This window comes from Callithrix jacchus, chromosome 12, assembly GCF_049354715.1.
Source record: "Callithrix jacchus isolate 240 chromosome 12, calJac240_pri, whole genome shotgun sequence".
In the NCBI taxonomy this organism is placed as follows: Eukaryota; Metazoa; Chordata; class Mammalia; order Primates; family Cebidae; genus Callithrix; species Callithrix jacchus.
In genome coordinates this window covers 32,123,906-32,195,994 of record NC_133513.1, presented here as the reverse complement: position 1 = coordinate 32,195,994, position 72,089 = coordinate 32,123,906, and the positions used below count along the sequence as shown (strand labels likewise).

Below are 72,089 nucleotides of genomic sequence, written 5' to 3'. Positions count from 1 at the left end.
ATTCATCATGATCAAGTAGGATTCATCCCGGGGATGCAAGGCTGGTTCAACATACGCAAGTCTATCAACGTAATTCACCACATAAACAGAACCAAAAACAAAAACTACATGATTATCTCAATTGACGCAGAGAAGGCATTTGACAAAATTCAACAGCCCTTTATGCTAAAAACCCTCAATAAACTCGGTATCGATGGAACGTATCTCAAAGTAATAAAAGCTATTTATGACAAACCGACAGCCAATATCATACTGAATGAGCAAAAACTGGAAGCATTCCCTTTGAAATCTGGCACTAGACAAGGATGCCCTCTTTCACCACTCCTATTCAATATAGTATTGGAAGTTCTAGCAAGAGCAATCAGGCAAGAAAAAGAAATAAAGGGTATTCAAATAGGAAAGGTGGAAGCCAAATTGTCTCTATTTGCAGACGACATGATAGTATACCTAGAAGACCCCATTGCCTCAGCCCAAAAACTCCTGAAACTGATAAGCAACTTCAGCAAAGTCTCAGGATATAAAATCAATGTGCAAAAATCACAAGCATTCGTCTACACCAATAACAGACTTAAAGAAAGCCAAATCAAGAACGAACTGCCATTCACAATTGCTACAAAAAGAATAAAATACCTTGGAATATAACTCACAAGGAACGTAAGGGACCTTTTCAAGGAGAACTACAAACCACTGCTCAACGAAATCAGAGAGGACACAAACAGATGGAGAAACATTCCATGTTCATGGTTAGGAAGAATTAATATCGTGAACATGGCTATACTGCCCAAAGTAATTTACAGAATCAACGCTATCCCCATCAAGCTACCATTGACTTTCTTCACAGAACTGGAAAAAACCACCATGAACTTCATATGGAACCAAAAGAGAGCCCGCATAGCCAAGTCAATTCTAAGCAAAAAGAACACAGCGGGGGGCATCACACTACCGGATTTCAAACTATACTACAAGGCTACAGTAATCAAAACAGCATGGTACTGGTACCAAAACTGAGATATAGACCAATGGAACAAAACAGAGGCACCGGAGGCAACACAACATACATACAACTATACAATCTTTGATAAACCTGACAAAAACAAGCAAGGGGGAAAGGATTCCATGTTTAACAAATGGTGTTGGGAAAACTGGCTAGCCATGTGCAGAAAGCAGAAACTGGACCCCTTCCTGACACCTTACACTAAAATTAACTCCAGATGGATGAAAGACTTAAACATAAGACCTGGCACCATAAAAACCCTAGAAGGAAATCTAGGCAAAACTATCCAGGACATAGGAGTAGGCAAGGACTTCATGAACAAAACACCAAAAGCATTGGCAACAAAAGCCAAAATAGACAAATGGGACCTAATGAAACTTCACAGTTTCTGCACGGCAAAAGAAACAGTCACTAGAGTGGATCAGCAACCAATAGAATGGGAAAAAATTTTTGCAGTCTACCCATCTGACAAAGGGCTGATATCCAGAATTTACAAAGAACTCAAACGGATTTACAGGAAAAAACAAGCCCATTCAAAAGTGGGCAAAGGATATGAACAGACACTTTACGAAAGAAGACATATATGAGGCCAACAATCATATGAAAAAATGCTCATCGTCACTGGTCATCAGAGAGATGCAAATCAAAACCACATTGAGATACCATCTCACGCCAGTTAGAATGGCGATCATTAAAAAATCTGGAGACAACAGAGGCTGGAGAGGATGTGGAGAAAAAGGAACACTTTTACACTGTTGGTGGGAGTGTAAATTAGTTCAACCATTGTGGAAGACAGTGTGGCGATTCCTCAAGGCCTTAGAAATAGAAATTCCATTTGACCCAGCAATTCCATTACTGGGTATATATTCAAAAGACTATAAATCGTTCTACTATAAGGACACATGTATACGAATGTTCATTGCAGCACTGTTTACAATAGCAAAGACCTGGAATCAACCCAAATGCCCATTGATAATAGACTGGATTGGAAAAATGTGGCACATATACACCATGGAATATTATGCAGCAATCAGAATTGATGAGTTTGTGTCGTTTTTAGGGACATGGATGAATCTGGAGAACGTCATCCTCAGCAAACTGACAAAAGAACAGAAAATGAAACACCGCATATTCTCACTCATAGGTGGGTGATGAAAAATGAGAACACATGGACACAGAAAGGGGAGTACTAAACACTGGGGTCTATTGGGGGAAAAGGGGAGGGCCAGTGGGAGGGGGAGGTGGGGAGGGATAGCCTGGGGAGAAATGCCAAATGTGGGTGAAGGGGAGAAGGAAAGAAAAGCACACTGCCATGTGTGTTCCTACGCAACTGTCTTACATGTTCTGCTCATGTACCCCAAAACCTAAAATCCAATAAAAAATTAAAAAAAAAAATCTTTATTTCTGGCTTCATTTCATTGTTTATCCAGTCAACATTCAAGAGCCAGTTCAGTTACCATGCAGCTGTAGAGTTCTGAGTTAGTTTCTGACTTCTGATTTCTAACTTGGTTGCACTGTGGTCTGAGAGACTGTTATGATTTCTGATCTTTTGCATTTGGTAAGGAGTGATTTACTTCCAATTATGTCATAAATTTTAGATTAGGTGTGATTTGGTGCTGAGAAGAATGTATATTCTGGGGTGGAGAGTTCTGTAAATGTATATTAGGTTTGCTTGGTCCAAGTCTGAGTTCAAGTCCTGGATATCCTTGTTAATTTTCTGTCTCATTGATCTGTTTAATATTGACAATGGGGTGTTAACGTCTCTCACTATTATTGTGTGGGAGTCTAAGTCGTTTTGTAAGTCATTAAAAACTTGCTTTGTGTATCTGGGTGCTTCTGTATAGGGTGTGTTTATATTTAGGATCATTAGTTCTTCTTATTGCATTGATCCATTTACCATTATGTAGTGTCCTTCTTTGTCTCTTTTGATCTTTGTTGCCTTAAAGTCTGTCTTATCAGAGATGAGAATTGCAACTCCTGCTTTTTTTGCTCTCCATTTGCTTGGTAAATCTTCCTTTATCCCTTTATTTGGAGCCTTTGTGTATTCTTGCATGTGAGATGGGTTTCCTGAATACAGCACACCAATGGGTTTTGACTTTTTATCCAATTTGCCAGTCTGTGTCTTTTGATTGGGGCATTTCGCCCATTTACATTTAGGGTTAATATTGTTATGTGTGAATTTGATCCTGCCATTTTGATGCTAGCTTGCTGTTTTGCACATTAGTTGATGCAGTTTCTTCATTGTATCAATGTTCTTTACCATTTGGTATGTTTTTGGAGTGGCTGGTACTGGTTGTTCCTTTCTATGTTTAGTGCTTTTTTCAGGAGCTCCTGTAAAGCAGGTCTTGTGATGATGAAATATATGAGTAATTTCTTGTTCATAAAGTATTTTATTTCTCCTTCACTTATGAAGCTTAGTTTGGCTGGACATGAAATTCTAGGTTGAAAATTCTTTTCTTTAAGGATGTTTAATATTGGCCCCTACTCTCTTCAGGCTTGTAGATTTTCTGCTGAGAGATATGTTGTGAGTCTGATGCACTTCTCTTTGTGGATAACCCGATCTTTCTCTCTGGATGCCCTTAGTATTTTCTCCTTCATTTCAACCCTGGTGAATCTGATGACTATGTGCCTTGCGGTTGCTCTTCTTGAGAAATATCTTTATGGTGTTGTCTGTATTTCCTGGACTTGAACATTGGCCTGCCTTGCTAGGTTGGGGAAGTTTTCCTGGATAATATTTTGAAGAGGATTTTTCAGCTTGGATTCATTCTCTTTGTCACATTCTGGTTCACCTATCAAACGTAGATTATGTCTTTTCACATAGTCCCATATTTTTTGGAGACATTGTTTATTCCTTTTTACCCTTATCTTGCCTTCTCATTTTATTTCATTGAGTTGATCTTTTACCTCTGATATCCTTTCTTCTGCCTGGTCAATTCAGCTGTTAAAACTTGGGTATGCTTTGCAAAGTTCTCATGTTATGTTTTTCAACTCCATCAGTTCACTTATATTCCTTTCTAAGCTGTTTATTCTTGTTAGCATTTTGTCAAATCTTTTTTCAACGTTCTTAGTTTTTTTGCATTGGGTTAGAACATGTTCTTTTAGCTTCAAGAAGTTTCTTATTACCCACCTTCTGAAGCCTGTTTCTGTCAATTCATCACACTCATTCTCCATCCAGCCTTGTTCCCTTGCTGGTGAGGAATTGTGATCCCTTGTAGGAGGAGAGGCGTTCTGGTTTCAGGTCATTTCATCCTTTTTGTGCTGGTTTCTTTCGATCTTTGTGGATTTATCTATCTGTCATCTTTGTAGTTGTTGACTTTCAGATTGGGTCTCTGAGTGGATGTCAAGTTTGTTGATGATGAAGTTATTTCTTTCTGTTTTTTAGTTTTCCTTCTAACAGTCAGGCTCCTCTGCTGTAGGACTGCTGAGGTCCACTCCAGGCCCTGCTTGCCTGGGGATCACCTGCAGTGGCTGCAGAACAGTAAGGGTTGCTGCCAGCTTCTTCTGCTGCTATCTTTGTCCCAGAATGATACTCACCAGATGTCAGTCTGAGCCTCCTTTATTAGGTGATTCCTTAGATATACAGGGGGTCAGGGAGCTGCTTGAGGAGACAGTCTGTCCTTTATAAAAGTTCAAGTGCTGAGCTGTGAGCTCCATTGTTCATTCAGAGTTGCTGGGAAGGTACGTTCAAGTCTGCTGCAGCAGAACTCATAAACGCCTTTTTCTTTTTTTCTTCAGGTGCTCTGTCCCAGGGAGTTAGGGATTTGTTTACAAATATCTGTCAGGCTGCTACCTTTTCTCAGGGCTTCCTTGCCCAGTAAGGAGTCACAGTCTGCCTGCAGAGGATTTGCTCAGGTGCTGTAGGTTCTGCCCAGCTGCCATGTGAACTTCCCTGCAGTCCTGTTTATACTGGGTATAGCTAGAACTGCCTCAGCAACAGCGGGCCATCTCTGTAATGAAGGACTCTCTCTGTAATGGCAGGCTGCCTCAGCAATGGCGGACTACCTCTGTAGTGGTGTACTGCCTCAGTAATGGCAGATGCTCCTCCTTCACAGAGATGGACTGTCTCAGGTTCAGGTGTGCTTGCTGTAAAACTCTCAATCCAGAGCTTTTCAGATTGCTCTTTTTTTGTGGGGACCAGCCAAGCCTGATCACCTGGCTCCCTGACTCAGACTTCCTTCTTTTTCTTTTCAGTTGTCTCCCAGGCATTCCAGTCACCTGTTGAAAAGGCACTAGGATCTGTGTGATTTCCCATGTGGTGACCCACTGCACTGGCTGAAACAGCTGCATGAAGATTCGTGGTGCTTTTTTGCCCAGGAATTTCCTGGCCTGGCTCCCTATTTCAGTCCCCCTTTTTATCAGTTGAATGGGTGACTCTGTCTCCCAGGAGCTCTAATTGCCAGCTAAAATAGCACTCAGACCCATGTATTTTGTGCAAAGACCTGCCATGCCAGCCAAAACAGCCATGCTGGCAACACGTGGGGCTCCTCTGCCTGGGAATCTCCTGGTCTGTGGGCAATAAAATTCCATCTGGAAATACAGCATCCACTCACCCTCTGTGCTATCACTGGGAGTTGCAATCCTGAGCTACTCCTAATCTGCCATCTTGGATCCCCCTCATGAGCAAGTATTTCCCTTTTTTTTTTCTTATTAAACCTTCTTATAATTTGAAAATGCAGTTGATACTTGTATGGCCTATGAAGTGTACAATAGTCTTAACATTACATGAAGTGTTCAAAGTACAGTATATATTATTTTATATATATATTTTATTGCATTTTAGGTACATGTGAAGAACATGCAAGATTTCTGCATAGGTACACACGTGGCAGTGTGATTTGCTGCCTTCCTCCCCTTCACCTATATATGGCATTTCTTTTCATGCTATTTCTCTCCAACTCCCCACCCCCTGCTGTCCCTCCCCTATTTCCCTTCAACAGACCCCAGTGTGTAGTGCTCCCCTTCCTGTGTCCATGTGTTCTCATTGTTCAACACCCACCTATGAGTGAGAACATGCAATGTTTGATTTTCTGCTCTTGTGTCAGTTTGCTGAGAATGATGGTTTCCAGGTTCATCCATGTTTCTACAAAGGACACAAACTAATCATTTTTGATGGCTGCAAAATATTCCATGGTGTATATGTGCCACATATTCCCCGTCCAGTCTATCATCAATGGGAATTTGGGTTGATTCCAGGTCTTTGCTATTTTAAACAGTGGTGTAATGAACATTCGTGTGCATGTGTCCTTATAGTAGAACAATTTATAATCCTTTGGATATATACCAGTATTGGGATTGCTGGGTCAAATGAAATTTCTATTTTTAGGTCCTTGAGAAATCGCCACACTGTCTTCCACAATGGTTGAACTAATTTACACTCCCACCAGCAGAATAGAAGTGTTTCTATTTCTCCACATTTTCTCCAGCATCTATTGTCTCCAGAATTTTTTAATGATCGCCATTCTAACTGGCATGAGATGGTATCTCAATGTAGTTTTGATTTGCATTTCTCTAATGACCACTGATGATGAGCATTTTTTCATGTTTGTTGGCCTCATGTATGTCTTCTTTTGTAAAGTGTCTGTTCATATCCTTTGCCCACTTTTGAATGGGCTTGTTTCTTTTTTTCTTGTAAATCTGTTTGAGTTCTTTGTAAATTCTGGATATCAACCCTTTGTCAGATGGGTAGACTGCAAAATTTTTTTCCCATTCTGTTGGTTGCTGATTCACTCTAATGACTGTTTCTTTTGCCATGCAGAAGCTGCGGAGTTTGATTAGGTTCCATTTGTCTATTTTGGCTTTTGTTGCCAATGTTTTTGGTGTTTTGTTCATGAAGTCCTTGCCTACTCCTATGTCCTGAATGGTTTTGCCTAGATTTTCTTCTAGGGTTTTTGTGGTGTAAGGTCTTATGTTTAAGTCTTTAATCCATCTGGAGTTAATTTTAGTGTAAGGTGTCAGGAAGGGGTCTAGTTTCTGCTTTCTGACATGGCTAGCCAGTTTTCCCAATCATTATTTATTAAACAGGTAATCCTTTTCCCATTGCTTGTTTTTGTCAGGTTTGTCAAAGATCGAATGGTTGTAGATATGTTGTGTTGCATCCATGGCCTCTGTTCTGTTCCATTGGTCTATATCTCTATTTTGGTACCAATACCACGCTGTTTTGATTACTGTAGCCTTGTAGTATAGTTTGAAGTTCGGTAGTGTGATGCCTCCCGCTTTGTTCGTTTTGCTTAGAATTGACTTGGTTATGTGGGCTCTCTTTTAGTTCCATGTGAAGTTTAATATGATTTTTTTTAGTTCTGTGAAGAAGGTTATTGGTAGCTCGATGGGGATAGCATTGAGTCTGTAAATTACTTTAGGCAATATGGCCATTTTCACGATATTCATTCTTCCTCACCATGAACATGGAATGTTTCTCCATCTGTTTGTGTCCTCTCTTGTTTTGTTGAGCAGTGGTTTTTAGTTCTCCTTGAAGAGGTCTTTACAGTCCTTATTAGTTGTATTCCTAGGTATTTTATTCTCTTTGTAGCAATTGTGAATGGCAGTTCGTTCTTGATTTAGCTCTTTTTAAGTCTGTTATTGGTGTATAGGAATGCTTGTAATTTTTGCATATTGATTTTGTATCATGAGACTTTGCTGAAGTTGCTTATCAGTTTCAGGACATTTTGGGCTGAAACGATGGGGTCTTCTAGATATACAATCATGGAAATAGAAACAATTTGACTTTCTCCTTTCCTATTTCAATACACTTTATTTCTGTTACTTACCTGATTGCTCTGGCTAGAAATTCCAGTACTATATTGAATAGGAGTGGTGAGAGAGGGCATCCTTGTCTAGTGCCAGATTTTAAAGGGAATTCTTCCAGCTTTTGCTCATTCAGTATGATACTGGCTGCTGGTTTGTCATAAATAGCTTTTATTATTTTGAGATACGTTCCATCAATACCTAGTTTACTGACGGTTTTTGGCATAAAGGGCTGTTGAATTTTGTCAAAGGCCTTCTCTGCATCAATTGAGATAATCATGTGGTTTTAGTCTTTGGTTCTGTCTATGTAGTGAATTACGTTTATCGACTTATGAGAAAGTATTTTCTACAGAATATTGGTTGATATTATTTATGTTAACAAGACAAAAGCAAAATTAAAATGAATGTCAGAACTTATTTGTCAGTACTGCTTTGATGGATTATAGTTTCTGAATACTGAGGTTTTTTCTATTTTTTCATGCTATTCACAATGTATCTGCTACAAACATAAGAAAATTTGTAAGTTTAATCTGCATCATTACATTGTCTCCATTATTTCTTTAAGTTTAGATAATTGATGAAATAATAAACCAATCTCTTATTTATAGCATTTGCCAGTCTTCATGGTGGAAATACTCCTGCAAGCTACCCCTGAACACAGATTAGGGAAGAGATGCACAGTATGCTACAAATTCTATAGTGCTTCCACCACGTGAATACCAGAGAGATAAATGATCTCAAGAGCTTAAGTGATAGGAAAATGTAGAAAAGTAATTAGAATGTGATGAGCCTTAAGTATTTATTATAATATCTGAATGTTTCATATTGGCAGAATTTAACAACCAGCTTGTAAAATTTTAGAAAATTTAACAATCCTCTTGGAGTGGTAATCTCACCACTTTGGGAGGCCGAGGGGACTGAATCAGTTGAAACTAGAAGTTCAAGACCAATCTGGCCAACATGGTGAAACCCTGCCTCTACCAGAAATGCAAAAATTTGCTGGACATGGTGGCAGGTACCTGTAATACCAGTTACTTTGTAGGCTAAAGCTGAAAAACTGCTTGAACCTGGAATGTGGATGTTGCAGTGAGCTGAGATAATGACACCACACTCCAGCCTGGGAGACAGAGCAAGACTTCATCTCAAAATAAATAAATAAATAAACAATCAGCAGTTGAGAGGCAAATGGGTGAGAGCCCTGGGGCACTGTGGCGACGCACTCACTTGAGCTTTAGGGGATCTGGGCAGATGAGACGCAGGGGACAGGACTTAGCCAGGCTAAATTGAACCAGATGGCAAAGCAAACAGCATATAATGATGTAGAGAATATGTTATCTCAGCAACTGAGATATTTACAGAGAGTAGGTTCTTTTGTGTGTGTGTGTGTGTGTGTGTGTGTGTGTGTGTGTGTAGGTTCTTTTTAAAGAAAGGGCTTTAGCTGGACAAGGTGGCTCATGCCTGTAATCCCAGCACTTTGGGAGGCTGAGGTGGGTGAACCACGATGTCAGGAGTTTGAGACCAGCCTGACCAACATGGTGAAACTCCATCTCTACTAAAACTACAAAAACGTAAAATAGCTGGGAGTGGTGGTAGGCACCTGTAAACCAAGCTACTCAGGAGGCTGAGGCAGGAGAATTGCTTGAATTCTGGAGGCAGAGGTTGCCGTTCACTGAGATCAAATCACCACACTCCAGCCTGGGTGACAGAGTGAGACTCTGTCAAAACAAAAAGAAAGAAGAGAAAGAAAAAGAAGGAAAAGAGAAAGAGAGAGAGAAAAAAAGAAAGAAAGAAAGAAAGAAAGAAAGAAAGAAAGAAAGAAAGAAAAGAAAAGAAAGAGAGGAAGGAAGGAAAGAAAGAAAGAAAGAATTGGTCTTAAATGTTAGCAAAAATGTCAGCAAAAACTGAACCTCTACGTCCAGGGTAATGGGTGGCTCTGAGGCTTTACAGGTAGGGGGAAGTTACTGTGTATGGTAGAATACGGTCTATTACTCAAAGGAGTGAGGAGACTGAGAGCTCTCCAGGGAACTGGGATGGAAGAGAGAAGCAGGGAAAGGAAGAAGAACTGAGTGCTCAGCACTGCACAGAGGAATCCCACCCCAGATCAGCTCCTCCTTCAAACTTCAGGAAAAGCTGCACCACAAATAGAAAAGTCACATGAAGAGTTAAATTTTTTGCAATAAAATGCAGTGAATAGGCTGACAGTTGTGTTAAGGCTGATACACACACAGCCCAGAAGTGAGAGCGCTTGGGGTACCCTGAGAACTAAAAATGATTTATTCCCTGAGCCCTGGGAGTGAGGTGGGAGTGGCAGAAAGGCTGACTTTCTGAGGCCTAGTGGACAATGATGGACCCTGCCCTGTGCAGATCAAAGCCCCATGTGCTTCTGTCCCAAGCACGGTTCTGGGCCTCTTTGCCCCTTTTCTGTGGGCAGCCAGCAGGTGACCCCCACATCAGAGTCAGACGTTCCTCCTGGACAGATCTTGATCCCCTGTTCTTTACCCCAGAAGTCTTCCTAAGGGCAGCAAAGCTGTGGAAAGACAGTGCTCAGGAAAGGCTGCCTCTGAGGGGGCCACAGACACCTGTCCCTTTGCCAAGAATGGCCCAAAATCAGGGCCTCCTGATGGAGGACAGTAAAGACTTTTCCCTAGCTGCAGAAAGTCTCTTTTTGGACTCTTGAAGTTCACCCCATGGTGACACAGCTGGATCCAGGCAGTGACTAACTAGGGTTTGAGGGAAGTCTTTCCATGACAGGGCAATGAGGCCTTGGAATAATCCCACTCATTCTGCAAGGAAAGTTTTCTTTTTCCATCTACAGTTGGCTCATTTTAAAGCCACGGAATCTTTGCCTTTTTCATCCCCATTTTCTAAAGCCCCAAGACATCCTGCCAGGGTGGGAAAAAGAGAACAGCTCCTGCAATGTCCAGAATCCAGCTCTTAGGGACCCTGCATTCTGCTCCTGGGCTCCTGTACATCAGCCTTCCAGAGACTAGGGATACAAGGCCTGACACTACGTATTCCCATCCCCATAAATCCACAGTCTAGTGAGCTGTAGGGGACAGACAAAAAAAAAAAAAGATAAAAATTGCAATGGAACATAACACAACTGTAATAGAAGTAAGTCCAGAATCCTCTGAAGAAATGAAGGGCACCTTAGTTACACTGGATGGGTTGGGAAATGGCAAATCAGAACCTCTGCACATGGGGCCCAGAAGTAATCTGCATTTTTAAAAAGCACTCCAGGTAGTTTATTTTTTTATTTTATTTTATTTTATTTATTTATTTTTTTGAGATGAATCTTGCTCTTGTTGCCCAGGCTGAAGTGCAATGGCCCGATCTCGGCTCACTGCAACCTTCGCCTCCTGGGTTCAAGCAATACTTCTGCTTCAGCCTCCTGTGTAGCTGGGATTACAGGAACACACCATCACACCTGGCTAATTTTGTACTTTTAAGTAGACATGGGGTTTCTCCATGTTGGTCAGGCTGCTGTCAAACTCCTGACCACATGTGATCTGCCCACCTTGGCCTCTCAAAGTGCTGAGATTGAGGTGCCTGACAACATGCCCAGCTAATTTTTGTATTTTTAGAAGAGATGGGATTTTATACCAACTTGGTCAGGCTGATCTTGAAGCCCTGACCTGTGATCCACCCACCTCGGCCTCCCAAAGTGCTGGGATTACAGGCATAAGCCACCATGCCTGGCCTCTCCAGATCAGTCTTTTTGCCTGCTGAAGTTAAAGAAACACTTTCCTCAAAATTTTGATGGACAACTAAACCTTCGCACTGAGGAAGAATCATTGACTGGAGGCTGCTTTGTCCGAGGCCAAGAATCCTGCAGCTGACCAGGTGGTCATAGCACTTCTGATAAAAGCCTGAGAGTTCACTCAATGCCAGCTGAGTATGTACAATTCTGGCAGTATTCAGGCCTCTGCAGATTCCCTAGGTCAGCTGCAAAACTTTTTACAAGGTGTTCTTCTCTGAGGAAAATCCTCCAGCAACCCATCCCTTCCCACTCTTCCAACTGGTCCTGACTTGGTGAGGCTTCCATCCTGAGAACATGGAACCTGTTCCTGTTTTTTTCAGAATAAGTCTGATGGCTGAATAAGCAAGACCCTGGAAAGCAGCCTTCTTACCAGAGTTGCACAAAGTCCTCAGAGGAGTCAGAGGCTCTCTCGTTGCCAGCAGCTTCTCCCAGCACCTGCCGCTGTCATCTGACTTCCTATGCACTGCTCCAAATCCCACACATGCCCAAAAACACATTGTAAATCCCTATGGCTTCTGACCCATGGAATCGCATCTGCACTTCCTACTCTGGCTTTTAGATGCTTCCAAGCTATATCGTACCTTGACTTTCCAGTCCTTCATGCCACCCTTTTCCAACCATATTCTTGCTTCTTTCCCTTGCTGCAGTAACTTACCTGGAGGAGAGTTTAGGCCATTACCCAGTAATGGATGCTGTTGGTGTCCTGACAAGACCCCTTTACCATCTACTAGAACAGCATACAAAGTCTGACCCTCTGGCTTAAGAAGCCCAATCCCTGGTGCCTTTCAAAACCTAGGGCTCCCAGGTGGGATCAGGCTGAGGTTAAACTGCAGCTGAGCCTCATTCTTGCTTTGCTTCTACCCCTATCTTATCTCACTTTACCCACTTCCTCACAGAGCTTTTCTCCAGACAGAACTTCCTCATCTACCACTTGCACAGTAATCCCTGTCTCTGGCTTTGCTCCCAGGGAGTCTGATCTGAGACTCCCCTGTACCTTGGGGAATTACCCAGAGAGAAGAGTAATAGCCTCCAACTCTAATTTTAGGCAGGCTACTCCGGAGGCCACAGAACAGAAGGCTTCAAGACCAAATGATGGTGCTTATTCATACCATTTTAAACACATGGGAAGAAGCAAGGGCAAAGAGATGGAACAGGTGAACATGGCTAAGAACAGGTAAACAAGAATGTGGAAGGATCACCTACTTGAACATTTGGTTATGTAACACTCACCTCTCTTGTCCTCCCTCTGCTGCACCAGCCTTTCCTCCTGATGGTGTGTGGCTATGGGGGACAGCAGGCAGGGTTTTTCTATCATGGGTGAGCCACAGATTTGAGGCCACTGGTGACATTGTTCAGGGACAAGGAGAGTTGCTTTGCAATGAGATAATGCTGTTTTGAAATTAAACTTCTTCAGTCAGGTGATCAGTTTCTTGGAATGGTTTCCAAAATATGGCCATTTTTTCCCCAAAAGGTCAGCAGATCACGGATGGAATCTAAGTTCAGTTCTGTAGCTGTTTTCTGTAAATAATGTACCAGGAGCAGAGATGCTCTACAAAGGGATTTGTGATGTCTTCGACATGTTTTTTGTTTTTATGATGAAAGGAAGGCAAACAGAAGACAGTGAAATAAGTGGTTCAGAAATAATTTGAAAAAATGTTATTGAACTGAACTGGGGTCAGCTCTTTTGGTGCAGCGAGGTCAAACATCCACAATGAAGTTTTCAGGAGGAGAAACAGCATTTATCTGCAGGGCACCAAGCAAGGAGAATCACACAGCTCATTCCTAAAACTCAAACTCCCCAATAGCTTGCAAGTAATAATTTTTATGAAGATAGAGGTATAGGCAAGGTCATACATCAGTAAATTGAGGCTATACATTGGTTTGACCTAAAAGGTGACACACCTTGAAGCAGAAGCTTAAAGATCATGGGTAGATTCTAAGATTTTCCGATTTGCAATTAGTTAAAAAGGTAAATATTTTTCTTAAAATTTGGGTCAGCAGAAAATAATATTAGCTCTGGCTCATGGGTGCGACTTTCTCCAGACCCTCAGGAAAAACAAAAGATGATGGTAAGAGTTTAGTTTTCGAAAAAGATCCAAGATGGCTGATCACTAACATCCCGGGATTGCAGCTCTCAGGGAAGGCGCGGAGAACTAGAGGACGCCACACTTTCAGACAAATTCTGATCGCTCACGGAGCAGGAGATCCCCCAGTGGAGGAAACACACTGGTGGCCAGCGCGACTCTCGTGGCCGGTGCAGCGGTTCCGCCGGCACCTTGGCGCAGCAGCTCTCGGAGCAAAGTAAACAGGTTCGGAGGACCGGCCCGGGTCCCCAGCAGGACACCAGAGCCCGACAGCGGCTGTGACGGCACCTAGGCACGGGAGCGCTCAGCGCAGAGTAAACAGGACCGGTTCCCCTTCTGACCGAGGTTTGGAGCCCCGGGAAGGCAGAGTCGCCTACTACCGACACAAGAAGGAAGCCCGACAGGAGAATCCTGGGCAGAAAAGCACCATCAGTTTTAACGCCACTGCTCTGGCCCTGGGAACTAACAACCTGGACGTCCACTCAAGAGACCTAATCTGAAAGTTGGTAATTTCAAAGACGGCAGGAGGATAAATTTACAATGACGGGAAGAAACCAGCGTAAAAAAGCTGAGAATACTCAAAATCAGAACGCCTCTCCCTCTAAAGATGATCACAGTTCCACATCAACAATGGAACAAGGCTTGATGGAGAACGAGCACATCCCAATGACAGAATCACTCTTCAAGGAATGGATAATAAGAAACTTCAGTGAGTTAAAAGACCATGTTGTAGCCCAACGTAAAGAAACTAGGAACTTTGAAAAAAGGTTTGATGAAATCCTGTTGAGAATAGACAACTTAGAGCGGAGTATGAGTGAATTAATGGAACTAAAGAATACAATACAGGAACTCCGAGAAGTATGCACAGGTTTAAACACTTGAATTGTTCAAGCAGAAGAAGGGATATCAGAGGTCAAAGTCCAACTTAATGAAATAAAACGTGAAGAAAAGATCAGAGAAAAAAGGATAAAAAGGAATGAGCAAAGTCTCCAAGAAATGTGGGACTATGTGAAAAGACCAAATTTACGTTTGATAGGTGTACCTGAATGCGACGGAGAGAATGAATCCAAGCTGGAAAATACCCTTCAGGATATTATTCAGGAAAAATTTCCTAAACTAGCAAAGCAGGTCAACATTCAACCCCAGGTAATACAGAGAACACCACAAAGATATTCCTCAAGAAGAGCAACCCCAAGGCACATAATCGTTAGATTCACCAGGGTTGAAATGAAGGAGAAGATACTAAGGGCAGTCAGAGAGAAAGGTCATGTTACCCACAAAGGCAAGCTTATCAGACTTACAGCAGATCTCTCGGCAGAAACTCTACAGGCCAGAAGAGAGTGGGGGCCAATATTCAACATTCTCAAAGAACAGAACCTTCAGCCCAGAATTTCATATCCAGCCAAACTAAGCTTCACAACTGAAGGAAAAATAAAATCTTTTATGAACAAGCAAGAACTCAGAGATTTTATTACCACCAGGCCTGCTTTACAAGAGCTTCTGAAAGAAGCATTACACACAGAAAGAAACAACCAGTATTAGCCTTTCTAAAAATACACCAAAAAGTAAAGAGCACCAACATAAAGAAGAATTTACACCAACGAATGGATAAAACAGCCAGTCAACATCAAATGGCAGTAACCTTAAATTTAAATTGACTAAATCCCCCAATCAAAAGACACAGCCATAACCCAATGGCATTTTACATCCAGACCTGTTTCACATGCAAGGATACACAAAGACTCAAAACAAAGGGATGGAGAAAGATTTACCAACCAAATGGAGAGCAAAAATAAATAATAAATAAATAAAAAGCAGGAGTTGCAATTCTTGTATCGGATAAAATAGATTTTAAAGCAACAAAGATATAGTGGTAAAAGGATCAATGCAACAACAAGAGCTAACGATCCTAACACCCAGATAGGAGACTTAGATTCAATGAGACAGAACATTAATAAGGATATCAAGGACTTGAACTCAGATCCAGAACAAGTAAACTTAATAAATATTTATAGAGCTCTCCACTTCAAATACACAAAATATACATTCTTGTCAATACCACATCACACCTACCCATAAATTTAAATGAAACATTGATTGGCCATTATTAATACTCAATTTTTTTCAAAATAAAGCAATATTTCCATTTACTCTCCCTCTTTCTCTTCCTCTTTCTTCCTCTCCTTTACTTATTTTTTTTTCTTTCCTTCTCTCAAAAAAAAAAAGAAATCAACTTGTAAACCTCTAGATCCAGGTAGGCAATGTCTCTCTCATTGCTTGATTTCCTTCTTTCCCTTCCCTCCCTCTCCCCCTCCCTCCCCGCTTCCTCCCTTCCTTCCTTCCTTCCTTCATCCCTTCCTTCCTCCCTACCGTCCTTCTTCCCTCCCTTCCTGCCTTCCCCCCCAGAAAAAAAAAAAAAAAAGAGTTTAGTTTTCAGTTTTCCTTTTTTTTTTTTTTTTTTGTGGGGTCTTGTTCTGTCACCCAGGCTGGAGTGCAGTGGAGTTATCTTGGCTCACTGCAACCTTTGCCATGTCAGACACACAGGTTGGAGGATATTAGCTCCCATTTTACAAAGAGTGGAAACAATGTACCCATATTTAGTGTAAGACAGAGCTGGGATATAAGCCTTGGGCTTCTATAGTCACAACTACTTTTTCCATAACTTTGTAATACATTATTTTAAAGGAATCTGTTTTCACAATGTTTTACAATATAAGAGTAACATCTATACCATCTTCTTTGGCAGGTTACTTCTGAAGAGAACCAATCCAATTGCCTCATAATCTGGCATATTTTAAGGCAGTTACACTACTAACTTGATTTTCCAGCTATGCCTGAGGGTCCTAGAAACCAAAATTGCAGCCAAACTGATCTGAAAGGACCAGGGAATAGAATGGTCAAGTATGTTTCCAAGTTTAACCTAGGCCTGGCACATCCTGGTCAACTGCTCAGATGGCAAGTAGGGGGAAACTAAGTAAAGAGAGTGGCAGGAAGACCCACCTGGTGTGGACACTGATAAAAAACACAAGCAACGTCAGACACACTGTTTTCAGGATTAAAATCCCCATATGTGCAGTTGCTGGTCTATTCACTATGTCATTAACAGCAAGACAAAGGGCAATACATCTGGAGACTGGAATATGCAAGAAAAAACTTAAGCTGCCTGCCTGTCTGGGGCCTACAAAGCCAATGGGATGTAAGGAAGAGTGCTGATCATCAGAGAAACCAGGTAATTCTATCCTGAAGCCCAGGAGGAGACATGGTGGGCATTTCTGAGTTATAGATGGTGCAGCATGAAGGGAAAAAGCTATCTTGGTAAGCTTTGGTTTTCCTCAAGACATGGAACCAGAGTAGCAAGGTCAAGGCCTGAATGACCAATTCTGATTAAGAGCAGGACTTCTCATATAAGGTACACGAGGGCCAGGTGTGGTTTGTCACACGTGTAATCCCAGCACTTTAGGAGGCCCAGGCTGGTGGATCAATTGATGTGAGGAGTTTGAGACTAGCATGGCCAACATGGTGAAACACTGTCTCTTTCTCTACTAAAAATACAAAAATTAGCCAGGCATGATGGTGCATGCCTGGAATCCCAGCTGCTTGAAAGGCTGAGGCAGAAGAATCTCTTGAAGCCAGGAGGTGGAGGTTGCAGTGAGCTGAGATCACACCACTGCACTGCAGCCTGGGTGACAGACTGAGACTCCATCTCAAAACAAAGACAAAAATAAAAAACAAATCAAACAGAACCCATTAAGTGCACATGTATCTGAGAAGGGTCTCAACACCCTAAAACAGCGATCAAAATTTTGACTGCATACTTCTTTTTTTGGTGAATGGTTCCTCATTCTCAAATACTAAGCCTTTAGAAAGAAGTACTAAGCCAGTTTCAAGTAAAGATAAAAAAGCCACCAGATACACTTAGAGCCAGCCAAGTCTGAGAGCTCTCAAGACCATCACTGACAAGTTGGAACATAGACTCACAGCAGAGACAAGTGAACACTTATTTTTGTCCCTTTCTTCCTATGTGTAATTCAAGTCGTTTACAAAACAAGTGGCCAGGAATCTCAAGATTCAATTATATCCTAAGACTGTTGCAGGACTCTTAGGAGCCTTGTACAAATGCTAGAGTTACTCATTTACCAAAACTAAACCCTAGTACAGAAGATGAAACAAAGCAGGACTCCTTCCTCCATGGAATGTGCTGCTTTCAAATGAGGCAGCAGCCAATGTAGAAAATGTTCAAATTTTTCTTTGGAACTGAACTGTGATGAAAGGCACTTGCCATGAACACAAGCTACTGTGTTTGCTTTGACCCCTACTTTCCAGTTTTTAAAGATAAAGCAGGAAAAATCTTCTCTGAAGATACTTGATAAACATTCTCCCCAAAAACCAGAAGCACATGCTTCCACTTCATTGATAAAAATTTACTGCACTTTGACACCTGGGTCTAGTTCAGCTGACAGAGGAGCTGATTGATGCATTCACCCCGATAGCCAGTTATGCCCATCTCCTTGAGGAAGTCCACTCTGTTTTTAAGAGTATTAATGGCCACTGAGAAGTGGAAGGGGCACAAGAACCATGAGATCTCCTGAAAATGCTTTCCTGGGAAGGCAGTTTCTTCGAAGCAAATGACACCAAACCTCCCCAGGTGCTCATCAAACACTGTATTGTCTGTCAGAGGAATGACCTTATTCTTGACCTTGGCTTGTCCACGTTTCAAACTGATTTGGAAATCCCCAGATCACATAAGGTTCCACAATAGGCAGCATTTTTAGGTTCTTGGGGTGACTTTTACAAAGACACCACTAAAATTTTTCTTTCAGTGAATTCTTGCAGTGGTTCTCTGCACCAGTAAACTCATGCCATCGATCTTTTCAATGTCTACAACAAAGGCCAAGAAATGTTTATTTGGCAATTCCAAGGCATGAACTTTCACTTTTAGTCATCTGAGACACATCTTGTCATGTTTCTGCCTCCAGAAAATATGTAGACATGATTCCAATCGCTTAAACTTGAGCCCTTTTTCTTTCCTCTGCTCCTTCTTTGCCATAAGTGCCTGCTTTGCCTGGGTGGCTTTGAAAGCTTGATAAGCCTTCCTCTTTTTCAGATTTTCCGAAATGAAAGGGATTTTTCTCTGCTCTTCCTCTGCCATCTTTCTGGTGTTACAGCTACTGATTGATTTTGACACATTTTTATCTCATTTCAGTTGTTTTCTCTAATTGTTACTTCTACCATGTTAATCTAAGATAAGCTATCTATTTAACTTCGTGCATTCAATACATATATATATGAAGATGTTTACAGTTTAAAATTGCATGACAGTGTAGTAGAATCCTGTAAAATTAGAAGTTTATTATTAATAAATTTATTGGCTGGGTGTGATGGCTCATACCTGTAATCCCAGCACTTTGAGAGCCCGAGGCAGGTAGAATCACAAAGTCAGGAGATTGAGACCCTTCTGGCCAACATGGTTAAAACCCATTGCTACTAAAACATAAAAAAAAAAAAAATGCTGGCAGGCACCTGTAGTCCCAGCTACTTGGGGGTCTGAGGCAGGGGAATAGCTTGAACCCAAGAGGCAGAGTTTGAGGTGAGCTGGGATCGCACCAGTGCACTCCAGTTTGGTGACAGAACAAGACTCCATCTCAAAAATAAAATAAAACATTTATTGCATTTTCAGTTGTGAAAACAAGAAATTATGTATGCTTCTTTTATAATATAGTAGACTATTTGTGTCCCAGAGGCTGATCCTTTACTATAAATTAGTAAATATTGCTTTCTAATGTCAGTGAGACTTCCCAATCAGGTTTTATTGCCTTCTTCCTCCATTGATGTGACATGTCGTGGTCTCTTCTGTTTATCTTAATCTATCCCTAATAAGAGGTGGTTATTTCTTGCATGACTGAGACCCCCTTTTTTTCTCTGCCATAGGATCCTCCTGTACTTCTTACTGGAAGTAAAATGTGGGAGGCAGGAATAATGATACCATAGAAATATATTTCCTGCCCTGTAGCCATCATAAGCAGCTTACAATATGGCCCACCAAGAATTCACTGATTTCCAGTGAATTCTATGATGTATCTTTCTCTTATGATTAAGTCTAGCTCAATCATAATAATCTCTCTTTGAATGAACACAAAGTCAACACCTTAGTTACCTTATTTCATGAGTAATTTTCCAGCAAAGTCACAATTTTGTATACTCCAAAGAAAGGATTACACAGCAGGTGTTTAACAGACTGAGAATCATCTTGGAATTTTGCCTACCCATCTGAATAGATTTTTAAAACAATCTTTTTGGCTGGACACAGTGGCTCATGCCTAATACCTGCACTTTAGGAGGCTGAGGTGGGTGAATCACCTGAGGTCAGAAGTTTGAGACCAACCTGGCTAACATGGTAAAACCCCGTTTCTACTAAAAATTAAAAAAAAAAACAGTCAGGTGTGGTGGCATGGGCCTGTAATCCGAGCTACTTGGGAGGCTGAGGCAGGATAACTGCTTGAACCCAAGAGGCACAGGTTGTAGTGAGCTGAGATTGCACCATTGCACTACAACCTGCACAACAGAATGAGAATCTATCTAAAAAAAGTCTTTTGATTGCTTTTGTTATCTATGTAAACAAAGATATTGTCTTACATAATAATTGACTACTTCACAATTTTGTTTGTTACAAACGTTAGCATTTCTTTTTCTCTGGCTTAAATTATTTCTCCTTACTGTACCATTTTATACAACCACAAACATATACAACAAAAATGTATCCAATTATTTTTAAAATTTTTATATAAAAATGAGTGTTAAAAATTATTTTTTTTGAAAGGTTTTTATTGATGTACTCAAGAGAATTATCTCTGAAGTCAAAGTTGCCTGTGTTTTAATACTGCCTCTGCTACAGTAAGCAAGTTATTTCTCTTAGTGGCTCTGTTTCTTTCTCTCTGAAAGGAGAATAATTAAAATACATATGTTATTAACTTACTGTGATTAAATCCATTATCATATAGAGTGTTGTGGTTAGTGCTATGTACAAATTAGCTAGTATTAATAAGATATTTATAAGCTGGATTACATTAATACATGGTTTAACAAAATGTTTTTCAATAACACACGAGTTTTTCAAACCAATAGATAAATATATTACTATATTTAAATTAATTTTATTAAATGTGGTAATGATATGCAATGGAATACTATTTAGTCTTAGAAAGAAATAAATCCTATCATTTAAAACAACATAAATAAATTTGGAAGACATGCTGGACAAAATAAGCCTGACAAAGAAACACAAATACAGCATGATCTCATTTACATGTAGAATCTAACAAAGTTTAGCTCAAAAAAGAAGAAAGTGGAATACTGGTTAGTAGAGGTCATATTATATACCTATATTAAAACATCACATTGTACCCTATAAATGTGTACATCCCTAATTTGTCATTCTAAAATACTAGCAATATTAAAACAAAATAAAGGAGAGAGAGAGAAACTCTAAGAAATTTGATGAGAGAAACAGTTTTTTCATCTTAAAATTTCAGGAAACACGTACATGTACATTTTTATTTCAACTGGCTTGCTCATTTCCTGATGTAGGTAAGTAAAAATATTATTATCATAAATAGTCTGAACACAACATTCTGGAATAAAATGTTGAGTTTTAATGCTCAAAATAATGTAATACTTTAAAAGAAAGACTCTGAAGCAACTGTTTAGAGTAAAATTCTCTAAGTCTCTATAAATAATTTCCTTCACATGTTGAAGAAGAAAATTTATTTGAATATATATATTTTAAACTATTTAAATAAACAAGTGAACACAAATATAAAATTTATTAAATAGATGAAAAAACAATTTCCTTCTTCTCTACTTTTAAAACTGATGAACACCCAGCATTTAAGTGCTTATTTACATAGTGTTACTGGAGTGTGAGTAGGGATCAATATGAAATCTTTTCATATTTCTATTTATGCTGTCTATTAATACATGGAAAATTTCCAGCCTGTATTATATTCCAGATTAACTGATAAAAATAAAAATAAGTTACAAACTACTAATGTGGCCACCTTTTTTTCAGGATTAGAATTTATTATGATTTAAAAGAATCAACAAATAAGAGCTTATACATTTTCTGTATAATTGCTCTGTGCTGAGCACTATTCTGGGACCTTTATTTGCATTAATTCCTTTCAAGCAATTCTTCTGCCTTAGCCTCCACAGTAGCTGAGATTACAGGTGCATGACACCATGTCCAGGTATTATTTTTTTTTTGTTTGTTTTGCATTTTTAGTAGAGACAGGGTTTTGCCATGTCAGTCAGGGTGGTGTCAAACTCCTGATTTCATCATTCTCCCCTTTGGCCTTCCCAAGTTCTGGGATTACAGCCATAAGCCACCATGCCTGACCAATGTCATGTCTACTTGCCTTACCACTAGATTTTAGATGCTGTCTTTGTAGAAACTAAAAGTACCATGATTAACTCGGCTTTATTTTCTGCCTTCCTATTTCACACAAACACAGCAGCACAACAAAGGCCATTAATGGTACATTTTTATTGTTGTTGAGATGGGGTCATGCTTGTCACCCAGGCTGGAGTGCACTGCTGTCACCTACACTCACTGTGACCTCTGCCTCCTGGGCTCAAGTGATTCTTCTGCCTCAGACTCTCGAGTAGGTGAGATTACAGGTGTACCCAAGCATGCTCAGCTAATTTTGTCTTTTTAGTAGAGATAGGGTTTCATCATCCCAGGCCTGAACTTTTGACTTCAGGTGATTCACCTATTGTGGTCTGGGATTACATGCATAAGCCATTGCACTTGGCCAGAAATGCTACATTTTGATTTAAACACACCAGTATCCTTCTAGGGAGAATATATGTCTGAGCATATTACTTGAAATTCACAAAATCTTTTGTTAAATTAGAGACTTTTATATGGCAAATAATAAGGAAAAACAGCTAACACTGCAATTGAATCAGAAAAGTAGTCTAAAAATACTTCTAATCCATTGTTCTTTTTTTCATCAGAATAATTGTGATGGAGTGAGCATTTGAAGCAGTGTGGTCTCAAATAACTCAGTCTGTTTCATAATTTTGGGGCTATGCCTATAAGACTCCTATGCATTTTTTAAAAATGTTTCCTTTTCCTAATTCAGCAATTTAGCATAATTTTCATAGACTAATATTTTCAAAAACAGTTCATTCTTAAAAAGAAGTGATTAAACAACACACCATGTTTCTCCAAAGAGTAGAGTTACAAATTTGCTCTATAGTCTACTGTACAGATAAATGAAAAATAAAAATGTAGAGTAATTTATTTTAGCTGCATACCCACTTCTTGGGCTATAGGCCAAGAGCTTTTAGAGACAGTAGCTTATAGAGTTCAAAGAGACCTGGTAAACATTCATTTCTATGGTCTAAAGAGTGAGTAATTCTTTCACCCCTAATTACAACAATTGGCCCAGAACTGAAGAAATGCAACATGTAATTATCCCAGAAAGAATTTTATTATTATTTTAAATTCAGAGGGTACATGAGCAGATTTATAACGTAGGTATATTCCATATTGAAGTTTGGGCGCTTAATAATGCCATTGCCCACATAGTATATATCCTGTCAAAAAAGTGTCTCAATACTTTTTTTTTTCATCTCTTTAAAAGTCCCAGTGCTTATTCTTTTCTTGTTTCCATCTGCATCCAATGTTGAGCTCCCACATGGCATATTTGCCTAGGATAATGGCCTTCTGCTGTATACATGTTGGTGCAAAAATAATTATTTATTCTTTTCTCTGGCTGCATAGTAATGCACAGTATATAAGTACCTAATTATTCTTATTCAATCTAAGATTCATAAGTATCTCGTTTAATTCTATATCTTTGCTTTTATGAATAGTGCTGCAATAAACATGTGCTTGTTAAGTGTCTTTTTGGGAAAATAATTTATTCTCCTTTGGGTATATACATACTGAAGAGATTGATGAGTCAAATGGCAATTTGATTTTTAGTTATTTGAGAAATCTCCAAATTGCTTTCCAAATTCTCACCAACAGTGTATAAAAATGTTCTTTCCTTCAAAACTTCAACATGTTATTTATTCATTTTTTTAATAACAGCAATTCTAACTGTGTATAATGGTATCACATTGTCATTTTGAAGTACATTACTCTATTATAAATATTGAGCAATTTTTTGCATATTTATTGACAGCTCTTACGTCTTTCTTTGAAAGTGCCTATTTCATTTGTATCCTTTTTTCTTACTAAGTTTCTCATAAATTCTGTATATTGATCCTTTTTATATGCAGTTTACAAATATTTAATTTTATATTGCAGGTTGTCTGTTTACTTAGTTAATAGTTTCTTTTGCTGTGTATAAGTTTTTTAATTAGATGGCAATTTTTGGTTTTTGTGTTGCACTCACTTTTAAAATGTTAGTCATAAATTTTCTTTAGGGGCCAGTATCTAGAAAACTTTCTAGGTGTTTATCTAGGATTTTTATACCTTGAAGTTTTAGTTAAGTTCTTAATATATCTTCAGTCATGTGTTTTATATGGTAAGAAGTAGGAGTCCAGTTTTCTTCTTCTGCATATAACTAATCACTTTTCTCAGTACCATTTATTGAATAAGAAGTTAATTCCCATTCATTTATTTCTGTTGAGTTTGTCAAAAATAAGTTGGTTGTAAAAGCATAGCTTTATTTCAGGGGTATCTCATCTGTTCCAGAGACATATATAGATATATAGTATGTGTGTGTATACATATATACTTGTTAAAACAGATGAGACCTCTGAAATATTCAGAAACCCCTGAAATAAAGCTTCGCTACAACCAACTTATTTTTGGCAAACAGAAATAACATGGTTGTTACAACCAGTATAACACGGTTCTGTTACACACATATATGTTACATACATATATATGTGTGTGTGTGTGTGACAGAACCACGTTATACTGGTAACTGTAGCTTGTAGTACAGTTTGAACTCAGGTAAAGTGAGGTTTTCAGGTTCATACTTTTTGCATAAAGTTGCCTTGGCTATTTGGGTTATTTTTTCATATACATTTTAGAAGTTTTTTTTTAATTCTATGAAAAATGGAATTGATAGTTTGATAGAAATAGCACTTAATCTGCAGGTTACTTTAGTCAGCCTGCACATCTGAATTATATTGGTTATTCAATGTCATGAGCATGGAATGCTTTTCTATTAATACTTGTGTAATTTCTTTCAGCAGTATTTTTTAGTTCTCCTTGCAGTGTTTTTTACTTCTTTAATGTAATGTATTTCTAGGTATTACTTTCTGTTAGTGTCTATTGTAAATAGAACTGTTTTTTAATTTTGTTCTCAGCGTCAATATCATTAGTGTGCAGAAATGCTACTCATTTTTGTATATTGATTTTGTCTTCCGATACTTTGCTGAAGTCATTTTTAGGCTTAGGAATCTTTTGGTGAAATCTAGATAGAAAATTACATCATCAGTGAAGATAATTGGACTTTCTCTATTCTTACATAAGTGCACTTTATTTCTCCACTTTGTTGTCTGGCTAGGACTTAAAGAACTATGTTAAATAAAAGTGTTTACAGTACATATTCTGGTCTTTTTTCTATTTATGTAAATATTGCATCCACATTTGCTTGTTCAGTATCATGTAGCTGAGCATTTCTAATAGATGGCTTTTAGTATTTTAAGGTACATCTTTTATTTGCCTTGTTTGTTGAGAATATTTTCATAAATATTAGATTTTCCTGAGTGTTTTTGCATCTATTTGATTAATCATGTATTTTTTCTATTATTTTCAAAGGTAAATTGCACTTACTGACTTCCATATATGAAACGTTCTTGAATACATGAATACAACTCACGATTGTGGCAAAATACTTTTTCAAGAACACACTTTTCTAGTATTACATGGAGAATTTATGTTTTAATGTTCACAGAAATAATGACCTGTGGTTTTCTTCTGTTGCGTCTTCACTAGATTCTAGTATCAAGATAGTAGTGATTTCATATGAGTTAGGGTGGAATTTTACCATGATTTTTTGGAATACATTTAGTTGAGTGAGTACCAGCTCATCTTTATATATGTGGTAGAATTTGGCTATAAATTTACTTAATCCAGGGTTTTTTAATGGTTGGTATATTTCGTATTAGTCAATCTCATTTTACGTTTTATACATTTTTACTTGTTCAAGATTTTGGGGTTTTTTTTCGGGTTCTATCTTGAAAAGTTGTGTGTATTAAGATTATTTATTTTATATATATTTTATAGTTCGCATGCATAGAGATGTTCATAGTCATCTTTAAATAATTTTATTTATGTAGAATTAGTCATGATTTTACAACTCTAAAATTTAAATAGATGCAGAATAAAAGTTTGACACAATTTAACATCCCCTTATAATAAATCTCTAAAAACATTAGATATGGGAAAAATTATCTCAAGCCAATAAATCTCATGTACAGAAAAAAAATGCACAACTAAGAACATACCGAACAGGAAAATCTGTAAGCTTTTTCTCTATGAGCTAGAACAAGGATATTCACTTTCTTCAGTCCTACCAAACATAGTACAAAATGTCCGAGAAAGAGAAATTAAAGAATAAAATCAAAGGAATTCAGATTGAATAAAAAAATGTAAAGTATCCTGTTGGAGAATGGCATAATCTTATGTATAGAAAAGTTGAACACTTTACTAAAAACTATCAGAACTACTAAACAAAGTCATTGAACGTGTAGAACACAAAAGCAACATCTTAGTCAGTAGGATTTCTATACACAACTATCTCAAAATGAAATTGAAAAAGTCTTATCCACAATAACTGTAGTAACTATATTTTGAAATAGTCTACCAAAAAGTTGAAACACTTTACATTATACTCTAAAGTGTATTAAATAAAAAATTAAATACACAAATGGAGAAATATTACTCATTAATTGGCATTAATATTGTTAAATATTTGTATTACAAATAATCTATAGATATAATGTAACCTCTATCAAAATACTAGTAACATACTTAAAAAGGTGACAGTTCCTTAGGACAGATACTTAGGGAAAAGGTAGTATCTTCAATAAATGGTGTTGAGAAAACTTTATATCCAAACGTAAAGCAAAATGAGATTACCATCTCAGAATTTAAAATAAACTAGTTAAACGTAAAGCTAGAAACTCTGAAACTACTACAAAAGATAGACTAAAAGCCTCACTCCTAACATTAACTTCAAAATCTGAGAAATGAAAGGAAAAATGGATTAGTCATATCATTTCAGTATAAATCTGCGGCAGTCTGATACAATCAACATTCTTAGAGAATTAAACATGGAAGAAAGAATTTGCAAATTACGTGTGTGACAAGAGAATACTGTAAAAAATATGCAAGAAACTCAAATGGCTACACAATAAAAAATAAACTATGAGCAGCAGGCTGAATTTTTTTTTCTTTTTTGAGATGGAGTCTCTCTTGCACAGGCTTGAGTGCAGTGGTACAATATCGGCTCACTGCCACCTCTACCTCCCAGGTTGAAGACTGATACTCCTGCTTCAGCTCCTCTAGTAGCTACAATTTTAGGTATGTACCATCATGACTAATAATTCTAATTTTAGTAGAGTTGGGAGTTTTCTTGTGTTGGCCAGGCTGGTCTTGAACTCCTCACCTCAGGTAATCCACCCACCTCAGCCTCCCAAAGTGCTGGGATTACAGGCATTAGCCACCACGCCCAGCCCAGGCTTAAATATTTTTCAATAAAAGACATGGCCAAGAGATAAACTAAAAAATTCTCAATGTCAATTACTGCCAGAGAAAGACAAGCAAAAAATATCTATATTTATAAAATTTACCTATGAGAAAAACAAATACTAAAACAAAAAGAAATACTTATGAGATATTTAGTAAAATAAAAAGAAAACATTGTTAAAAATGTAAAGGAAATGCTTGCACACTGTTGGTTTGAACGTACATTAGGACAGACATTAAAAGACTAAAATAGATTTTTAAAAAAAATTTTAAATTGAACTACCACATAATCCAGCAATTGCACTTTCAGATATATATTCAAAATGAGAATGAAAAAATACTTGCACTTCTATGTTGTTTTCAGCACTCTTCACAATAACCCAAATATGGCATCAACAGTTCAACATCTAATACAAATGAATACAATATGGTATATGTATATAACAAAATTTTTTATTTTTTTTAAAACATTGTTACTTTCAATCACATGGATTAACCTGGAAGATATTATTTGTTGAAATAAGCCAGTCACAGAAAGACTAGTATCTCATGATTCCACTTATAAATGGATACTTAAAAAAGTTAATCCCACTGAAGTACAGAGTAATACGGTGACCACCAGGTGCCAAGGTAATAGAAGAAAAGGGGGTGTTGGAAAAACCTGTCAACAAATACATAATTATAGTTGTATAGAAAGAACAATTTCAAGAGATTTATTGTTGAGCATGATGACTCTAGTTCATAAAAATGTATATGTATGCATAAAATATGCTAAGACGAGGTCATGTGGTCTCACCAAAAAAAGTTAACTGTTAGTTAACACATTAATTACACAGGGCTAAGTATTGGACAATGTATGTAGACTTCAAAATACTATGTTTTAAAAAATACCCATTTCATCTGTCAAGTTAAAAAATATGTTCAAAACTTTATAGAAAGTTAACAATATTTCAAATATGATCTGTATTTGTCATAAACTTGACTGAATAATATTAATCACATACAGCTTTGCACTGTTTTGTCTGTAAATTATAACCATAGAAACTTTGATACTTAACATCATGCCATGGACCCTGCACAGTATCTGAAAGAAGCCAATTTACTTTAGGGCTTTTACTTTAAGTTTGGGGCACCCGCAGTTTCTGGTGCTAATGCTAATGATATGGAAGACAATAAAATAGCAGGCAGTCCCATGACTGCTGATGGTCCCATGACTGGCCACTCTGTGAACACAGTAAACATATTTGCATGCAAAATAACAAAATATTTTAATTCAAAAACTGCCATAATGTTCACGTATTTTCCAAAGAAAATAACCAAGGACTGGCTACAGATAGGTGAATAAGTATAAAAACTGTATGCTGAACTTCACCCCCAACAAAAAATTATAAAATAACAGTGAGAAATTTCTTGATATTCTATGCAAATTTAAAATTTACAGAGGTAATTTTATTGTTTGGCAACTGCTAACATTCACACTTAGAGATTCTGCATGGAAACATAAGTTGTGCTGTAAGTATATCATGAAACATTAAAAATTTATTACCAGTTAGAAATTTAATTACCAAGATATATTTTATATTTGACACACTTTATGTAAGAATCTTTTAAATTTCTTTTAAAAAAAAAAGCTAAGTAAGAGAGGCTGAGACAGGGAGAATTGCTTGAACTCAAGAGATGGAGGTTACAGTGAGCTGAAATTGAGCCACTGACCTACAGCCTGGGTGACAGATCAAGATTCCAGCTTAAAAAAAAAAAAAAACAGAACAGAATAAAAAAAAAAATAAAAAAAATACCTAAAATCCTCATGACTCATGAAGCCTCCCAAGTATTTCCCTGAATATAATGGCTTAACAGATAAATTTATGAAAAGTCAATTATAAAAAGTTAAAGGAAAAATAACCAAGGAATAGTAGGCATATAGAGGTTTCTCCAAATGAACATAATGAATTGTCCTAAAAAAATATATAAATACACAAACTATGAAATTACATCTAAAAATCATTTTGTGTGCCCTACTACATTTTATGAAACTTACTAATAGCCTTACAATGAATACTTCTTAAAGTGCAAAACAAAAAACTAATTTTAAGAAACAGGAAAAGTATAGGTCTGTAAAATAATAAATAAAAGGTAAAGATATAGATTTGTATTTAGCATTATGAGGTTTTAAGTTTTCTAGCAAACTAGTCACCTTATGAAAATGTTTCGTTTCAATATTGTGTTTTCTGAAAATAGGTAAAACTCATACACAAACACATTCTACAATTCTATTACAGTTATAAAATATCATTAGACTAACCTGTATGTTTTAACTGTATGTAAATCAAAACAAAGTTTGTATGTAGGTAGTTCACATGTTCAAAGAAAAATATATAACAAAATTTTAAAAATACTTATTTGGGATATAGAAACGTATTTTATTTATACTTCTATATAGTTTTTATTATGACCATAAAAATAAAAGATACAGCATGAAGTAAATTGAGCTGAATTATATCATTTACTTTCCAAAAATTAATCTGTAAGGCTTTTATTGAATGTTATAATTGAATGCAATTATAACACTCCAATTTTCTTTTGTTAAAGTTATATAGCAATAATTTATCCAACAACTTTAGTTTTGGATGATGATCTACATGCAACACTCCAATTTAGTGTAATACCTGGAGAGTTAGTGTTAGTTATTTCTACTGTGAATTACTGATGTTGAAATAGACTTAATTTCGAAGTAAATGTTGTTTTCATAGTTACTGCATCTGTAAATATATATTTTACTATGAATTCTCCGGTGTTTTCTTAGTTGTCACTTTTGAACAATTCTTTAAACTGATTACATGTATTAGGGTTTTTCCAATATAATATAAATTTCCTGATGTTGAAGAAGTTTTGAGAAACTGCTTCAGGTTTTTTATCTCTAAAACAAACTGCATAATAACATCTATGAAACAATGGTACTACAAGCCTCTTTATATTTTTAACGTTATTCTTAAAAATTAATGCTTCTTCACTTTAATGACCTATTTTCTGAAAGCTATTTTGAGAATTGCACTTACAATGTTTTAAAGTATAAACCCTTGGATGTCGAGTAAGATATGAGTAGGTATCAACAGCTTTTCCAGTTATTTGTGGAATTTTCCTCTAGTATAAATGCTTTCTTGTGCAACAAAATATGAGTACTAGCTGAAAGTTTTGTCACATTTTTAAAATACATAGCTTTTTAGAGTGTCAATTATCTTACTAGCAATTAAGAGTGACAACTACTTAAAGGCTTTGACACATTCTTAACATTTCTGGGGTCTAGGATCACTATATTTATTTTATATTTTTAAGTTTGAGGTGGTGTGAAAAGATTGTCTCATCTTTCAGGTTTGTAGAGTTTCTCTTCAATATAAATTATGTCTCCTGAGAATTGAGAAGTTGTAAAAGGCTTTGATACATTCTTTATGCTCATACAGTGTCTCTCCAGTATGAATTGTAATAAATGTGTTGAGAACTTTTTAAAGTCTTTGTCACATTTTTCACATTTGTTGGAATTCTCTCCAGTATGAATTACCTTATGTTTAGTAATGGTTAACAATATATTAAGGGCTTTGTCACATTTTTAAGATTAGTAGTTTCCACCCATTGTGTATTATTTTACATTCTGCAGGGTTTAAGAACTAGTTAAAAAGTCTGCCACATTCTTCACAAGCGTCAGAATTCTCCCCAGCATGAAGTTGCTTATGTTTAGTAAGGGATGATAACTGGTAAAAAGCTTTTCCACGTGCTTCAGTATGAAATAACTTTGTTTACTTAGTGCTGATTCACAAAAGCCTTTGCCACATTCTTCACATTTGTACAGGGTTTCTCATCAGCATGAATTCTTATGTTTACTAAAGGTGAAGAATACACCAAAGCCTTTGCCGCACTGTTCACATTTGCAGGATTTCTCTCCATTATGAATTGTTTTGTTAAGATTCGAGAAATGGTTAAAAGCTTTTCCACATTTCTATTTATTAAGCTTCTCTGAAGTATAAATTCTCTTGGCTTGATGGCTGGTTAAAAGCTTTGCCACATTCTTCATATTTGAAGGCTTTCCCTCCACTATGAATTCACCTATGTGTAGTAAGGTGTGAGGACCAGTTAAAAGCTTTGCCACATTCTTAACATTTGTAGGGCTTATCTCCACTATGTATTCTCTCATGTGTAGTAAGGATTGATAACCGGTTAAAAGCTTTGTAACACTCCTTACATTTGTACCGTTTCTTTCCAGTATGAATTATCTTATGTTTACTAAGGTCTGAGGAACAGTTAAAAGCTTTGGCACATTCTTTACATTTGTAGGGTTTCTCTCCAGTATGAATTCTCTCATGTGCAGTAAGGGTTGATAACCAGTTAAAAGCTCTGCCACATTCTTTACATGTGTAGGGTTTCTCTCCAGTATGAATTATCTTATGTTTAGTGAGGTCTGAGGAACAGTTAAAAGCTTTGCCACATTCTTTACATTTGTAGGGTTTCTCTCCACTATGAATTCTCCCATGTGTAGTAAGGATTGATAACCGGTTAAAAGCTTTCCCACATTCTTTACATTTGTAGGGTTTCTCTCCAGTATGAATTCTCTTATGTGTAGTAAGGTCTGAGGAGTAGTTAAAAGCTCTGTCACATTCTTTACATTTGTAGGGTTTCTCTCCACTATGAATTCTCTTATGTTTCCTAAGGTATGAGGAACAGTTAAAAGCTTTGCCACATTCTTGACATTTGTAGGGTTTCTCCCCACTATGAATTTTCTCATGTGTAGTAAGGATTGATAACCACTTAAAAGCTTTGCCACATTCTTTACATTTGTAGGGTTTCTTTCCAGTATGATTTATCTTATGTTTACTAAGTTGTGAAGAACACTTAAAAGCGTTGCCACATTCTTTACATTTGTAGGGTTTCTCTCCACTATGAATTCTCTTATGTGTAGTAAGGATTGATAACCACTTAAAAGCTTTGCCACATTCTTCACATTTGTAGGGTTTCTCTCCAGTATGTATTCTCTCATGGGTAGTAAGAATTGATAACCGGTTAAAAGCTTTGCCACATTCTTTACATTTGTAGGGTTTCTTTCCAGTATGAATTACCTTATGTCTATTAAGGTCTGAGGAACAAATAAAAGCTTTGGTACATTCTTTACATTTGTAGGGTTTCTCTCCAGTATGAATTCTCTTATGTTTACTAAGGTGTGAGGAACAGTTAAAAGCTTTGGTACATTCTTTACATTTGTAGGGTTTCTCTCCACTATGAATTCTCTCATGTGTAGTGAGGATTGATAACCACCTAAAAGCTTTGCCACATTCTTTACATTTGTACGGTTTCTTTCCAGAATGAATTATCTTATGTCTAGTAAGGTGTGAGGAACAGTTAAAAGCTTTGCCACATTCTTTACATTTGTAGGGTTTCTCTCCAGTATGAATTCTCTCATGTGTAGTAAGGATTGATAACCACTTAAAAGCTTTGCCACATTCTTTACATTTGTAAGGTTTCTTTCCAGAATGGATTACCTTATGTCTAGTAAGGTGTGAGGAACAGTTAAAAGCTTTGTCACATTCTTTACATTTGTATGGTTTCTCTCCACTGTGAATTCTCTCGTGTGTAGTAAGTATTGATAACCACTTAAAAGCTTTGCCACATTCATCACATTTGTAGGATTTCTCTCCACTATGAATTCTCTTATGTTTAGTAAGTTGTGAAGAACAGTTAAAAGCTTTGCCACATTCTTCACATTTGTAGGGTTTCTCTCCACTATGTATTCTCTCATGTGTAGTAAGGATTGACAACCGGTTAAAAGCTTTACAACACTCTTTACATTTGTAGGGTTTCTTTCCAGTATGAATTATCCTATGTCTAGTAAGGTCTGAGGAACAGTTAAAAGCTTTGGCACATTCTTTACATTTATAGGGTTTCTCTCCACTATGAATTCTCTCATGTGTAGTAAGGGTTGATAACCGGTTAAAAGCTTTGCCACATTCTTTACATTTGTAGGGTTTCTCTCCAGTATGAATTATCTTATGTTTAGTGAGGTCTGATGAACAGTTAAAAGCTTTGGCACATTCTTCACATTTGTAGGGTTTCTCTCCACTGTGAATTCTCTCATGTGTAGTAAGAATTGATAACCGGTTAAAAGTTTTGCCACATACTTTGCATTTGTAGGGTTTGTTTCCTGTATAAATTAACTTATGTTTAGTAAGGTCTGAGGAACACTTAAAAGCTTTGGCATATTCTTTACATTTGTAGGGTTTCTCTCCAGTATGAATTTTCTCATGTGTAGTAAGGATTGATAACCGCTTAAAAGCTTTGCCACATTCTCTACATTTGTAGGGTTTCTCTCCATTACGATTTCTCTTACGTTTAGTAAGATATGAGGAACAGTTGAAAGCTCTGCCACATTCTTTACATTTGTACGGTTTCTTTCCAGTATGAATTATCTTATGTTTAGTAAGGTCTGAGGAAGAGTTAAAAGCTTTGCCACATTCTTTACATTTGTAGGGTTTCTCTCTACTATGAATTTTCTCATGCGTAGTAAGGATTGATGACTGGTTAAAAGCTTTGCGACGTTCTTTACATTTATAAGTCTTCTTTTTAACAAGTCTTATCTTATATCTATTTGAATATAAAAATGTATAAAAGACCTTTACATATTTATAACATACATATGTCTTGCTCTGTGTAGCCATCACACATTTAAGTTTACCATAAACTCTTTTCTGCATTTTACAATCATCCACGCTTTCACAGACTTTTCTTAGTGGTACATTTTCATCTCCACAGTTTTCATATCTTCTCAGTATCACTTTTGGAAATAATTGTTTTGTGGCCTGCTCTGGAGATAGGTCTTGAGCAAAATAAGAACACGTAACTGAAAAAAAATAAAAATAACAAATTACTCCATTTGCTAGACTAAGATTTGTTTACTCTATATATCTAACCTATAAAATTATACAAACTGCATAAGCAAGATGGCATAGAAAAGTACCACAGGCAAAACTTTCTTCATAGACATATAAATCCAACAAAAAGATACTGACCAAAACATATTTGTGGAAGATTTGTAAATAAGTTACTTGTGTTCAGTACCCCAGGTGAGCACAATGCAAAGAATCACATAAAACAAAAAGTCTGTTACATTTACCCAACGCAGACCCAGCAGAGCTCTTCCTGCTCCCCAAACATAATGTAGTGTCTTCAGAAGTAACCTGTCAACGTTTTTTTTCTTTAAAAAGAAAAATTAAAAAAACAAATAAATAAATAAATAACATAAACCCCAGAAAAATAGTGTTTCTATTTCTGGCATCTAAGAGTCTTTTCACACACTGGTTTCTGTCTTCCGTGGCATTAAATACTGAAAAAAAAAAGTGGTGGCTAACACGGTTTGGTTCTGTGTTTCCACTTAAACCTCATTTTGAATTGTGGCTCCCATAATTCTAATGAGTTGTGGAAGAAACCTGGTAGGAGGTAACTGAATTCTGGGGCTGTATATTTTCTAGGTTTTTCTTGTGATAGTTAACAAGTCTAACAAAATCAGATAGTTTTAATAAAGGAGAGTTCCTCTTCCCACGCTCCCTTTCTGACTGCCACCGTGTAAGATGTCACTTTGCTTTTCTTGTTTTCTGCCACGATTATAAGCCCTCCTCAGCCATGTGAAACAGTGAGTCTATGAAACTTTTTTTCTTTATAAATTACCTACTCTTGAATATATCTTTATTAGCAATATGAAAGCAGACTACTACAGTAGTATTCTTTGGAATGACAGTTTGAGTCAATAAAACCAAAGGTAAATGCTACAGCAGTAGAGAGACTACAGTAAAATAGAGAGAAAACACATGTAGCAAATGAGGACTGGCCATTAAACAGAAACACTAAAAAATTTCAGACAAGATACATCCTAAGATCATGTCTGAGAGACTCCCAGAATCTCTAGCTAAACCAATTGGTTTTAATGTACGTCAGAAAACAAGCTACATTATAAAGACTGTGACAAGTAGAGTTTTTTAAATGTTCCAATCTCAATAAAAAATTACAATGCATAAAAAATATTACAGCAAAATAACCCCATATAAAAATTATAAACTGTTCAGAAAGCAACTATAAAAAATAAAGATGTATAAATTTTTAAAAATTTAAATAAAATACTACTCAGTGAGTGAAAGAGAGACAACTATAAAGAAATTATAAAACTAGAATAAGCACAAAAACTAAAAATATCAAAAAATTATAAAGAAAAAATATAACAAGTAAAAAATTCTAGAAGAACATATGAAAAAAGATAGAAGCTCAACAAATAAACTAGGATACAGACAAAGATATTTATTACAAAAACGATTTTAAAAGTCACAGATGAAAAGAAAATCTTGGGTGCCCCAAGAGAAAAGTGATGTGTGATTTACAAGCACAGTCTTTTAAGATAACCAGTGAATTTGCCAATAAAAAATGTGTAGGCCAGAAGAAAACTGCTATAGTCAAAGTCCTAAAAAAAAAAAAAAAAAAAAAATCTGTTAAGTGAGAATACTATCAACAGCAAAACTGTTCTACCAAATACAAAAAAAACTAAAAAGAAACCTTTCAAAATAACTAACTTCTGAGAAAGTATATTGACACTGCGTGTTTGCTACATATCAAAAATGATAAAATGAGTTTATTTCACTGAAAATAACATGATGCAAAAAAACAGCACCTAGTTATTGAAAAATACATTGTTCTTGGAAAGATATGCACATACAAAGAAATAGAATTCTTTAGCATTCTCATAATCGTGAAAAAAATTTTTCATTATTCTTTAAAATTTATAAAAGCCTAGAAATATTTAAACATGTTAATAAATGTAAAACATAGAAATATAATTAGTAACATAAATGATAAATGAGAGCAAATGTAATGGAGAATACTTGCTTGCAACTGAAGCTATTTTTTAGAATTTTAAAATATATCGTTGTATCTTTTTTTATAAAGGTAATCAAATGTCAACTTTATTGTTGTCATATAAACAACTTTTTGTACTGAAAACTATAAAAATAGCATGAAGTTTGCTCTTATTGTGACCTAAAACTTTTGAAAGCCATAAAATCTAATTATTATGCTCTAGTTAGACTAGCCAATACTTTCTTTATCCACAAGTAACTTTCCCTTCACTGACTTTGGGCTTCTAAAACACATGGGAATACTGTATCTGTTGGATTCTTTGGGTCAAATTAAACAGCAGAGCTCAAGTTATTCAAATGCATTCAAACTACACAGATCCCTTATAAATTAGTAACAAAGTAGGAAGAAAAAGCTACAAGAAAAATACATCCTAAAACTCATTATCAAAATTATTGGTGTATAGTCTATACTAGCAGAGAGTAGGTTTCTTGGTCTGCTATATAAAATTAACAGCAAGGAAAAAAAGTGCAATTATAAGGTTTATGGCTGAAGTGGCTTGGTGTCTTAATTCCTTATTCCAGCATTTTCAGAAGGATCTCATCCTCTAGACATGCAGAAACTGCAGCAACACTATAACATTCATCTTATTGATGCATTCTTAACTTTCTAAGCCCAGTTTTCATTAGTGTCCTTTCATGCTTCCTAGGACCTCTGCCTAGTAATACGTATCTGAATCTTGCCATCCTTTCTCTCTGCACAAACAGCAATGAATATTGAAAACTAAAAATTTACACTGATAAAGTTGGATCATTCTCTTGAGTTGTATACAAAAAAATAGTTTACATAAAATACTCAGACACAAATCTCTCAGAAACAAAATAAGGGAAAGACATGACATTGGTCGTGGCACCATTTTATTAAGTATAACATTAAATGCAAGACCAACAAAGAAAAGAACAAAAATATTTAACTACATTATAATTTAATATTTCTGTACATCAAAGAAAACATTCAATAGTGACAATGCCTTTTAGAAAATGAGTGAAAATATTTACAAATCACATGTGATCTGAGTTAATATTCATAATAAATAACTTAAAATTTAAAAATAGAGTTGAATAATTTGATTTAGAAATGGACACTTAATTAAATGAAACATTAGAAAGAAGCATTTGGGGGGGAGGACTCAAGATGGCGCTGTGAGAACAACCCAGGATTGAGGCTCTCGCTGGATGCGCGGAGAGGCCGCTATAGGTGCACCCCAGACAAGCAAGGCCTGGAGTGGACCTCAGCAGTCGTACAGCGAAGGGGCTAGACCAGTAAAAGGAAAACCAAGTAACAGAAATACTCCATCATCAACAATCTGGGTGTCAACTCAGAGACCCAATCGAAAAGTCAGCAACTACACAGACAACAGGTGGATAAATCCACAAAGATGGGAAGAAACCAGCACAAAAAGGAGGAAAACACCCGAAACCAGAACACCTCACCGCCTAGAAAGGACCAAAACTCCTCACCAGCAAGGGAACAAAGCTGGATAAAGAATGACTGTGACGAAATGACAGAATTAGACTTCAGAAGGTGGATAATGAGAAACTTCTGTAAGCTAAAATAACATGTTTTAAATCAACGCAAAGAAACTAAGAACCTTGAAAAAAGATCTGAGGAAATGATAACAAGAATGGATACCTTAGAGAGGAATATGAATGAATTAAAGGAGCTGAAAAACACAATACAAGAACTTCGCGAAACATGCACAAGTTTCAATAGCCGAATTGAACAAGCAGAAGAAAAGAATATCAGAAGTCGAAGATCAGCTCAATGAAGTAAAACGAGAAACCAAGATCAGAGAAAAAAGCACAAAAAGGAATGAACAAAGTCTCCAAGAAATGTGGGACTATGTGAAGAGACCTAACCTACGTTTGATAGGCAAACAAGAATGTGATGAAGAGAATGAATCCAAGCTGGAAAATACTCTTCAGGACATTATCCAGGAAAATTTCCCCCACCTAGCAAGACAGGCCAACACTCAACTGCAGGAAATACAGAGAACACCACAAAGATATTCCGCAAGAAGAGTGACCCCAAGGCACATAATCGTCAGATTCAACAAGGTTGAAATAAAGGATAAAATACTAAGGGCAGCCAGAGAGAAAGGTCAGGTCACCCACAAAGGGAAGCCCATCAGACTCACAGCAGATCTCTCGGCAGAAACTCTACAAGCCAGAAGAGAGTGGGGGCCAATATTCAACATCCTTAAAGAAAAGAACTTTCAACCCAGAATTTCATATCCAGCCAAACTGAGCTTCAGAAGTGAAGGAAAAATAAAATCCTTTGCAAACAAGCAGGTACTCAGAGAATTTGTCACCACCAGGCCTGCTTTACGAGAGCTCCTGAAAGAGGCACTACACATAGAAAAGAACAACCAGTACCAGCCATTCTAAAATCACACTAAATGCTAAAGAGCATCAACATAATGAAGAATCTCCAACAACTAACGGGCAAAACAGCCAGCTAGCATCAAAATGGCAGTATCAAATTCACACATAACAATATTAAACCTAAATGTAAATGGACTAAATGCACCAATCAAAAGACACAGACTGGCAAATTGGATAAAAAGCCAAAACCCAGCAGTGTGCTGTATCCAGGAAACCCATCTCACATGCAAGGATACACAAAGGCTCAAAATAAAGGGATGGAGGAAGATTTACCAAGCAAATGGAGAGCAAAAGAAAGCAGGAGTTGTAATCCTCATCTCTGATAAAATAGACTTTAAAGCAACAAAGATCAAAAGAGACAAAGAAGTCCATTATATAATGGTAAAAGGATCAATACAAGAAGAGCTAACGATCCTAAACATATATGGACCCAATGCAGGAGCACCCAGATACATAAGGCAAGTTCATAACGACTTACAAAGAGACTTAAACTCCCACACAATAATAGTGGGAGACTTTAACACTCCACTGTCAATATTAGACAGATCAACCAGACAGAAAATCAACAAGGATATCCAGGGCTTGAACTCAGACCTGGAGCAAGCAAACCTGATAGACATTTACAGAACTCTCCACCCCAAATCCACAGAATATACATTCTTCTCAGCACCACATCACACCTACTCTAAAATGGACCACATAATTGGAAGTAAAGCACTGCTCAGCAAATGCAAAACAACTGAAATCATAACAAACAGCCTCTCAGACCATAGTGCAATCAAGTTAGAACTCAGAATTCAGAACCGCACAGCTTCATGGAAACTGAACAACTGGCTCCTGAATGTTGACTGGATAAACAACGAAATGAAGGTAGAAATAAAGAAGTTCTTATAAACCAATGAGAACGAAGACACAACATGCCAGAACCTCTGGGACACATTTAAAGCAGTCTCTAGAGGAAAGTATATATAGCAATAAGTGCCCATATGAGAAAAATGGAGAGATCCAAAATTGACACCCTACCGTCAAAACTGAAAGAGCTAGAGGAGCAAGATCAAAAAAACTCAAAACCCAGCAGAAGACAAGAAATAACTAAGATCAGAGCTGAACTGAAGGAGGTTGAGACATGAAAAACCCTCCAAAAAAAATCAATAAATCCAAGAGCTGGTTTTTTGAAAAGATCAACAAAATAGACCACTAGCCAGACTGATTAAAAAGAAAAGAGAACAACCAAATAGATGCAATAAAAAATGATAAAGGGGAAATCACCACAGATTCCATAGAAATTCAAACCATCATCAGAGAATATTACAAACAACTCTATGCACATAAACTAGTAAACCTGGAAGAAATGGATAAATTCCTGGACTCCTGTGTCCTCCCAAGCCTAAACCAGGAGGAAGCTGAAACTATGAATAGACCAATAACAAGGTCTGAAGTTGAGGCAGCAATTAAGAGCCTACCTCACAAAAAAAAAGCCCAGGTCCAGACGGGTTCACAGCCGAATTCTACCAGACACACAAAGAGGAGCTGGTACCATTTCTTCTGAAACTATTCCAAATAATCCAAAAAGAAGGAATCCTACCCAAATCATTCTACGAGACAAACATCCTGATACCAAAACCTGGAAGAGACCCAACAAGAAAAGAAAACTTCAGGCCAATATCCATGATGAACATAGATACAAAAATCTTCAATAAAATATTGGCAAGCCGATTGCAACAGCAAATCAAAAAACGTATTCATCATGATCAAGTAGGATTCATCCCGGGGATGCAAGGCTGATTCAACATACACAAGTCTATCAATGTAATTCACCACATAAACAGAACCAAAAACAAAAACCACATGATTATCTCAATTGATGCAGAGAAGGCATTTGACAAAATTCAACAGCCCTTTATGCTAAAAACCCTCAATAAACTCGGTATCAATCGAACGTATCTCAAAGTAATCAAGAACGAACTGCCATTCACAATTGCTACAAAAAGAATAAAATACCTCTGAATACAACTCACAAGGAACGTAAGGGACCTCTTCAGGGAAAACTACAAACCACTGCTCAACGAAATCAGAGAGGACACAAACAGATGGAGAAACATTCCATGTTCATGGTTAGGAAGAATTAATATCGTGAACATGGCTATACTGCCCAAAGTAATTTACAGAATCAGTGCTATACCCATCAAGCTACCATTGACTTTCTTCACAGAACTGGAAAAAACCACCATGAACTTCATATGGAACCAAAAGAGAGCCCACATAGCCAAGTCAATTCTAAGCAAAAAGAACACAGCGGGGGGCATCACACTACCGGATTTCAAACTATACTACAAGGCTACAGTAATCAAAACAGCATGGTACTGGTACCAAAACAGAGATATAGATCAATGGAACAGAACAGAGGCATCAGAGGTAACACAACATAGCTACAACCATACAATCTTTGATAAACCTGACAAAAACAAGCAATGGGGAAAGGATTCCCTGTTCAACAAATGGTGCTGGGAAAACTGGCTAGCCATGTGTAGAAAGCAGAAACTGGACCCCTTCCTGACACCTTACACTAAAATTAACTCCAGATGGATGAAAGACTTAAACATAAGACCTGGCACCATAAAAACCCTAGAAGGAAATCTAGGCAAAGCCATTCAGAACATAGGAGTAGGCAAGGACTTCATGAACAAAACACCAAAAGCAATGGCAACAAAAGCCAAAATAGACAAATGGGACCTAATGAAACTCCACAGCTTCTGCACAGCAAAACAAACAGTCTCTAGTGTGAATCGGCAACCAACAGAATGGGAAAAAATTTTTGCAGTTTACCCATCTGACAAAGGGCTGATATCCAGAATTTACAAAGAACTCAAACAGATTTACAGGAAAAAAACAAACAAGCCCATTCAAAAGTGGGCAAAGGATATGAACAGACACTTTACGCAAGAAGACATATATGAGGCCAACAATCATATGAAAAAATGCTCATCATCACTGGTCATCAGAGAGATGCAAATCAAAACCACATTGAGATACCATCTCACGCCAGTTAGAATGGCGATCATTAAAAAATCTGGAGACAACAGATGCTGGAGAGGATGTGGAGAAAAAGGAACACTTTTACACTGTTGGTGGGAGTGTAAATTAGTCCAAACATTGTGGAAGACGATGTGGCGATTCCTCAAGGCCTTAGAAATAGAAATTCCATTTGACCCAGCATTCCCATTACTGGGTATATATCCAAAAGGACTATAAATCGTTCTACTACAAGGACACATGCACACAAATGTTCATTGCAGCACTGTTTACAATAGCAAAGACCTGGAACCAACCCAAATGCCCATCGATGATAGCCTGGACTGGGAGAATGTGGCACATATACATCGTGGAATATTATGCAGCAATCAAAAATGATGAGTTCGTGTCGTTTGTAGGGACATGGATGAATCTGGAGATCATCATTCTCAGCAAACTGACACAAGAACAGAAAATGAAATACCACATATTCTCACTCATAGGCGGGTGATGAACAATGAGAACACATGGACACAGGGAAGGCAGCACTACACACTGGGATGTATTGGGGGGAATAGGGGAGGGACAGCGGCAGGGGCAGCTGGGGAGGGATAGCATGGGGAGAAATGCCAAATGTGGGTGAAGGGGAGGAAGGCAGCAGAACACACTGCCACGTGTGTACCTATGCAACTATCTTGCATGTTCTGCACATGTACCCCAAAACCTAAAATGCAAAAAAAAAAAAATTTAAAAACATAATACAGAAGGTACCTCTGTGTGAGAGCAAAATACAAAGTCCTCGAGCATCCCAGAAACTATTTCCTTTGGAACACAGCTTCCCAAATCACATTTTAAAGACTGACTTTCTTTTAGACTTTTGGACCTCTCATCTGTTGCATTCATTCTCACATACCTGGTGGTTTGGCCAAAGTCTCATGCCTCTTCATATTCCAAGGCTCTTTTCCTTGCTCCAGATAGGTGATCAGGTCTGGCTTAGAAAAAGCAGTACCTGTTTTATTAAAAATAAAGAAAGAAACATGAATGTTGCTCATATTCTCCAGTTCTAAAGTTAGTAATTTGCTCTGTAAGAATGATAGAATATCCTCATAAATAAATCCCAAAATAATTTACAACTAAAATTTTAAAATATTTAGAAAATATTTTAAATTTGTATGTATATATACATACGTATGTATACACACGTATATATATATGTATATATATACGTGTGTATACATACGTATATATACGTATGTATATATACGTGTGTATATATACGTATGTATACACACGTATATATATACATATATATATATATTTTTTTTTTTTTTGAGACAAAGTTTTGCTGTTGTTGCCCAGGATCGAGTGTAATGACACAATCTCGGCTAACCCACCATGTGGGTTCAAGCAATTCTTCTGCCTCAGCCTCCCGAGTAACTGGGATTACAGGCATGCACCACCACCCACACATAATATTTTGTATTTTCAGTAGAGACACAGTTTCCCCATGTTGGTCAGGCTGGGATCAAACTTCCGAACCCAGGTGATCTGCCCACCGTGGCCTCCAAAACTGCTAGGATTACAGGCATGAGCCACGGTGCCTGGCCTAAATTTGTATGTTCCAAATTTAACCACCTAGTGCTATTGATTCAAAAATTGGTGGTGGAAGGCCAGGCACCATGGCTCATACCTGTAATCCCTGCACTATGAAAGAAAGAGGCAGGCAGATCACCTGTGGTCAGGAGTTGGAGACCAGCCTGGACAAAATGGTGCAACCCCATCTCTGCTAAAAATACAAATAAAAGTAGCAGGAGGTTGTGGTGTGTGCCTGTAATTCCGGCTACTCAGGAGGCTGAGGCAGGAGAATGGTGTGAACCCAGGAGGTGGAGGCTGCAGTGTGCCAAGCTTGCACTACTGCACTCCAGCGTGAGAACAGAGCAAGATTCATCTCAAAAACAAAACAAACAATAATTATATAAATAACTGGTAGGTGGCAATTAGATTTTTAGGTGTAGAAAACAGTATTTTAAGCCACCAACTTTCTGTCATTACCAATAATCTAGAGTGAAAAACACAGATCAGCCTAGGAATGTGGATAATTCAGATCAACATGAAACATCTTGAAGATATTCCTCTCTAAACAAATTTCCAAAACTTTTTTCAAAACTGGAATCTTAATCTTATCTATACAAAGCAAAAATTACCAAAAACATTTTACAAATAAAATAAAATAAAACACTTAAGGTATATTATGAATGTGTATTGAAGTTATTCTCACCAAGGAAGACCAGGTTTCTGTAGTTCTCTAGCATCACATCTCTGTATAAATTCTGTTGTGCAGTGTCCAGACATTGCCACTCTTCCGGAGAGAATTCTATGGCCACATCCATAAACGTCAATGGTCCCTGATAAACACACATACAAACACACACACACATCTTTATCAAGCAGCCATGGGCAGAACTTTTAATTTGACTAAAGATAAAATGAGAGTAAAAAGAAGTGTTTCTAAGTTATGGGAGAGGACGAAATCTATGAAATAATTCTCAACACAGAAATATATTCTAATGTATTCTCTAACTCTGTGTAAGGAGACTAGCATAACCCACAACATCAGTCAATATATTATAGTTTTTTGGATTACCAAGTATAAAATTCAGGGCATAAACACAAATGTACATTATTTTATTTTATTTTTATTTTGTATTGCATTTTAGGTTTTGGGGTACATGTGAACAACATTCAAGACTGTTGCATAGGTACTCAGATGGCAGTGTGTACAAATGTACATTTTTAAGTGCTGTATTTACATCAAACAAAATCAGCTGTGTACATTTTTCAGATGAAAAAGACATGCTGAGTTAGAAGGTACCTCTTAAATTTCAATGTGTACCATGAACGGGAGATCTTTTCGGCAGATTATTTTTTTCAGAAGATCTGAAATAAGGACTGAGTTTCTGAATTTCTAACAAATTCACCAGTAATGTAACTGTTTTTAGCCTGATAAGAATATTTTGTCAAACATCCAGTAAATGAAAGAACCTGTTCTTCCCAGTTTCTCTGGCCCATAAACACAAAGAAAGAGATTTCTGCAAATTGGCCATGTAATTCTAATTAGAAGCCTGGGCTGATAATCACTTCGCTAAGAATTACCTCTCAAGTTTGAATGACCTTATAAATCTCTTGTTAATTTTGATCCCACTCCAGGTAATGTGATTCTGGAGGTTTGCAAAGGGTCCATAAGTGGGTGTTTTAACCAAGTCCACTGTCAATGCTGATGTTGCTCCCCCTGGTCTCATCATTAGAATTAGTTAGAGAAAACCAGCACAGCACAAAATCCCTTAAGCTCAGCACTCTTGTCACAACACATATAATTTTGGTACAAATGAAGACAACCAGTCTCTCTCCATCCTACAATATCATATTATTTGCTGGATCTTTAGGAGGAAGTAATGTGTGAGTAAGTCTGCATTTGGAAAACAACATGTACACAGTTATTAATGCAATGCTTACAAAGCAAGTACCATGTGATCAAGAGTATGTTACAGAGAACTATGCTTGGAATAACATATGAGATTTAATCTTCATAAAATCCTGGGATTGGTACAAAGTGTCTAATAATTCCCATTATTTAAATAAAGGGCCTAGCACTTTTATTTACTTTCCTGTTTCTCTGTAATTGGTTGTTAAAAAAAATGTATAGAATAAAAACTAAATATAGACAGATGAGAGGGATACAGAAAAAGAAAAGAGGTTAATGCAGTTTAGAGAAATTGTTCTTGTATTTATGTTTACTATCTTGTTAATCATTTAACAATTAGTGGATATGAAGGGATAGAAAACAAGCTGCTAAAATGGAAAGTCTCTGCAAGCACTGGTGTTAATAGAAAATTTAAAAATTAAGACCTTAAAATACATATTTGATGTTTTTCATTTTTCTCCTTTTGGGTTTCAAGAAACTGTGTGCAACAGCTCTAGAAAGGTAGCAGGATTCATCAGAGCACAGTGACTCACGCCTGCAATTCAAGCACTTTGGGAGGCGGAGGCAGGCGGATTACGAGGTCAGAAATTTGAGACCAGCCTGGCCAATACAGTGAAGCCCCATCACTACTAAAAATACAAAATTTAGCTGGGGGTGGTGGTGTGCAAAGGGTGCTAAGGAGGCCGAGGCAGAGAATTGCTTGGAATCCCAGAGGCAGAGGTTGCAGTGAGCTGAGATCACAGCACTGCACTCCAGCCTGGGCTACAGAGCAAGGCTCTGCCAAAAAAGAAAAAAAGAAAACAAGATGCCAGGATTCACCACCCAAAACTCTGATTTTCTCTAATCAGGTCTGAGGCAAGACTCTAGGGTGGGGCCAAACCTAAATGAAGCCCCCAAATAAGGTGATTCTGAGCAGAACTGGGTCTGGGAGATTACCCTATATACAATTCTACTCTCTATGCCTCTGAGGGGCATTTCCAGTTCCTATGTTTTTCCTATGTTTACCTAAGAGAAACTTAAATGCCAGAGTTTGTGTAATTTTTATCTTTTTTAGCCACTGTTTTCAATTTTATAACATACACTAATAGGCAATTAAAACAAATATTTTAAGATTTTCTAGAATTATTTTCTTAGAAGATAAATATGTATTCTTAGCAAGATAAAATAAAAATTGTTAAAACAACTATTTTGTCCCTAAATATCTCTTAAGATGATGACATCAGAAGTCACAATAATATAAAGTGGTCCAAGTAAACCCTAAGATTTCTTGCATATGTCTATTTATTGCACCAATCATATAATTCTTTCTTTTTTCTTTTTTGAGATGGAGTCTTGCTCTATCACCCAAGCTGGAGTGCAGTGGCATGATCTCAGCTCACTGAAACCTCCCTCTCCCACATTCAAGAAATTCCCTGTCTCAGCCTCCTGAATAGCTGGAATTTTAGGCACCTAATACCACACCTGGCTAATTTTTGTATTTTAGTAGAGACAGAGTTTCACCATCTTGGCCAGGCTGGTCTTGAACTCCTGACCACGTGATCCACCTGCTTCAGTGTCCCAAAGTGCTGGGATTACAGGTGTGAGCCAATGCACTCAGCCCCAACTTTATGATTCTTTTTTTTTTTTTTTTTCTGAGACAGAGTTTCACTCTTGTTACCCAGGCTGGAGTGCAATGGTGCGATCTCGGCTCCCTGCAACCTCCACCTCCTGGGTTTAGGCAATTCTCCTGCTTCAGCCTCCTGAGTAGCTGGGATTACAGGCACACACCACCATGTCCAGCTAATTTTTTTTTTTTTTTTTTGTATTTTTAGTAGAGACAGGGTTTCACCATGTTGACCAGGATGGTCTCGATCTCTTGACCTCGTGATCCACCCGCCTCGGCCTCCCAAAGTGCTGGGATAACAGGCTTGAGCCACCGCGCCCGGCCAACTTTATGATTCTTAATTCAACAATGTATCTAGTTGCTAGTCTAGAATAAAAGTTCCTGGATGGTAAAAAACATAACTGTTTCAAATATTTTCTGAATGGTCATAAAAAATAAAAAAATACTTTATTTGTTTGAGTCTCCAGATCTTGTTTTTCAGCCAAGTTCCAGGAAACTGGAGAAACTTTCATCTGGATACCAAAGATATCTTTTGTATGAGGGGAGGAACAAACACAAGCTGACTCATTTCTCTTACACTGAGACTTAGGAGAATTAACCACTCTTGTCTGACTGACAAAGTTCTGCTGTGGATATCCTCAGATTTCTCAATGACATCCAACTGATTGTGAGAGGGATTCCAGTAAGCCTGGGCTGATGGCCCAATGGAGCCAGGCAGGGGAAACTCAGGCTTATTCTAAACAGAAAATGGAACTGCCCTGGTGTAGCTCCAGAACCTGGATTACCTTGTCCTGACTAGCTAGCTCTTGGGTAAGAGGAAGCAGAATAATACTGTACTACAGAATCACATTTTACATGTAGGTGTAGTTGTGATTATGCTCTGGATACACTGTGGTCTTGATCTCTCACTCCTAAGATGCTTTTTTACACACGCAGATTTTGCAATCTGATTCTGTTTACACCTGTAGCCTCTCACATAACTATAGCCGGTCACTGGATAAGAGGTGAAAAGCTCAAAGAGCCACATTCTCAAAAAGAAACTTTAAACATTTATTGTTGACATCTAACCTGCAGAAAAGGCCTCTTGTTGATTTTCAGTACATTTTTAATTCTATGTCTGGCCCTGTTTTGTAATACTAGGCAGAGGCCAGAACTTACGCGCAGATTCTAGGTGGGATCAACCAGGCTCTGCATTCTTGGGTGTTAAAGCAAGTGGAGTAAAATCAAATGAGAAAGCCCCTCTAACAGGCTGCTCTAGTACATTCTAAGTGATATGTCTACATAAAAAGAAAAAGCCAAGTCAATGTGAATATGAGTAGACAGTGTATTTGAGCCAAACTTGAAGACTGTAACTTGGCAGCAAAGATTTAAGTTGCCTGGAATCTATACTTTAATTAGCAGTAGTTACCAGTGAATTTGTAAAGGTTAAAAAAAGGACAGAGAATGAGCTGATACAAAAATTCTTATTAATTTACAGAAATAACATTAATTATTGATTAGATACACATATAGATTTAGGGTTTGGGTTATGGTGCCCAGTGTGATATTAGTAGTTTAATTTATAGCTACTAATGACAGCGAACAGCTATGAGATAAATATAGTTCAAAGACAAATAATGACAAAATTTTGCTCTCATTTTAATGTATCGGAGGAGTTTGACAACTGAAAGAATTTGCATTTCTCAAATAAAAGGTTTTTTTCCCCCCCAAATCTCAAGATTCAGAATTTGGATCTGCAGGTCTAGGTCCTGGATTGCTGGAATAGCAAGATATTACCTGTATCTTTGGGCATTATAGTAAGAGGAAATTTTTGGGCCTTTTAGCAAGAGGAGGAAGGGGTAACTGGAGATTCTCATGACTACATGTCACTACCCTGATTGGGTTTCTGGGCCAGCCTCATGGTCTGTGAATCAGTTTCAGGTCTGAAACACAAGAGTCACTGAAAGAAGTAAAATGATTGATTGCTGCCCTGTGAAGTTTGTAAAAATCTGATCTAGCCTCTCTAGAAGTGACTGTAGGAGACTACAGATAGCAAATACGTAGAGACACAATTCTGCCTGCATATTCAGGGGACAGCATGCACTCTGCAGCACAATTATGAGTTTACTGGAAGGCAGAGGGGAAAAGTCCTTGCTAGAGTTAAGCTTGGTTGGCACCTTATGTGTTTATATCATTTCTGATTATTCTAGACAGTATTTGCAAAGTATAATTAAAAGAAAAATTATCTCCAGCCCCAGAGAAAATCCACAATAATAGAAAAGAGAAAAAACTGTTTTATTATGCAATTTAACTAGAATGTTACATATATCAAAGTTAATCTGTTTAAGAAATTGCAAAGACAGAAAAATGGTCACCATAATTATTACATAAGTAGAAGAATTTAAAGCACATCACACATTCTTCATTCTAAATTTACAGGATAACTAAGGTGGTCATCCATGTATGTTAATGGGTTATATTCAATAACAAAATGAACTTTTCACATCTTCATGACAGAAAGCAATTTTTAACTTGAAGCCAGGTGCCTGCTGAAGGTAGACACTCACTCTCCAAAATAAATGGTTGAATAGGGTGCTACCTTTCTGGCTTTTTACATTGTAAGGCAATGGCCCTCTACTCCCTGACCACTAGGCTATAGCCCTCTTGCTTGCCAACTCCTGGTGGCTAGTGTCCTCTCTTGACTCCTACCATCCAACAGAGAGGCATATCTCACAGTACGGAGCTTAAAGCTGTTATTTCACATCTGATATAAACCTCAATTCCCAAAGCAGCACTCCAGTGTCACATTAGAGACTGAAGTCTCAGCTGTAGGAGGAGAGCCTGCAGTCCTCCTGGGTAGAACTGTAGCTTCCAAACAATAGGAACAGGAGTAGTGTTTCAGCGTCAGTTCCTGTTTATAATGGTGTCATAAAAAAATACTGCTGGACTTCTAGCGTGAGTCTAGATACAGACAGATCCAAGACCTCTCACTGTGACCATGCACCTCAGTAACAGATGCCATGAGATACTAAAAGGACTTCTGAAAGACACTCAAAGCTTTAAAAAGAAAAACAGCTCTCAGTCTCAGCAAGGTTACATTAAACAAACAAAAAAAAAGTTAAAAGCATCTTAAGAAAAACCTCAGATTACATACAAGACTGTCAGCCAGAAAAGATTTTCCTTCAAGAAATTTATCTCTAGGCATCACACTACCGGACTTCAAACTATACTAAAGGCTACAGTAATCAAAACAGCATGGTACTGGTACCAAAACCAATGGGACAGAACAGAGGCCTCAGGTGCAACACCACAAGTCTACAACCATCTGATCTTTCACAAATCTGACAAAAACAAGCAATGGGGAAAGGATTCCCTGTTTAATAAGTGGTGTTGGGAAGACTGGCTAGCCATGTGCAGAAAGCAAAAACTGGACCCCTTCCTGACACCTTACACTAAAATTAACTCCAGATGGATTAAAGACTTAAACATAAGACCTGGCACGATAAAAACCCTAGAAGAAAACCTAGGCAAAACCATTCAGGACATGGGCATAAGCGAGGACTTCACGACCAAAACACCAAAAGCAATGGCAACAAAAGCCAAAATAGACAAATGGGACCTAATCAAACTCCACAGTTTCTGCACAGCAAAAGAAACAGTCATTAGAGTGAATCAGCAACCAACAGAATGGGAAAAAAATTTTGCAATCTACCCATCTGACAAAGGGCTAATATGCAGAATCTGCAAAGAACTCAAACAGATTTACAAGAAAAAAACAAACAAACCCATTCAAAAGTGGGTGAAGGATATGAACAGACATTTTACAAAAGAAGACATATACGAGGCCAACAAACATATGAAAAAATGCTCATCATAACTGGTCATTAGAGAAATGCAAATCAAAATCATATTGAGATACCATTTCACGCCCATTAGAACGGCGATCATTAAAAAATCTGGAGAAAACGGATGCTGGAGAGGATGTGAAGAAATGGGAACACTTTTACACTGTTGGTGGGAGTGTAAATTAGTACAACCATTGTGGAAGAGAGTGTCTTCCTCAAGGACCTAGAAATAGAAATTGCATTTGATCCAGCAATCCCACTACTGGGTATATATTCAAAGGATTATAAATCGTTCTACTGTAAGGACACATGCACACGAATGTTCATTGCAGCACTGTTTACAATAGCAAAGACTTGGAACCAACCCAAGTGCCCATCAATGATAGACTGGACAGGGAAAATGTGGCACATACACCATGGAATACTATGCAGCCATAAAAAACAATGAGTTCATGTCCTTTGTAGGGACATGGATGAACCTGGGAATTATCATTCTCAGCAAACTGACACAATAACAGAAAATCAAACACCACATGTTTTCACTCATAGCCAGGTGTTGAACAATGAGAACACATGGACACAGGGAGGCAAGAATCACATACTGAGATCTGTGGAGGGGAAATAGAGGAGAAACAGCAGGGGGTGGGGAGTTGGGGAGAGATAGCATGGGGAGAAATGTCAGATATAGGTGATGGGGAGGAAGGCAGCAAATCACACTGCCATGTGTGTACCTATGCAACAATCTTTCATGTTCTTCACATGTACCCCCAAACCTAAAATGCAATACAATAAATAATTAAAAATTAAATAAATAAATAAAAAGAAATTTACCTCTAAACACCCAAAGTGTACAGCTACTCTCAGCATGAGAATCAAGTTTCTCTTTTATCTCTGCTGCTCTGTCATCTCCTGCCATTGAATGGGGAATCTATACTGATATACATCTGACAATTTCCACCAGCACAGTTTGATGGAGAATTGGACTGACTTTGTTCATATAGTGGAATATATTTAAGCTTGGAACATAGGTAACTGAAGAGCTACTATAGCGTTTGGATGGCCACATTACTTGTGTTTAGTTGCCCTGTAATAATTTATTTGTCCTGTAATAGCAGCTTCAAATTTAGTAAAATAAAAGACACTAAACTTATGCTTACCTATAGTTATCTCTACTAGATAAATTAAAAAGTGTGTCAGACTAATATCTCCTGTAACAATTTGGCAGTAAATTTACTTCAGATACTAGATATAAAAATCTAAGTATAAATAATTTTAATGTAGTAGACATAATGTATGTAGGATTTTAAAATTATCTTTAACCATAATTCAATTAAAACAGTTTATATTTTAAAAGTATTAATGACGCCGGGTGCGGTGGCTCACGCCTGTAATCCCAGCACTTTGGGAGGCCGAGGAGGGTGGATCACGAGGTCAAGAGATTGAGACCATCCTGGTCAACATGGTGAAACCCCGTCTCTACTAAAAATACAAAAATTAGCTGGGCATGGTGGCGTGTGCCTGTAATCCCAGCTACTCAGGAGGCTGAGGCAGGAGAATTGCCTGAACCCAGGAGGCGGAGGTTGCAGTGAGCCGAGATCGCGCCATTGCACTCCAGCCTGGGTAACAAGAGCGAAACTCCGTCTCAAAAAAAAAAAAAAAAAAAAGTATTAATGACAGTATTAATATAACTATTTAAGAAATGTATTTAAGGCCAGGCATGGAGGCTCATGCCGGTAATATCAGCACTTTGGGAGGCCGAGGCATGTGGATCCCTGGGGTCAGGTGTTCCAGACCAGCCTGGCCAACATGGTGAAACCTTGTTTTTACTAAAAATACGGAAAATAAAATAAAAAAGAAGCCTGGCATGGTGGGAGGTGCCTGTAATCCCGGCTCCTCAAGAAGCTGAAGCAGGAGAATCACTTGAACCCTGGAGGCAGAGGTTGCAGAAAGCTGAGATCACTCACATTAGTGCACTCAGGCCTGGGCAACAAAAGCCAAACTCAATCACAAAAAAAAAAAAAAAAGGAAAGAAGAAAGAAAGAAAAGAAAGAAAGAAAGAAAGAAAGAAAGAAAGAAAGAAAGAAAGAAAGAAAAGAAAGAAAGAAAAGAAAAGAAAAGAAAAGAAAGAAAGGAAGGTATTCAAAGTAAACATTATGGTCTTATACAGAATATTGTTTAATTTATGTAAATGCATGTTGTCTACAAACACTACACGTAACTATGCTAATTGTTCTATAGACATAAACAGAACTCAAAGTACAACTACAGACTCCACTGTTCAGTTTATATACTGAACTGCTTTTGCAGTGTAAGTACTTATTCCTGCAAGTATTCATTAATTTCCTTGGATAATCACTTTCCTATCTAACGAACTTAATCAGTATCTTTTAGACATTTTCATTTTGTAATGCTAAATTTAATCCCATCCTTGTGTTTGACTTTTGTGTTCTCTTACAATGACCTTTAATCCAAACAAATCTGTCTACTTTAACAGACTAAATATAGAAAATATAAATCTTTGCCAAAGCAAAAATGAAAAGCAATAAATCTGAGGTTCTAAATGAATACAATCCTGAGTCAATAAAAATGAGAAAAGGTTTATTTAGCTGTTATAATTATTTATACATATTTTCTAAAAAGCACAGAAAAAACCTACATATAATCTAAATGTTTTAAGAGAGATAAGCAAAATATCCCCTTGATTTTCAGATAGGAGAATAAAGCCATTTATCTCTCATTTATGTTTTCTCCTAAAGAAGCCAGGTCTCTGTACATGTTTTTGAACTCTCAGACATCTGAATTTTAGTAGACACTGGATTCAGGCACCTAAGGAGTAGCCCTTGGCATACTGTGCACTTGGAATAATGTTTATGGGGAAAAAAGCGGAAGAGAAAAAGTGTTATAAAAAGTTTATGGTTGCATATGAAAAAATCAAGTTCTTCGAGTCAGATAAAGACTTAGATTCTGACACAATAACTCTGGTAGACTACAACAACCACAGACTATTAGACAGATTTTTAAGACAGAAAATTTACAAATATATTAGGACCTAAACTCAACACTTAACCAAATAGTCAAAATATACATCTACAAAACTCTCCATCTAAAAACAAGATAATATACACTCTTTTTATTACCATATAGCACATATTGGATTTACTGACAACACAGATGAGCGCAGTGGCTCACACCTGTAATCCCAGCACTTTGGGAGGCTGAGGCAGGCGGATCATATAAGGTCAGAGGTTCAAGACCAGCCTGGCCAATATGGTAAAACCCCATCTTTACTAAAAATACAAAAATGAGCTGGGTGTGGTCATAGGAACCTGTATTCTCAGCTATTCTCGAGGTTGACGCAACAGAATTGCTTGATTCTGGGAGGTATAGTTTCAGGGAGCTGAGATTGCATTACTGTACTCCAGCCTGGGTGACACAGCGAGACTCTGCCTCAAAAAGAAAATTTAAAAAAAAAACATTGACCACACAATCAGAAATAAAACAATCCTCAGCAAATTCAAAAATCCCAAAATCATACCAATCACACACACAGACTACAGCTCAATAAAAATACAGTTCAATTTAAAAAAAACTCTTGATACAATATAATTACATGGAAATTAAACAACCTCCTTTAAATGACTTTGGGGTAAATAATGAATTTAAGGCAGAAACTAAGAAATTCTTTGAAACAAATGAGAACAAAGATACAACATAACAGAATCTCTGCAACACAGCTAAGACAATATTAACAGGAAAATTTATACCATTTAATGTTCACATCAAAAAGGTAGAAAAAGCTAAATTTAAACTTAATATCAGCAATAAAAGAATGGGAGAACCAAGAGCAAATCAACTCTCTAGCTAGTAGAAGACAAGAAATAACCAAAATCAGATCTGAAATAAAGGAGATTTAGACATTAAAAACTATACAAAAGATTACATAATGTAAGAGTTAAAACTTTTTAAAAAATTATAAGTTAAATACTTTACTAGATAGATTAATTAAAAAAAAAAGAAAAGCTTCAAACTTGAAATGACAAAAGGGACAGTTACTGACCCCACAAAAATATAAATAACTATTGAAGTCTAGAATGAACAGCTCTATGCACACAAACTAGAAAATTTAGAAAACAATGGATACATTTCAAGACAAAGACATCCTGCCAAGAGTAAACAAAAAAGAAATTGAGTCCCTGAATAGACCAATAACAAGTTTCAAAACTGAATTTGTAGTAAATAGCCTACCAACTAAAAAAAAGCTCAGTACCAGACAGATTCAGAGCTGAATTCTACCAGATATACAAAGACCTAGTATCATTTCTACTGAAACTATTTCAAATAAATTGAGAAAGAGGGACACCTCACCAAATCATTGTATAAGAAAAACATCATTCTTATACCAAAACCTGGCAGAGATAAAACAAAAATAGAAAACTTGAAGCCAGTATCTTTGATAAATATTGATGAAAAATTTCTCAACAAAATACCAGCAAATCAAATCTAGCTGCATATCAAATAACTAATCCATTATGTTCAACTATGTTTTATCTGTGGTATACAAGATTGGTTCAACATACAAAAATTAATTAATGCTATAAATCACATAAACAGAACTAAACATAAAAAATGCAAAATTATTTCAATAGAATTTAACATCTATTTTGTTAAAAGCTCTCAACAAACTATGCATTGAAGGTACATACTTCAAAATAATGAGTTACCTATGACAAACCAAAAGCCAAAAAACTGAATGAAAACAAGCTGGAAGTATTTTTCCTTGAAAACTGGAGAACGACAAAACTGCCTTCTCTCACCACTTTTACTTAACATAGAATTTGAATTTCCAGACAGAGCAATCAGGCAAGATGAAAAATATAAACATTCAAACAGAAAGAGAAGAAGTCAAACCATAGCTGTTTGCAGATAACATAATTTCATATTTAGAAAATCCTACAGTCTCGATGGAAAAGCTCTTAAAACTGACAAGCAACTTTAGCAGAGTTTCAAAATACAAAATAGATATACTAATGTCAGTAGCACTCCTGTACATCAACACCAACAAAACCAAAGTCAAACTTAAAAACATATATATATATATCCATTTACAATATCTAGGTATACAGTTAACCAGGGTGCTGAAAAAATCTCTTTGAAAAGAATTATAAAACACTGAATAAAGAAGTCAAAGATGAAACAAATAGAAAACCATTCTATGCTCATAAATAGAAAAGATCAATATTATTAAGATGGTCATACTGCCCAACAAAATTTATAGATTTAATGCTATTTCTATTAAACCACTAATACCATTTTTAACAGAACAACAACAAAAACTATTTTATACTTCATATGAAATGAGAACAACAATAACAAATGAATATCCAATGCAATCCTAAGCATAAAGAATAAAACTGAAAGCACTACATTACCAACCTCAAATACTACAGGGCTACGGTAACCAATGCAACATTGTACCAATGCAACACAATACAGGCCTAGAAATAATGTCACACACCTACAACCATCTGACCTTTAAAAAAGAAGATAGGCCAGTGCGGTGGCTCATGCCTGTAATCCTAGCACTTTGGGAGGCTGAGGTGGGTAGATCACCTGAGGTCAGAAGTTCAAGACCAGCCTGGCCATCATGGTGAAACCCCATCTTTACCAAAAAAAATCAATAAATAAAAATAAAAGGAATTTGGGAGGAAATCTCTTTTTAATAAATGGTTCTGAAATAACTAGCTAGTACTATGTAGAAGACTGAAACCAGATTCCATCCTTACTCCATATACAGGACATAAATATAAAACTTAAGGTTGTAAAATAAATAAAAACACTGACAGATAATCTAGGAAATACCATTCTAAACCTACACACTGGTAAAGACCTCACGATGAAGGTACCAAAGCAATTGCAACAAAAGCAAAAAATGGGACCTAATTAAACTAAAAACTTTCTTCACAGAAAAGAAACTATTAACAGAGTGAACAGACAACCTACAGAATTTAAAAATATAAAAACCACACACACACATTTGCAAACTATGCTTCTGTCAAAGGTCTCATATCCAGAATCTATTAAAAAAAACTTAAAAGAGGGGGATTTCCACCAAGACGGCCAAATAGGAACAGTTCAGGAGTACAGTTCCCAGTGAGAGCGACTCAGAAGGCAACTAATCTCCACATTTTCAACCAAGGCACCAGGTTCATCTTAATAGAACTGGTTGGACAGTAGGTGTAGCCCAAGGAGGGCAAACCAAGGCAGGGTGGGGTGTAGCCTCATCCGGGGACTGCAACGAGGTGGAGGGCACTCCCTTCTACCCAACGGAGGCCATTGGGGATGTCCGGCCACTCCAGAGCTCCAGTTTTGATGCGGCGCTTTCCTGTGGTCTTTGTAGCCCACAGACCAGGAGATCCCCGCATGCTAACAGGCGCTGCAAGTTTTCAGGGCAAACCTGGGCTACTGATTCAGCTCCCGCCATGAATTCCCCAGCAAAAATCTCAGCAGCTGTTTTGACTGGCTCCTGGAGCACAGTCACCCATACATCTGAGAGAAAGGGGGTTGAAGGTGGGGAGCCAGGTGATCTGGCTCTGCAGGTCCCACCCCCACAGAAACCAGCAAACTGAATCCCACTGGCTTGGGATTTTCACAGCCAGCATAGCAGCAGTTTGAGCTCGACCCTGGATAGTCGAGCTCCGTGGGAGGAGGAACATCCACCATTATTACCAAGGCAGCTCTAACCTTACCTATGTAAACAAAAACAGAAAGAAGTTTACACAGGAGCTGGGGGGAGCCCAGAGCTGGTGGCAGCTCAGAAACGCCTATGCAGGCAGACTGTGACTTGACTCCCTTTTTTCTAGGCAGAACAGCTTTGACAAAAGAGAAAGCAACCTGTCAAGAAACTTATACATAAAGCCACACCTTCCCAGGACAGAGCACCTGGGAAAATAAGCGGTTGGGAGTTTTGTGCAGCAGACTTAAATGTTCCTGCCTAACATTTCTGGAGGGAGTAACAAAGCTTCCAGCACAGCATTTGAGCTCTGACAAGGGACAGACTGCCTTCTCAAGTGGCTCCCTGACCCCTGTATATCCAAAGAGTCACCAGACGCAGGGGAGCTCTAGCTGTCATCTGGTGAGTACCCTTCCGGGATGAAGCTACCAGAGGAAGGAACAGACAGCAATCCTTGCTGTTCTGCACTCCTGCAGATAATTCCCAGGCAAGCAGGGTCTGGAGTGAACCTCCAGCAGACCTGCAGCAGAGGGGCCTGTGAGAAGGAAAACTAAAAAACAGAAAAAATAGTCTCGACACCAACAAAAAGAACGTCCACTCAGAGACCTCATCTGAAAGTCACCAACTTCAAAGACCAAAGGTAGATAAATCCATGAGGATGGGAAGAAAGCAGCACAAAAAGGATAAAAACACCAAAAACCAGAATGCCTCTCCTCCTCCAAGGATCACAACTCCTCACCAGCAAGGGAACAATACTGGATGGAGAGTAAGTTTGACAAAATGACAGAAGGAGGCCTCAGAAGGTGGATAATCACAAACTTCTCTGAGCTAAAGGAACATGTTCTAACCCAGTACAAAGAAACTAAGAACCTTGAAAAAAGGTTAGACGAAATGCTAACTAGAATAACCAACTTAAAGAACATAAACGACTTGATGGAGCTGAAAAACACAGCGCAAGAACTTTGCAAACCATACAAAAGTTTCAATAGCCAAGTCAATCAAGCAGAAGAAAGGATATCAGAGATTGGAGATCAACTCAAAATAAAATGAGAAGGCAAGATCAGAGAAAAAAGACTTAAAGCGTCCAGGAAATATGGGATTGTGTGAATAGACCTAATCTACATTTCATCGGTGTACCTGAATGTGACAGGAAGAACAAATCCAAGCTGGAAAACACTCTTTGGGATATCATTCAGGAGAACTTACCCAACCTAGGAAGGCAGGCCAACATTCACATCCAGAAAATAGAACAAACATATTCCTCAAAAGGAGCAACCTCAAGACACACAATCAACAGATTCACCATGGTTGAAATGAAGAAAAGAAATGCTAAGAGCAGCCTGATAGAAAAGTCAGGTTATCCACAAAGGAAAGCCCATCAGATTCACAGCGGGTCTCTCAGCAGAAACCCTACAAGCCAGAAGAGAGTGGGAGTCAGTATTCAACATCCTTAAAAAAAAGAACTTCAAGTCCAGAATTTCATTACCAGCAATATTAAGCTTCATAAGTGAAGGAAAAATAAAATCCTTTATGAACAAGCAATTGCTGAGAGATTTTGTCACCACCAGACCTGACCTACAAAAGCTCCTGAAGGAAGCACTAAACATGGAAAGAAACAACCAGTACAAGCCACTGCAAAAATGTAACAAATGATAAAGACCATCAACACAAAGAAGAAACTGAGTCTACTAATGGGCAAAACAACCAGCTAGTATCAAAATGGTAGAATCAAATTCACATGAAACAATATAAACCTTAAATGTAAATGGCCTAAATGCCCCAATCAAAAGACATAAACTGGGAAACTGGATTAAAAATCAAGACCCATCAGTGTGCTGTATTCCGGAGACCCATCTCATATGCAAAGACACACATAGACTCAACATAGGGAGATGGAGGAAGATTTACCAAGGAAATGGAGAGAGAAAAAAAAAAGCAGGGGTTGCAATCCCAGTCTCAAATAAAACGGACTTTAAACCAACAAAGATGAAAAGAGACAAAGAAGGGCATTACATAATAGTAAAAAGATCAATGCAACAAGAAGAGCTAACTATCCTAAACATATATGTACCCAATACAGGAGCACCCAGGTACATAAAGCAAATTCTTAACAACCTACAAAGAGACTTAGACTCCCACACAGCAATAGTGGGAGACTTTAATACTTCACTGCCAATATTAGACAGATCAACAAGACAGAAAATTAACAAGGCTATCCAGGACTTGACCTCAAATCTGGATCAAGTGGACCTAACAGACATCTACAAAACTCTCCACCTGCAATTCACAGATTATACATTCTTCTCAGCACCACATTTCACTTGCTCTAAAATTGACCACATAATTGGAAGCAAATCACTCCTCGGTAAATGCAAAATGGAAATTGTAACAACCAATCTCTCAGACTACAGTGCAATCAAATTAGAAAAACATAGTACTAAGAAACTCACGCAAGACTGTACAATTGCATGGAAACTGAACAACCTGCTCCTGAATGACTACTGGATAAATAATGAAATCAAGGCAGAAAGGAAGGTGTTCTTCAAAACCAATGAGAAAAAAGATACAATGTACCAGAGTATCTGGGACACACTAAGCAGCGTCTAGAGGGAAATTTATAGCACTAAATGCCCACATGAGAAGCAAGGAAAAATCTAAAATTGATACTCTATTGTCAAAATTGAAAGAACTAGAGGAGCAAGATCAAACAAATTCAAAAGCTAGCAGAAGACAGGAAATAACTAAGATCAGAGCAGAACTGAAGGAGACAGAGACATAAAAAAACTTCAAAAAAAATCAATAAATCAAAGGAACTGGTTTTTTGAAAAGATCAACAAAATAGACTGCTAGCAAGACTACTAAAAATGAAAAGAGAGAAGAATCAAATAGATGCAATGAAAAATGATAAAGGGGATATCTCCACTGATTCCACAGAAATACAAACTACCATCAGAGATTACTACAAACAACTCTATGCACATAAACCAATAAATTTAAGAGAAATGGATAAATTTCTGGACACTTACACCTTCCAAGACTAAACCAGGAGAAGTGAAATCCCTGAATAGACAAATAACAAGGTCTGAAATTGAGGTAGCAATTAATAGCCTACCAACCAAAAAAATTCCAAGTCTAGACAGGTTCACAGCTGAATTCTACCAGATGTAAAAAGAGGAGCTGGTACCATTCCTTCTGAAACTATTCCAAACAATATAAAAAGAGGGAATACTCCTGAACTCATTTATGAGACCATCATCATCCTAGTACCAAAACCTGACAGAGACACAACTAAAAAAAGAAAATTTCAGGCCAATATCCATGAAGAAGAATTGTGCAAAAATCTTCAATAAAATACTGGCAAACTGAAAGCAACAGCACATCAAAAAGATTGTCCATCATGATCGAGTAGGCTTCATCCCAGGGATGCAAGACTGGTTCAACATATGCAAATCTATAAATGTAATCCATCATATAAACAGAACCAAAGACAAAAACCACATGACTATCTCAATAGATGCAGAGAAGACCTTTGACAACATTCAACAGCCCTTTATCTAAAAATTCTCAATAAACTAAATGTAAATGGAAGTGTCTCAAAATAATAAAAGCTATCTATGTATGACAAAACCACAGCCAATATCATACTGAATGGGCAAAAACTGGAAGCATTCCCTTTGAAAACTGGCACTAGACAAAAGTGCCCTCTCTTACCATTTCTATTCAACATAGTACTGGAAGTTCTAGCCAGAACAATCAGGCAAGAAAAGGAAATAAATGGTATTCAATTAGGAGAGGAGGAAGTCAAATTGTCTCTATTTGCAGATGACATGACTACATATTAGTAACACTTCATTTTCTCAGCCCAAAATCTCCTTAAGATTATAAGCAACTTCAGCAAGGTCTCAGGATACAAAATCAATGTGCAAAAATCGCAAGCATTCTTATACACCGATAACAGACAAACAGCCAAATCATGAACCAATTATCATTCACATTGCTAAAAAGAGAATAAAATACCTAGGAATACAACTAACAAAGGACATGAAGGACCTCTTGAAGGAGAACTATAAACCACAACTCAAGGATAAGAGAGAACACACACAGATGGAAAAACATTCCATGCTCACAGTTCGTGAGAATCAATATCGTGAAAATGGCCATACTGGCCAAAGTACTTTATTGATTCAATGCTATCCCCCCCCATCTAGCAACCACTGACCTTCTTCACAGAACTGGAAAAAACCACCTTAAATGTCATATGGAACCAAAAAAGAACTCGCATTGCCAAGACAATCCTAAGCAAAAAGAACAGAGCTGGAGGTATCACGCTTCCTAACTTCAAACTATAAGGCTACAGTAATAACCAAAACAGCATGGTATCGATACCAAAACAGAGATATACACCAATGGAACTGAATAGAGGCCTTGAAAATATCTCCACATACCTATAACCATCTGATCGTTGACAAACCTGACAAAAACAAGCAATGGGGAAAGAATTCCCTGTTTAATAAATGGTGTTGGGAAAACTGGCTCATCATGTGCAGAAAGGTGAAACTGGACACTTTCCTTAGACCTTATATAAAAATTAACTCCAGATGGATTAAAGATTTAAACATAAGACCTAACACCATAAAAACTGTAGAAGAAAATATAGGCAATACCATTGAGGATATAGACATAGGCAAGGACTTCATGACTAAAACACCAAAAGCAATGGCAACAAAAGCCAAAATAGACGAATGGGATCTAATTAAACTTCAGAGCTTCTGCACAGCAAAAGGAACTATCATTAGAGTGAACCAGCAACCAACAGAATGGAAAAGAATTTTTGCAAACTTCCCAACTGACAATGGGCTTATATCCAGAATCTACAAAGAAATAAAACAAATTTACAAGAAAAAAAGAAACAATCCCATCAAAAAGTGGGAGAAGAATATGAACAGGAACTCCTCAAAAGAAGACATTTATGTGGCCAACAAACATATGAAGAAATGCTCATCATCGCTGGTCGTTAGAGAAATGCAAATCAAAACCACATTGAGATACCATCTCACACCAATTAGAATGGTGATCATTAAAAAATCTGGAGACAACAGATGCTGGAGAGGTTTTGGAGAAATAGGAATACTTTTACACTGTGGTGGGAGTGTAAATTAGTACAGCCATTATGGAAGACAGTGTGGCAATTCCTCAAGGATTTAGAAATAGAAGTACCATTTGACCAAGCAATCCTATTACTGGGTATATACCCAAAGTATTATAAATCATTCTATTATTAAGATATATGCACATGTATGTTCACTGTAGCACTGTTTACAATAGCAAAGACTTGAAACCAACCCAAATGCCCATCGATGATAGACTGGACAGGGAAAATATGGCACATATACACCATGGAATACTATGCAGCCATAAAAAAGGATGAGTTCATGTCCTTTGTAGGGACATGGATGAGTTCTGGAAACCATCATTCTCAGCAAACTGACACAAGAACAGAAAACCAAACACCACATGTTCTCACTAATAAGTGGGTATTGAACAATGAGAACACATGGACACAGGGAGGGGAACATACACACTGGGGCCTGTTTGTGAATGGGGTGTTAGGGGAGCAAAAGCAGGCGGTTGGGAGGTTGGGGAGGGATAATATTAGGGGAAATGTCTAATGTAAGTGAAGAGGGGATGGGGACAGCAAACCACCATGGCATGTATATACCCATGTAACAATCCTGCAAGATCTGCACATGTATCCCAGAACTTTACAAGAAAAAAGAAAACAACCTCATTAAAAAATAGGCAAAAAATATTAACAAATGCTTTTCAAAAGAAGACATACCTGTGGCTAACATGTATATTTATAAAAACGTTCATCACTAATTATTAGGGAAATGCAAAGACAAACCACTATGAGACACCATTTCACACCAGTCAGCAATGGCTATTATTAAAAAGTCAAAAAGTAACAGATGCTGGCAAGCTCGTTTAAAAAAAAAAAAAGGAAATGCTGGTGGGAGTTTAGTTCAACCACTGTGTAAAACAGTGTAGCAATTTCTCACAGAACTAAAAACAAAATTATCATTTGATCCAGCAATGTTATAATATAAATTATTCTTTCAAAATGACACATGTGCCAGGAATGGTGGCTCACACCTATAATCCCAGCACTTTGGGAGGCGGAGGTGGGCGGATCACCTGAGGTCGGGAGTTCGAGACCAGCCTCACCAACATATAGAAAAGCTGTTTCTACTAAAAATAGAAAATTTGCCAGGTGTGCTGGTGCATGCCTGAAATCCCAGCTACTTGGGAAGCTGATGCCAGAGAATCACTTGAACTCAGGAGGTGAAGGTTGTAGTGAGCTGAGATCACATTATTGCACTCCAGCCTGGCAGCAACAAGATTAAAACTCTGTCTCAAAAATAAATAAATAAACAAATAAAATAAAGCCACACGCACATGCATTTTCATGGTGACAATATTCAAAACAGGTAAGACATGGAATCTGCTGGGTACAATGACTCACACCTGTAACCTCAGCACTTTGGGAAACCTAGGTGGGCAGATCACCCAAGGTCAGGAGTTTCAGACCAGCCTGGCCAACATAGTGAAACCCCATTTCTAGTAAAAATATAAAAAAAAGTAGCTGGGCATGGTGGCATGTGCTTGTAATTCCAGCTATTCAGGAGGCTGAGGCAGAAGAATCACTTGAACCTGGGAGATGGAGGTGGCAGTGAGCCAACATCTCACCACTTCACTCCAGCTTGGGCAAAAAGAGTGAAAATTCATCACAAAAAAACAAACAAACAATAACTACAACAGATAACCACACAAAGACATGGAATCAACCTAAAGCCCTATCAATGGTAGACTGAATAAAGAAAACGTGGTATAGATGGGCGTGGCGGCTCCTGCATGTAATCACAGAAATTTGGGAGGCTAATGTATGTGGATGGCCTGAATTCATGAGTTCAAAATCAGCCTAAAGACAAGGCAAAACCCCATCTCTACAAAAATGGCAAAACAAAATATGACCTGTGCATTGTGGTGTGCACTTGTACTTATAGCAATTTGGGAGGCTAAGGTAGAAAGATTGCTTAAGCCCAGGAGGTTGAGGCTGCAGTGAGCCAAGATTATGCCACTGAACTGGAGCCTGGATAACAGAGTGAGACCCTTTTTTCAAAAAAGTAAAATAACATAAAATAAGGTTTAACAAAAACAAAATATGTACATAAACATTGGAATACTTTGTGGTCATAAAAATAGCAAGATTATGTCCTTTGCAGCAACATGGAAAACTAGTGTAGAAACTGAAAGCCAAATGCATGTTATTAAGAGTAAAAGGTAAATAACAACACATAGACACAAAAAAGGGAATAGATACTGAAGTCTAGTTGAGGGTGGAGGGTGAGAGGACAAAAAGGATGAGAAAAACAAACAAACAACAACAAAAAAAACACCTGTTTGGTGCTACAGTACCTCAGTGATAAAATGATCAGGATTCCAAAGCCCATGACAGAATTTTACCTATATAAAAACCTGCACATGTACCGCTGAACCAAAAATAAAAGTTAAAATGAAAAAAAAAAAAAAAACAAAAAACCCATGGGTGGGAGAGAGTATAATGTAGGTGGAAGAAATGGTTTGTGCTACAGATAGTGGCCCAGGTGGAGCTGGTTTACTTCTGTGTCCATGGAGGTACATGAGAATACAAACAGATGGTCCAGAACCCTAGGCTGGCGGAGAAAAGAGGTTGCTGCTGCAGATTGAGTGTCTGAGGATAGGCATATGCCAAGAGACTCATAGATACTTCAGTAGGTTTTTGGCAAGAAACAACAGGATCAAAAACACCGTGGTGAAATTTCTAAGTGTGCTTTCTTGTCCTGGGAGGGCTGTAGACACAGCAATGTCTAGTGGGTATGTTTGTGAGTGGGTGAAAACCCTGTGTTGGCAGCTGTGGGAAAAGAGGTTCTGCTATCAGAACTCCTTTCTTCTAAGTTTTCACCTGTCTCTCACCCTGAGAGAAGACCTGGAATCACAGGACAATGGTGTGAGACAGCCTGTGTAGAGGAAACTAAAGTCTCCATTCCCAGACACCCAGAGTTTTACTCCAAGACAGGCCAGGCCAGACCTCTGTGATATCTTTATTTTGGCATCGATTCTGTAAAGTTTGCTAAACATCAAGCATTTCTCCAACACCAACTCATTGTCTGATATTTTAATTCTGACACCACCCAGAGTCAGCACAGATTCTCATTCAGGGCTCAGTCCCACAACATTGTCCTTACTGCAGATGTCAGTCACAAACCTCATGGGCTCATCTATATTTCTAATTTACTATTTAAAACTTGGAGATTTTAATAATCTCCCTCAAGTACAGTAATTTGATAGAGCTACTCACAGAACTCAGAAAAACACTCTATTTATGTTTACCAGTTTATTTTAAAAGATACAACCCAGGACAAGTGAAATGGAATAAATGTATAGAAGAAATAAAAAGATGGTCAGAAATGAAGCATATAGATAATCCAGGTGAATAGCTGTGATTAATAAAATTCTCCTTCTCTGTGTTCTCCAGGAACAATTCATGGAAACACCCTTCCCATTATGACTTAGAAGGCACTCTCTTTTCTTACCTTTCACATAGCCAGACACAGGGTATCCATATTTTCTTCTGTTTTTCATTAAAAAAAAAAAAAATCAGCTGAATTCGTCTTCAGTGATCAAAATAAAATACTTCTTAATCAAACTTTACTCAAGTTTATCTCCTTTCCACAGACACCTGGACTTTGAGCTATCCTCAGTCTGACCAACATATAAATGTATGTTCTGTTTCTCCTAAGAATATGCTGACTTCAGGGTAAAACACTCTCTGACCTAAAATCTGATTATTCAGACTCCATTTCCCATTCCCCTTGAACCTTCTTTTTAATTGGCTTTGCTCCTCCCTATGAAAGAAAGCCCTTGTCTGCCTAAATTGTGCAATATTTATAGATCTTATAGTTGGTACTTCCTCCTGTTGCAATATTCGTCTGGAATTCAATTTTTATTTTTTACTTAAATCTAACTGCTATATTTTACGAAATCTAGAAACTACCTCAAAACAGTAACAACTTCATCTTCAGTAAGACTCTCCCAGTCCCCTTCCATCTGCCTGTGGACCCCCAGCTCTCCAGGACTCTGAAGCTTCCCTCAGTATAAACACTTCTTCCATGGCTGAGGTGAGCAGGCTGAGACACCTGCACAGGAGGCTACTCAGAAAAAACTAATTGGACCTTTAATAACCTCTTTATGCAGGTTCACTGTTAGCCTTAGCTCAGAGTCACTGGGCTCAGGCTTTAATTTTCATCTCAGTTATTCACTTGGCTTTTGAAACTGTGTGCAAAATTTAGCAAAATTACTCAAATACAGTATTAACATAAGGGAAGGAAATTTTAAGCTGTCTACATTTCATACCTGGATAATAAAAGTAAAAGCATCTATTACTTTCAAACAATAAATGTATTATTGGATTATTTTAATTAAAAATCATGTAGTAAATTAGTCACATGGTAACATTTCTAAGGCAACAAAAATTTAGCATGAAACTTAGATATCAAGGTAATGACATAGAGAACAGGGATAGTCACTGTCACAAATGTACCTAGCAAAAAGAGGACCTAATGTTTTCATGAATCTATTTAACTCACCAGTTATCTATCACATTTTCTTGTGGAAAGGTATTCATTTTCTACAGCCAAAATGGAAGAGAGATTTCTCCTATTCTTTTCCTTCATAGCTAGCATTCTGAAAGCTAAGCCTTGAAATGCTGTTTGAAATCACCAACCCATAAAAAATTCACCTGAGAAAATTTCAAAACTCATATTGGGAAAGAAAAAGGTAAATGAGAATTTTTAACATATGAAATATATAATTAGATATATTTTTTTGTTTATGAAAGCCACCTCTTTTATGCCCTTTGCAAATTTCTTTTTTTCCTTTCAAGCCCTACTAATAAAATGCAACTTACAATTAAAAACTGAGGTCCAAATAAGTGAACAATCTTTTAAAAGGTGACAAACCCAGAGAGTGTCAGTGCTGATTAAAAAACAAATTTGCCTTACTTATGGTATCAAGTGAGGCCATTTAATCACTTGAGAGACTCTCCATCCCATCCTGCTCACTTAAATGGTCAATAACCACTTGATGAGGAGATGCTGTACTATGTGTGCCTCAGTGAGTGCATCAGATACGTTTCACTTTGCAAGTTTTTATACTATCTCACTGGAGTCAGGCTGTTTCTGACTTTTGGGATGTCTTTTTTTTTTCCACAAAATTTTAAAATATTTTTCTTTATATTTATTGCACTATTTTTCTGCCCCCTTAAAAAATCCAGGGGGCAGAAATTATTTCTATGTTTTTTCCTCAATACTAGCATCTGATTTGCAGACCAGCAATGTGTCCCCAAGAAATGGAAGTAGGGTTGGGTAAAGACAGTTTTAATGTCTCAAACTGAATACATCAGGAGATTCCTGTCAGCCCCACAGCCTCCATCTTCTTCCTTGAGAGGTTACATTCCATGCCTCAGGTTGTCCTATGAAAGAAAATAACCCAGGAGCTGATATTCACTAGACACTCCAGTAGACATAACCAGGTCGGGTATCTTCATTTATCCCAAAACAGTACTGAAACCCAAGACCAGGGTGGCTGAGGACAAATAACCCCAAAATTTTTTGAAGGGAATCCCTGACCCAAAAACATTTTGATAAGACTTCTGTACCCCGAGAAGATAAAAAGAAAAGAGGAACTTAAAAAAACAATACAATGTCAGGGGATTATTCTTTACTTTCTTCTCAGGGGAAGTATTTTTCAAGGTGAAAACACATCTTTGTAAAAGTCCCATCCAATTATTTGTCAAAAAAAAAATGGCCATGTGCAGTAGCTCACCCCTGTAATCACAGCACTTTGAGGCTGAGATGTGCAAATGACCTGAGGTCAAGAATTTGAGATCAGCCTGGCTAACATGGTGAAACCCCGGCTCTACTAAAAGTACTATTAGCCAGGTGTGACGATGCGCACCTGTAATCTCAGCTATTCAAGAGACTGAGGCAGGATAATCACTTGAACCTGGGAGGCAAAGGCTGCAGTGAACCGAGATTGCTCCACTGCACTCCAGCATGGGTGAAAAAGTGAGATAACATTCTAATTTTTTAGAATGATTAATGAAAATCTGGTATGCAAAATGTACACTAAAGGGCAAACAGCTGATAATGTGAATTAGGGAGGGGAAATTTGCATTTGGGAATGTCAAAAATAATTGGAAATGTTAGTACTTTACTGCAAGCTAGAGTTAGGATGAAGGAATGCAAGGTGGGAGTGGAGGGTAGACTTTAGAGGTTGCTTGGGATACTTGTGAAAAACGCAGGGGAAAATTATTCCCCAGTGGTGTGTGAAAATAACTAAGTAGCAGGCAATGAAACTGATGTGGCTCTCGTCTGGATTTTTCACTTAAAAAAAAAAAATCTAACTCAAGTGCATTTTTTTTTTTTTTTTGGTAAATTACTACAGTGGGGAAAAAAAATCAGACTTACCAACTATAAACCATCAATTTACCTCTGATTGCATAACCAGGAAATTTAGAAGCTCAAGCGGAAATTAAGTGTCAGATCTCCATATGCAAGCCTGGAGCCTTAATGTCAGGTTTCATATGCAAGCCAGGAGCCCGAAAGTCTGAAGTCCTGCCTGCTCAGGCTGATGTCTCCCACCCTCCGCCTGCGTTCCCCATCATCTCTAATCGCCATCGGAGCCTCCCGGACAAGCCCCTCACCCAACCCTGCAATCTTAACTGTTCTTATGATAATGTCTCGCCTAACACCGCCCTTGTAACTGAACTTGTGATCTTACTCTGTAACACCCCCGCCCCACAAAAAACTACCCCAACATATAAAGCCAATTCCCAACTTAGCCCCTTCAAACAACCTTTTCCTTTCTTGGATTCGGCTCGCTTGCACCCAAGCGATAAATAAAACGGCCTTGTTGCCCACACAAAGCCTGTTTGAAAGATCTCTTCATTAAATGCACTTAATATTCGGTACTATTGGACGTGAATAACATTAAGAAATTACCTGTGCTAACCGATTAATGAATGTGGGTTTTTCTTAACCATGAAACTTATAAAAGTCTTCTCTCAAACCCACTCCTATGTACCACAAACTGCAAATCATAGCTGGGCGCTCTACAATTTTTTGAATCACTGTTTAAATAATTTGATGTTTTTGCGGCGACTCCAATAAATTTTTCACAAAGGAGTGACCAAAAGCTCTTCCGATTCATGAACCTCGCACCCCGAGTCAGGATTCTCCCCTGACGACCCTTCAGTGGTCCCTGCACAACCGAGGAGAGATGTGGCGCGGTGGGTGCCGAGCTGCCCAAAGCGGGCTCCAGGCCACTTTGTAGGCAAGAGAGAGACAGGACGCCCGGGGTCCCGCCTGTCCGCCCAGCCGCCATCTTAACGCTGAAGGAGACTGAAGGCCGAGCTGCGAAAAGGTGAACTCGACCTCAGGATTTTGGAGCTGAGTCCGGGGGCCTGAGTCCCGCTACCACCACTTCCGACCGCTTCCAACCAGCCTCTTCCCCGTCTCTCGAGATGTCGGATCCCGCTCTCTCACCATTTCGAGGTTTCCAGCGGCTCCTGGCGTCTCAGCTGTGGATCTCTCAATACCCGAAGGTCACAGGGCCACACAGACTGGATCTCCAGGAGTGCATGACACAGAGCACCGAAGACGAGACCCGGAACTCAGGCTGCAGGAAGAGACAAAGAACCTGCCAAATCCGGAAGCCGTCCTGTATACTTTCCAACTATTGGACGGTTTCTGCAGTCTCTGACTAGATAATGCTTAAGTTCCGCCCCTTTAGTGCCGCCCCCTTAGTCCCTGAGTGACAGAAGATTTGACCAAACACTGGGCGAATGAAGAAAGAGTGACAGCCTGGGCTGCAACTTTTTCAGGCAGAGCTTCCTCGCTGAGCTGAGCCAGGACCAACCAGGAGGGTATTTGCATTTAACCTTGTGTATAAGGTGATACGCATTTATAAATAACATATTATATGACTATTCACAAATAGAAAGAATCTAATAACGATTTAACAATTTCAGATTTTATAAACTTCCTGACTTCTGGTCCTTTGAGCAGGCAGCTTAAGATTTTAAAAAAGGAGGCAATCCTCTGATATAAAACGTGAGCCAAATGTGAATTTTAAAATTTCTATTAGCCAAACTTTTTTATTTTATTTTATTTTATTTTTATTCATTTAATTTTTTGAGACTGAGTCTCGCTCTATCACCCAGGCTGAGTGCAGTGGCACAATCTCGGCTCATTGCAACCTCCATATCCAGGGTTCAAGTGATTTTCTTGACTCAGCCTCCTAAGTAGCTAGGATTACAGGCTCACGTTCACCACACCCGGCTAATTTCTTTTGTATTTTTAGTAGAGACGGATTTTCACCATGTTAACCAGGCTGATCTTAAACTTCTGACCTCAGTTGATGGCCCCCACTCAAAAGTGCAGGGATTACAGGCGTGAGTCACCTACTCGGCCTTATGCAGCATTTTAGAAATAAAACCTTCCTGTGGTTTCATTTCTAGGCAGACTTCATATTGATAGTGTTTTGATTTTTTTTTTTTTTTTTGGAAGCCTCTTTGAGGGAGAATTTGTGATTGCATTAAAAGGTGAGTTGGGTGCCAGATACACAACCAGTTTGCTTTATTTTCATTGTGGGGGTGCTATTCCTAGAGCAGCCATAGCGTGCTGTGAAAAGTGAAGCTTGGTAGTGTCCCTCCCTGACTGTATTATTTTGTTCTGCAGCTGTGTACAGTGCTGAGAAAACCTCGAGCCATGTTGATTGTTTCTGGTCAATACCCATTGCTGCTGACTACCTGTGACTCTTGATTTTTACAGGATCTCCATTACACGCATAATACATGCTATCTTATTGCTACCCAGTTCTGGGAGATAACTGGTTCAGACTTAGAACACCACAGAGTTTCTGGAGAACGTTTATTGCATATGGGGTAAAATGTTGTAGCAATTTTAGAGTTCTGTCCTGTGTCATTTTAATAGCTACCTCTATAGCAAGATTCTACACACAGTTAATTTGTTATTGTTTTAAAAAGCCAGTGTTAGATTTGCATATATTGTCAACAAGAAATTTAACATGATTAATATAAAATCTTATACTTTTAAAATATTGGGATACTGACGAGAATATTTTGTATTAACATTAGACTTGACATGTTATTATAACATGTATCTTCAAAATTAAATTTTAAAGCATTTTGCAAGGATTATGCTGTGATTTGTTACTATGCTAGATATTACAGTGAATGGGGAGGATTTGGGGGTTTAAAGTTTCTGATTGCATTTGATTAGTATGTTTCTAATTTCCCATTTTCAAAATGTCTTCCAAGGTATATGTTTAACTTCTTTATATCGAGTTACATAAAATCAAGTAAAACCTTTCATTATGTCTTCATTATGTCTTACTTAACTAATGAAAAAAAGGGGTTTATTTTAGTATGTATCATTTTGTTCTATATTGGAGGCTTCATATATTTTATTAGTATTATATTGTTTTAATTTTGATTATTTCCCATGTATTTCCTAATCCGTAATTAGCATTAATACAAATTATTGTACCCTAACTATTGACAGAAATTACAGCACTTCAAAATGAGCTCAAAGATTTTAAGAAAGAGGCTTTATTCTGTTGGTGGGATGAATAATATGTACATGTTTCTTAAAGTTAGTTTAAATAGTTGAGTGTATTTTAATGCCACTTAGCTCAAAAAAAAG

At 37.6% G+C, this 72,089-nt stretch overlaps 1 protein-coding gene across 1 annotated transcript; it reads right to left on the bottom strand.

Moving 5' to 3' along the window:
* Nucleotides 1-25,854: 25,854 nt before the first annotated feature.
* LOC100403534 (uncharacterized) lies at nucleotides 25,855-70,055 on the bottom strand. Its single transcript, XM_035267556.3, has 4 exons — nucleotides 69,909-70,055; nucleotides 43,905-44,031; nucleotides 42,540-42,635; nucleotides 25,855-34,173 (listed from the first exon to the last, which is right to left on the bottom strand). The coding sequence occupies exons 1-4, from the start codon at nucleotides 69,909-69,911 to the stop codon at nucleotides 31,439-31,441; spliced, it is 2,961 nt and encodes a 986-aa protein (XP_035123447.1). The 5' UTR covers nucleotides 69,912-70,055; the 3' UTR covers nucleotides 25,855-31,438.
* Nucleotides 70,056-72,089: the final 2,034 nt, after the last annotated feature.

Coding starts and splice junctions, on each gene's coding strand:
- LOC100403534 (XM_035267556.3), bottom strand. Junction 42,636..43,904: donor CAGAAACCTGGTCTTCCTTG/GTGAGAATAACT, acceptor TTAATAAAACAG/GTACTGCTTTTTCTAAGCCA. Junction 34,174..42,539: donor GACTTTGGCCAAACCACCAG/GTATGTGAGAAT, acceptor ATTTTTTTTCAG/TTACGTGTTCTTATTTTGCT.